Source organism: Sturnira hondurensis, unplaced genomic scaffold (genome assembly GCF_014824575.4).
Source record: "Sturnira hondurensis isolate 20B ecotype Veracruz unplaced genomic scaffold, ASM1482457v3 Scaffold0007187, whole genome shotgun sequence".
In the NCBI taxonomy this organism is placed as follows: Eukaryota; Metazoa; Chordata; class Mammalia; order Chiroptera; family Phyllostomidae; genus Sturnira; species Sturnira hondurensis.
Window position 1 is genome coordinate 23,050 of NW_028079818.1, and position 72,089 is coordinate 95,138.

Consider the following 72,089-nt stretch of genomic DNA (forward strand, 5'->3'; position numbering starts at 1 on the left):
TGTGGGGCTGCTGTCCAGTCAGCCAGCCACCTTACGTGCAGTTCTTCGCTCCACAATTGCCGCCTTGCTGGGTTTGCCCATTGCCACCCCCCACCCGGGGTCTTCCAGCCACCGCCTGCTCACCTGGGGTGCTTTGCGTACCTGGTGTCATTGCTTCTCATGCCATTACCCCTCTCTGCTCAGCTGCCCAACTCCACCCCGCCTACTGGTCTGGATGAATGTGTTTATTTCAGTTCCTTGACTGTCCAAATTCCATACAGTTCAATTTTCTGTCAGTTCTGGCTGTTATTTTGTTTCTAAATTTTTGTTGTCCTTATTTTGGTTGTGCAAGGAGGCATCACGAGTCTACCTACACCTTCATCTTCACCAGAAATCCTCTAAATGTCTCTATTTTTCACATTGCATGGCTGGATACCTTCTGGACAGACATCATACCAAATATATATAAATCATATGTAATAATGTATGCATTACACAATATAATTATTATATACATATATGTGTACATAAAAACAAATGTTTTTATTATCGATTATTATTATTTTCTTTATTTTGCCTGTAAATGCTGTGTAATTTATTTATTTATTTATGTTTAGAGATGGAAAAGGAGGCAGAAAGAGAGAGAGAGAGAAGTATCAGTGTGATTGCCTCTTGCACACCCGCTACTGGGGACATGGCCCACAACTCAGGCATGTGCCCTGACTGGGAATCGAACCAGCAACCTTCCAGTTCGCAGGCCAGCATTCAACCACTGAGCTACACCAGGGGCTAATTTTTAAAGGTGAATTTATATTCATTAAATAACGAACAAAATAAAATATCTTTTATAAATTGAAAAAGGGAAACAAAAATCAGGTATGTGTTTTACATTTTTATAATAAAGAAAATAAAGTTGTAATAATAACAAGGGAAGAATATATGTGAGAATATGGGCATTCTTCCAAAGTATTAGTGGAAGTTTAAATTGGTGTATCATGCCACTTGATGGTACAGTTAAAATTTTTAAAAATACTTCTCTTTTTCAATTACACATTTATGTATTTACCTAAGTACAATAATTCTGCAGCAAAATTATTCATCACAGATTGGGTTTAATAGAAAAAATTATAAACTATTTTAGAGTCCAAAGTAAGGAAATACATTTAAACAAATTCTGATACACCTATACAATGACAGTTAGTAGTGAGAAAATATTAAGTAACCAAAGATATTTTAGATATATTTACAATATGTTGAAAATAAAATTTTGATAAAATACATTTGGCGTGATTCTATATTTGTCTTTTTAAAATATTTTATTATTTATGCTGTTTCAGTTGTCCCAACTGTTTTGCCTGTGCCCCTCTTCACCCATCCTGCCCCTGACTCCCTTAGTCAACCCTTATACCTTTGTCCATGTCTATGAGTCCTTCTGGTACGTTTGCTATATTATTTGTTTTAAATACAGGCAAAGTCTGAAAAGACAAAAATAATCAACTTCAAAGTGGTTGTTGTGTATATTTAATATGTATATCTTCTTTTTCAAGTAATGAACTTGTGAAGTGAAGTAATAAAGGAAAAGTCCACAAGTTTAACCAATGTCTCATAACTTGAAAATATAAAGAAAATGAGCAGGGAAATACACTCTCTTACACTGTTCATGGATATAACCTTTGTGGAAGAAGCATTGAGCAACAAACTGGCATGGTATATCTGACAATTAAATGTTTCCACGTGTCAGCAAACATTCAGCTACAAATATTTTCCTAGAAGAGTTCATCTTACCTGGGGGGGGGGGTGGGGAAGAACAATTTAAACACACATAAAGGAATTGAGTTTTAGAAATAATAGCTCATCTATAACATGGAACATAAAGTAAAAACAACTTAGAGAAGAGTATTTAATAATTTGAAAAGATGATAACACCAATTATAGTGCAAGTATCCAACAATGAAACAATACATATTACAATTTGAAGGTATTATTTATGTACATATTTCATGTGTTTTAATTTTTTTGTCAAGTAGTAGAATTTGGAGTGATTTTGAATTTTTTCCTTAAAAGTTAATGAAGTTTCTGTTATGATACTGCATTATTGGTGTAAAAATAAATAAAAATGAATAGGTATAATTGCCCTTATAAAATGTTATGATAATGCAAAAACAATTGCAATAACAAGTCCAGAAAATTGTCCAGATGTACATTCAGGACCTCTCACAATATTTGTGACCTGATTAGGGTAAATTACTACTATCCTGGTGAATACACATTTAATAATGAACAAAAATATTTTACTTCATTTTTCTTGTTGTTTATGCTATTACAGTTGTCTGTAATAGACAACTTTCCCTCTGCCCATCTCCACCCAGCCCCGCCACCTCCCATCCTTCAGTCAATCCCCACATCCTTGTTCCTCTCAGTGGATCATGCATAAATGTTCTTGGTTAATCCCTCAACCATCTTTCACCCAGTCCCCTCCCATCCCCTCTGGCAGCTGTCTGATTTTTCCATGTGTCTATGCTTCTGTTCCTATTTTGTTCATTAGTTTATTATGTTCACTAGATTCAACATATAAGTAAGATTGTGTGGTATTTGTCTTTCACTGACTGGCTTGTTTCACTTAGCATAATGTTCTCCAGGTCCATTTATGCTGTCACAAGGGTAAGAGTTGGTTCATTACTACTGCTGTGTAGTACTCCATTGTGTAAATGTACCACAGCATTTTTTACCACTCATTCACTGATGGGCACTTGGGCTGCTTCCAAATCTTACCTATTGTAAATAGCACTGCTATGGACATACAGGTGCACATATTTTTTTGTACTGGTGCTTCAGGATTTTTAAGATATATTGAGTTTAGATTAGGAAAAAACCACTCAAATGTTCAACAATAATAAAGCAGTGAAAAAAACACATATCCATATCTAAATATGGAAATAGATGCATACATACATTATGCATCTATCTATTCCCCTAACCCACACACTAGAACACTAAACAACCATGGAAAGTATTTTAGAAGAATATTTAATGACATGAAAAGAAGTTTGAGAATATCTAACTATACATCTATGTATATCTACATTATATATTTATGTATGAAAAAGCAGATATTGAAACAGTATATACATTAAAATTCACATATATATCGCAAGAAAAATATTGGGCAGATGCCGCTAAATATGATTCAGGAAGACATGGGTGTCATAAGGATTGATTACTAACTAGTGACATCAGTGTCGTTCTGCTAACTAGTCTGCTTTGTGACTTTTTTTCCTTTAATGAAGCTGAGTTGTTATTATTTACTTTTTTTGACAATGGGAAAATGGTGGGAAGTAGGCACAGGGGAAGGAGGTGGGTGATACACAGTACTTAAATCCAGGAAAACAACCAAGGACGGCAAAATGCCATTTGCAGCTCATCCAGCTGGCCAACACACACACACACACACACACACACACTCACACACATCAATTACAGTTACCAGGAGACTATGCAGGGGAAATGGGCGTACTGTTTTTTACTAGCTGTGCTGGTGGGTATGAATGCAAATCGGTACAATACTCATGAAGGGGTCTTTTGGCAACAGACAGGAAAAGTGTTTAAAATGTCCATGGGTGGATCCTGCAAGTCCAAGATTTGGCTTGACAAGGAAGGAGTCACTCATCAGAGTATGCGGTGTTGGGTTTCAACATAGGGAAAGAGCTAGGCACCACCTGAATGTCCAGCAATGCGGGAATGGTTACAGAAATGTCAAGATCCATCGATACACTCTGCAGGCACTGAATATGACATTTCGGGGAGCCTGTTGAATGCCATGGAAAGAAGTTCAGTGGGTCGACTTTTGTTTGGTTTTAGTTTGTGAAAACACATGTTGAGAAACACCACATAATGAACCAGTCTGTAACAGTGTGTTAAAAGGGAAGGAGCGGTGGGGGGGGGGGGGGGGGAACGCGGAGGGGAGGGGGGAGGGAGGGAGAGAAAGCCTGGAAAAACAGTACACTGAAAAGGTACAGGTAGGTGTCTCTGGGTAGCTGAATAAGGGGCAGTAAGTACTCTCTTGGCTTCCCCTCGTCTGATTTCCTTCTGCTTTCTGATGTCTCTACCATGAAATGGTATCACCTGTGCAGTAAACAAAGCGAGAAGGTGCTTTCTAAAACCAGACCAGGAGGAGAGGAGGCAGCGTCTAATTTATCAAGTGGCACACAGTAGCAAGATTATTCACAACGCCCTTGGTGGGTGGGGGGGGGGAGAAGGAAAGGAAAGAGAAGAGAAGATAGAGGGTGAGAGGGAGGACAGGGGAGGGAGGGAGGGAGGGAGGGAGAGAGAGACGGAGGGAGAGAGTGAGAGAGAGCGAGAGCGCTGCACTCTCAATACAATACACTGCTGGTGGGTTAGGGGGACAAAGAGCGGGTTGTAAACCGGGTCGCAGCCAAGGTTTGGCTCTGCTGGCTGGCTCGCTCCTGGGATGTCTTCATCGCAGGGTGGCCTCCTCGTCGGTGTCTTCCTCGAAATCTTTGATGTCAGCACTGGTGGACTGCCTGGCCCAAGCCCCCCTTTCAGCCTCTCGTTCTTTATGGGACTTGAATCTCCCAACGAAAATTTTCCGGTAGTTCAGGAACATGCCATTCATTGCATCAATGGCCCGCTCAGCGGACTCCTGCTTCTGGAAGTGCACGAAACCGTAGCCCTTGGGCCCCTTTTCGTCGCAAGCCACTTTGCAGGAGAGGATGTTGCCGAACGCCGAGAAGATGTTGTACAGAGCCTTGTTGTCGATAGTCTTGCCCAGGTTCTTGATGAAGACGTTGCCCACCCCGCTTTTGCGCAGCGAGGGGTCCCTCTGGGACCACATGATGCGCACTGGCCTGCCCTTGATGACATCAAAGTTCAGGGTCTCCAGGGCCCGCTTGGCATCCACCGGTTGCTGGTAGTTGACATATGCGTAACCCAAGGAGCGACGGGTGATCTTGTCTCTGCAAATGCGGATAGAGAGGATAGGTCCTGCGGGGCTGAACTTCTCGTACAGCATTGCCTCTGTCACCTCGGGGTGCAGGTCTCCCACGTACAATGAGGCCATAGGAAAGTCTGGGCTCTCTTCAGAGCTCCCGCCAGTTTCTGCATCCGCGGTGGCCGCAGCTGCCGCCGCCGCCGCCGCCGCTGCCGCCGCCGCCGCCGCCGCCGCCGCCACGGCTGCCGCCACCGCCTCCGCCTCCGCCTCCGCGTCGGAATCCTCAGCAGCATCATTCTCGTCCAGCACGGACACCTCAGCTTCTGCTGCTGCAGAGGCTTCGTGGGCACTGGCCTCCGCCACTGCCAGGGCTGCTGCCGCCAGAGCGGCCTCCGCCTCCTCTCCAGCCCGGACGGCTGCCGCCTTCCCCAGGGTGGCCTCTGCCACTGCCTCCTCTACTGGGGCCTCGGCCTCCACCTCAGTCTCCACTTCTGCTTCCGTCTCTGCTACCGAGGCCTCCGCCACCGCCTCTGCCACGGTCGCTGCCGCAGCCTCCGCCGCCGCTGCAGCCGCAGCCGCCACCGCCACTGTCGCAGCTGTCGCCACGGTCGCCGGTGCTGCCGGGCCGCTGCCGCGACCTCCCTTCCCGCAGTCTGGTGGGGGGTGTGGAGAGGCGGGAGAGGGCAGCAGGGCTGGTGGGCACCAGAGCCCGGGACGGGAGCGTGCTGAGGCAGGGGACCCTGGGCCAGCAGACCTGGCGAGACCAAGTCACCTGGGATGGCAAACACTGCCAGGAGCGCGCCTTTGCGAGTCGCTGCTGCCTCCAGTTTACTGCTGCCGCTGCTCAGTCGTGGGCAAGGGTGCAGGGCGCGGGAGGGCGGCGCGTGGTGGGGGGCAGGGGGTGTTGGCGTCTGCGGTCCGGGCAGCTGGGAAGGCTTCTGTCTCTTTGGTTCCCCCTGTGGCTGCTGCGGGGCTGCGGGCGGTGGGAGGGGGCAGGACCGGGAAGCTCGGGTTGAGGGTGACGTGGGTGTGAGTCCTCAGCCTCTCAGGTCGCCTGAATATTATAAAGAAGCGGTGGAGAAAGGGCTCCACGGTGCACTGAGGGAATACAGGTTCGGTTTAGGGTGTTTTGTGTTATCCCTCCTCACCCCATAGTGATTGGAACATTTAAGTGATGGGATCAACTACGTTGTACGGGCGTACGGGCGGCGGAGGGGGTGGGGCGGCACTGTGAATACACTTGCCTGGCCTGAACAAAGCCAATCAAAACGTTTTTCTCACATTCAGGTGGGCTCTTCCCACCTCAAAGTGCACACACACTCTCCAACATCACTGCCACCAAGGAAACAACTCCTTTTTGGAGTGGGAGCTGGAGCAAGTGGGGCAAGCTCTCCTGCAGTCTGCTGACCCATTTTCTCAAAGATCCCTCCCACTTTCCCAGCTCTTTGCCTCCTCTGCAACACTTGCAAAAGAGGGAATAGAGAACACAAGAACACATATTCATATATTCATAATGCCACGCCACAAATGTCTATGGAGTAGGTTGCATGTTGGTCCTTGACGATGCAGGGCCCTGGGAGGCAGAAGGACATAATCTGGTTTTGAGCTTGTCCTTGGAGCACACAGTCTGGACTGGAAACCCTGTCCTTGCTCCACACTATGAGAGACCTGGGGACCTAGGTTCTTCAGCCCCCCAACTCCTCCCACTCCCCCATTTCAACAAATGCTGCCCTGAAGGGGAGGAAGCAGGAGCCCCCTGGCCACACTGCTATCTTCACTGATACCCTGGAGAAAGATGAACCAAGGAATGGGGACATGGCTTGGTCCACAGCAGGTGCTTCTTTGCTCTTGGCTCTGTCCTCAAGGTGCTGAGGTTCCCAACACAAACCAGGGAATGCACATCCATGTTCAAAGTGAAACTCAACCCTGAAATTGCTCTAGAATGGGGTGCCTGGACGCAGTTCACCAGCTAGTATTTATGGAAGCCTTATCAAGTACTTGGCACTGGGGACTAGGGGACAAGCCATGTGATAAGTGAGCACTGTGCGTCGCTGCGTTGGAGCTGTGGGGTGGGGTAAGAGAAGGTGAGCAGTGTGTGCTGTTGGGGCACAGACACCACACAGGGCCAAATGCTGAGGGGACAAGCAAGTGAGCAACCATTAGAGTAGCATGTAACAGAGACTAGAGTCCCACTTCCTCCAGAAAGGAGAACCCAGCCACTAACTCTTCCTGGCAGGAACCAAGCGAGGCTGCAACAGAAGGTGAAACCCCAGAGGTGAACTCTGAAAGATGAGTAGCAGCAGTCTACCATGTTGAGGCAGGAGGGAAGGCATTCCAGACAGACAGATCACTCTGTGTCCAAGACCCTGTGGCATGCTGGCACACGCATGGTCATTTATGTTCATGCCTAAAATCTGCACTGGACAGAGCTCATGGTCTCCAGGGGCCCTGTGGTATGAGATGGAGCTGGGAGGTGTGGGGCCCTGAAAAGCAAGGGACAGTGCGTGGACTCCACACCCAAGCCAACGGGCACCACCTAGCACATTCAAGGAGGGAGTCAGTATGATCACACCTTCAGAAAGGGTGGAAATTGAACATCAATGCAGAAAGTAGCTAAGATAGCAGATCTTAAAAGTTCTCATCACAAGGGGGAAAATGTGTAGCTATGTGAGGTGATGAATAAACTGATTCTGGTAGTCATTTCACAGTATATATAATCTCAAATCATTATGCTCTATACCTTACAATTAAACAGTGTTATATGTCAATTATACCTCGATAAAATGAAGGGGCATCAGTACACATAGAGATGCATGTATGCCCCCGCACACGCACACACAACTGACTGAAAGCTGATAGAACAAAAGGAAGACAGTCGGATGTGGCCAGTCCCCGTGAAGGGTCAGAACGACCCTTGCCTTTGTCCTTCCTTTCCTTCCATAAATAGGGGTTTAGGGCTCACCGTGAGCCTGGCATTGAACTGTGGGCTGGAGTGGGGATCAGATGTAAAAAAAAAAATCTTCAAACCATAGTGCCTTCCCTCAGGGCATCTCAGTCCCCTAGAGCTCAGACTGCCCATCTACATAAAACAGGAGTGCCAGCAGAGGGCTGCAGGTGCTGTGTGATTGGACTAGAGTGACTAAGGAATTCCGTCGGAACAGCACATATTTTCTCTTCCCCCTCACTCCCATCCGTGCACCACCTTCTTTGGATAAATACACAGCTGTTTTCTCTGATGGTAGTATTGGCTGGATCTGGGGAGTTGCACATGATAGACCCACCCTAAACCTGTGGAACTGACTGGGTCACTGTGGAGTGCCAGGCAGTAAGAACTTTCCCATCGCTCCCTGGAACACATCCCAAGATGGCTGAGAAGCAGACGCGCAGACAGGTACCTCGTCACTTTGCAAAGTCCAGCCCTCTGCCCCTAGACAAGGCTAATGCCAGCAAAGGGAAAGGACAGGCACTTAGGAAAAGCCTGTTGTACAGCTGGTGCCTGACCAAAGTGATCACTGTCACTGCTGTTAGGAGCCATCTCTGGGGGAAGGGGGTCTAGGTAACTTGTACGCAGGAGGCAGATCACCTGTACCTCACCATATCAGGTGGCCATCCGAAGAGGGATCAGAAGAGGCATAGGCTAAGGGGCAAGCCATGATTGCTAGGGGTTAGGGGATGTGGGGATGATGACAAGAACTTCCTGGCCCATTAGGGAGCAGAAATGACAAGGGGGGTGGCAGTTCAAGGACCAGGACTCAACAAGATTTCCTTCCCTGGCTTTGACTTACAGCCCACAGAGCCACCAGAGATCAGTGGAACAGCAGGGCGGGGAGAGGTTCTGGGAAGTCGTGCCATGGCCAGCAAATCGCCAAACCCATCAATCCTGAACACAATCCCTAAGCCCCTGAATCTCCAGCAACAGAAACAGGGCTACTGACGTGACAAGGAGAGCAGCTAAGGTGTTGCTCTTCAAGTCCTTTCTCCCAGATGTCACCATGGGATTCCCTCATTCTTTTTCTCCCCCCTTAATTGCTGGCCATCTGCAATCAAAAGTGGTTTCACTAGTAGGCACTGTGACAGAGGCAAAAATGAAGAGCCCCATGGAGCTTCAGTGGAGGGAGGGAGAGGTCCCTTTCTTGTGGGAGGAAGTGTTATTCATTCCAGTCACTCAGCGACTCCACGAGTATTTATGGAGGACCTACAGTGTACCAGGCATTCTTCTGCCCAGAGGGTCCCTGCACTCAGGAACTTCCTCTTCTGCTGGGGACAACAGGCAAATAAGCACACCAGGAAATGTAGACGTACCTAAAGGTTCCTACAAATGCCCTCAGAGAAATAAACAAGATGACTTGGTACATGTTATCTAGTACCCAAGAAAAGTGTCAGACTTCTGCGATGCCCTTTCTGAGTACAATGAAATGTGGCCAGTTCTGCTAGGAACCAGGGAAAAACCTGCCCAGCAAGGCGGCCTGCAATTCCCTTGGCTCTGTGGCAGAAGAGGGGCACCAGAGAGGCAGAAGAGATGCCAGTGTGGCTGGAGCCCAGTGAAAGAGGAGATGGAGGAAACAGAGGAAGGTGCAGAGGTGGGAAAGAGCCATGACGAAGAGTTTGGTTTTTACTCAAAGTGCTCTGGGGAGCCAGAGAGAGAGAGAGAGAGAGAGAGAGAGAGGGAGGAATCAAGGGAGAGCCACGATCTAATTATAGTCAATAGTTTCCTCCAGCCGCTCTCTGTGGATCATATTACCAGTGGGCAGGACGCAAAGGAAAGGAGAGAGACCAGTTTGGTCTTATTTGAAGGACTATGCCCTGAGCCCTTCTCCCAAGTGGCTTTTATTGGGCATGGTATGTATAGGTGTATACATCATACATGCATAGCTCATCAATTGATATCAAAAGGCTATAGTCATACAAAGACAGGTATTATCTACCGATAAAAACAGAAGGAACACAGAGATTTGTCGTAGGTCAGGGTCTGCTAGTCATGCTGATGCCAGAGGGTCTTTAAGACGTGTTTCATGGGATAAGGAGTTTACTCCTTATGCCTTGAACTTAATTAAACATCTGGTTTATATTAACAGGATTTATCACAGGGAAAAAGCAGGCCTCACAGGATAAAATGTACATTTCAAGTCTGATTCCCACAGGAACCCTGGATGTTAGAGTTGAGCCATGACTGCCACCTACATTTTTACCTGGTTTTCCAGGGAGACTTAGTAGCCCCTTTCAGGGCTTGCTCTTGCGAGGCTACCATCTCCAAAACCACACAGAGTGGTCCCCAACATCTCTCCCTTTTTTGTTTGTTATGGCAGACACACTCCGAAGTCCAATGAAGCTACTTGCTCATTGTGTATACAATCCCTGGAAATCAACTTGTATATACATTTCAAGGCACAAAAGGCCGCAGTGATTAGGTGGCACCCCATGGCTCCAATGACCCAGACATGTAAATTTAGTCCTTCAAACCAAGTCTTTGGATTGAGCCATTGTAGATTGTCATGCAGGGTCTGAAAGACCTCCTTCTCAGTGAGTTGCTTCATGTCCTGAAGTTGTTGACGTAGCTCAAGCAGGAGTTGTTCAGTTTGTCCCTTGATATTGGAGAAAAAGGCCCCTCACAAGTAATGTTGGACTTCCTCCCATGAGTGCTGACTGGAGTTCCACTTCAGGGGGGTGACACACAGCTCAGAGCAGCATGGATCACAAGTGAGTCGTTGGCGAGTGACAAGAGCATCTTTGTCATCCATGCTATTTCTTCCTGGATCGGGGGAGTCCAATGGAATGGAGGTGGGTCGCGGAGCTGGGTAGCCTTTTCTATGATATGTCTTCGCCCTCTTCACCGGCAGCTCTAAAGGGTCCCTCCGGAGAGGAGACACAAGCATATCCTCTTCCCCAAGTTAGTAAATCAACAGTTCCTTTGTGGCTGGAACAGTCACAGGGAAAAGGGAGGAAAAGTCATTCTATGATTTCAAATTTGTGGGTTAACTGTCTACTTTGAATTGCTTGAGAGATGCCTCAGTGAGGTTAGTTGGGCATCTCCTCTTCCAACAGCTTTAAGCCCTTAACCAAGAGATTAGGCAGGGCCATTCCCAACGCTTGGCTGCCAGCAGACAGGGAGCAGTGCAAAGAGGCTCCAAGGGGTGACTGAAAATCAGCCTGAGTTTCAAAAGTGTCAATTTTTTTCCTCTGCTTGGAAAGACAGTCCCCCTGCTGTTTCTGCAAGTTGTAATGAGTTTGAGCAGCAAGTTAATTGCCCTGTTGTTCTCAGGACCTGGTAGCTTCCAGGTCTAGAAAGTGCAGTGTTTCAAAAACTTAGATGCTTATTTTCCTCCTTATTTCTTTTCTACCTCTAATTCCCTTCTTTAGTCATTTACCCCAATATCCTTTCTTCCCATGCTACACATGAGCGTGGCATATATCCTTTTCCTTTATTCCTTCTTACCCTTCTTCCTTCACAATCCGTCACTCCCCTCATTCCTTCTTTCTCTTTCTTTTAATTTGCTTTCTTAATTCCTTCTTTCTTCTTTCTTCTTCCTTCTACACAATCCTCCTTCAACTTGCACAGACCATATTTGATGTATACAGACTCTCTTTACCTTACACAACCTTCTTCAACTCTTCTAGCCCATTTTAGTTTGCCCTTTTAACTCATCCAGACATAACCAACTTTAGAATAACCCACATTCAATTCTATTTTTTTCAAGATACAATGCCATAATTTATAGTTTTCATTACCAAACCCATATATTTTTCCAATTTAATTAAAATTCTCAACTTTTAGTGATAACCAAAAGTAAGTAATTAGCATGCTTTAGATTGACAAATTTATAAACACATTTCATAACTTCCAGAAACAGTTTTTTCCCTACTGGCAAATATATTTACATTTCTTTTCATTCTTGGTGATTACTGCATTCTTTGAATGTGTCAAAAGTGAGCTGTGTCATTATCTAGTGCCCTTGACAACTTTAGGGAGGCTGGAGAAGAGGGAGGGAGGAGACACCAGGCATAGCACGGCCTGTTCCCAAGACTAAAGCAGTTCCTGGGCCTCCAGAAGGAGGATTCAGAGTGTTAAAAAGGCACATTTTCTCATTGTTGTTCTTCCTGAGCTTTTTACTGTCTGAAAGGGGAGCAAGATCTTTTCCCCTCTTTCAACAATCAATTTAAATTCTTTCTGAGCAGAATCCTTATGATGTAGCAACATTAGAGATCTCATGCCATTTACCAGAGGTTTAGCAAAACATTTAGAGACTGGAACTGAGCCATTCCCTTCAAAACAGAAACAAAAATAAAACCTAAAGCAAAGACAAAATTCAAGCAAACCAGTATCTTCAAATTAAATCCTCTAAAAGGAGGGAATGAGACACTAGCCTTAGACTCTTATCTCACGCCACCTGGTAATACAACTGACCCTGACAAGATCTAAATGGCATGAAGCCCAAATAGCAGAGACATTATTTGACACAGACCAATACGCTGAATAGCCTTTAAAGGCCCAAAAGGCAAAGCCCAAACGGCAGAAGCAGAAGATTCTAGGGTTATACAAAACAACAAAGATCAAACCAAGTTTCCCAAAAGATGAGAAAGCAAGCAGCCCTAGCTCCGCCTAAGTAGTTCTGTAAGCCTTTTCTGCCCAGTATGTCTGGAAATGGAGGGAGGAGAGAAGAGGAAGCTGAAAGCAAAGCGGCCACAGGAGAGGTGGCCCGGGAAGAAATCCCCTTTCCCTTATCTCAGACACGCCAGTGGCATAACCAAAAACCTCTCGGTGCCAGTGTCCCTTACATGGGATAAAAGGCACCGAATCCCATCTGTCTGGGTGTGCCTGTCCGTCACAATGGCTCATAGCCTCTGTCCCTGTTAGGGCACCAGATGTGGGAGAACTCCATTCCATGGAGCTCTCTTGGCTGCGGCGGATGAGGGTAAATCGTCCTGGACACAATCTTGCCGTTCTGGCAGGAAAGGGGATGGCGATTCCCTCTAGTGGAGAATGCCCTGAACCCTTCTCCCAAATGGCTTTTATTGGGAATGGTACGTGTAGGTGTATACATGCATAGCTCATCAATCATTATCAAAAGGCTATAGTCATACAAAGACAGGTATTATCTACCGATAAAAACAGAAGGAACACAGAGATTTGTCATAGGTCAGGGTCTGTTAGTCATCCTGATGCCAGAGGGCCTTTAAGACCCGTTTCATGAGATAAGGAGTTTACTCTTTATGCCTAGAACTTAATTAAACATCCGGTTTATATTGACAGGGTTTATCACTAGGCAAAGCAGGCTTCACAGGATAAAAAGTACATTTCAGGCCTGATTGCCACGGGAACCCTCGGTGTTAGAGTCGCGTCATACCTGCCACCTGCATTTTTACCTGGTTTTCCAGGGAGACTTAGTAGCCCCTTTCAGGGCTTGCTCTTGCAAGGTTACAGTCTCTGAAACCACACAGAGCAGGCCCCAGCATTTTGGGTTTCTTTGGATATATTCCCAGAAGTGAAATTGCTGGATCAAAAGGATCTATTTTTTAATTTTTTGAGTTATCTCCACACTGCTTTCCACAGTGGCTGCACCAACCTACATTCCCACCAACAGTGGAAAAGGGTTCCCCTTATTCCACATTCTTGCCTTCCCCTGTTTGTTGCTTTATTGACCATAGCCATTTTGACAGATATGAAATGATATCTCATTGTGGTTTTAATTTGCATTTCTCTGGTGATTAGTGATGTTGAACATCTTTTCATTTGTCTATTGGCCATCTGTATGTCCTCTTTGGAGAAGTGTCTATTCTACTTCTTTGTCCATTTTTTAATTGGGCTGTTCATTATTTTCGGTGTTGAGTTTTGTAAGTTCTTTATAAATTTTGGATATTCACCCCTTATCAGATGTACCAGCAAATATGTTCTCCCATTCTGTGGGTTGTCTTTTTATTTTGTTGATGATTTCCTTTGCTGTGCAAACACTTTTTAGCTTGATGTAGTCCCATTTGTTTATTTTTTCTTTTCTTTTCCTTGCCTGGGGAACTATATCTGATAAAATATTGGTATGAGCAATGTGTGAGATTTTGCTGCCTGTGTTTTCTTCTACAATTTTTATGGTTTCCAGTGTAACATTTAAGTCTTTGATTCATTTGGAATTTATTCTTGTGTGTGGTGTTAGAAGATGGTCAAGTTTGATTTTTCTACATGTATCTGCCCAATTTTTGAAATACCATTTATAGAATAGATTATCTCTCTTCCATTTCATGTGCTTGCCAAAAGACTGGGTCTTTTTTATGACGCTGAGGTCCACTGAGGCCCTTACTAAGTTCCTTGGGCATCCTCTCTTAAAGATTTTATTTATTTATTTATTTATTTATTTAATTTATTTATTTATACATACATAAACCAAAAGGTTGCTGATTTGATTCTCAGTCAGGGCCAATGCCTGGGTTGTGGACCAGGAAAGGAAAACATACATTAATGTTTCTCTCCCTCTCTTTCTCTCTCCATTCCCCTTTCTCTATAAATAAATAAATAAATAAAATCTTTAAGAGAGGATGCCCAAGGAACTTAGTAAGGACCTCAGTGGACCTCCCTTTGCTGGCACTAGCCTTGTCTAGGGGCAGAGGGCTGGACTTTGCAAAGTGACGAGGTACCTGTCTGCGCGTCTGCTTCTCAGCCATCTTGGGATGTGTTCCAGGGAGCGATGGGAAAGTTCTTACTGCCTGGCACTCCACAGTGACCCAGTCAGTTCCACAGGTTTAGGGTGGGTCTATCATGTGCAACTCCCCAGATCCAGCCAATACTACCATCAGAGAAAACAGCTGTGTATTTATCCAAAGAAGGTGGTGCACGGATGGGAGTGAGGGGGAAGAGAAAATATGTGCTGTTCCGACGGAATTCCTTAGTCACTCTAGTCCAATCACACAGCACCTGCAGCCCTCTGCTGGCACTCCTGTTTTATGTAGATGGGCAGTCTGAGCTCTAGGGGACTGAGATGCCCTGAGGGAAGGCACTATGGTTTGAAGATTTTTTTTTTTACATCTGATCCCCACTCCAGCCCACAGTTCAATGCCAGGCTCACGGTGAGCCCTAAACCCCTATTTATGGAAGGAAAGGAAGGACAAAGGCAAGGGTCGTTCTGACCCTTCACGGGGACTGGCCACATCCGACTGTCTTCCTTTTGTTCTATCAGCTTTCAGTCAGTTGTGTGTGCGTGTGCGGGGGCATACATGCATCTCTATGTGTACTGATGCCCCTTCATTTTATCGAGGTATAATTGACATATAACACTGTTTAATTGTAAGGTATAGAGCATAATGATTTGAGATTATATATACTGTGAAATGACTACCAGAATCAGTTTATTCATCACCTCACATAGCTACACATTTTCCCCCTTGTGATGAGAACTTTTAAGATCTGCTATCTTAGCTACTTTCTGCATTGATGTTCAATTTCCACCCTTTCTGAAGGTGTGATCATACTGACTCCCTCCTTGAATGTGCTAGGTGGTGCCCGTTGGCTTGGGTGTGGAGTCCACGCACTGTCCCTTGCTTTTCAGGGCCCCACACCTCCCAGCTCCATCTCATACCACAGGGCCCCTGGAGACCATGAGCTCTGTCCAGTGCAGATTTTAGGCATGAACATAAATGACCATGCGTGTGCCAGCATGCCACAGGGTCTTGGACACAGAGTGATCTGTCTGTCTGGAATGCCTTCCCTCCTGCCTCAACATGGTAGACTGCTGCTACTCATCTTTCAGAGTTCACCTCTGGGGTTTCACCTTCTGTTGCAGCCTCGCTTGGTTCCTGCCAGGAAGAGTTAGTGGCTGGGTTCTCCTTTCTGGAGGAAGTGGGACTCTAGTCTCTGTTACATGCTACTCTAATGGTTGCTCACTTGCTTGTCCCCTCAGCATTTGGCCCTGTGTGGTGTCTGTGCCCCAACAGCACACACTGCTCACCTTCTCTTACCCCACCCCACAGCTCCAACGCAGCGACGCACAGTGCTCACTTATCACATGGCTTGTCCCCTAGTCCCCAGTGCCAAGTACTTGATAAGGCTTCCATAAATACTAGCTGGTGAACTGCGTCCAGGCACCCCATTCTAGAGCAATTTCAGGGTTGAGTTTCACTTTGAACATGGATGTGCATTCCCTGGTTTGTGTTGGGAACCTCAGCACCTTGAGGACAGAGCCAAGAGCAAAGAAGCACCTGCTGTGGACCAAGCCATGTCCCCATTCCTTGGTTCATCTTTCTCCAGGGTATCAGTGAAGATAGCAGTGTGGCCAGGGGGCTCCTGCTTCCTCCCCTTCAGGGCAGCATTTGTTGAAATGGGGGAGTGGGAGGAGTTGGGGGGCTGAAGAACCTAGGTCCCCAGGTCTCTCATAGTGTGGAGCAAGGACAGGGTTTCCAGTCCAGACTGTGTGCTCCAAGGACAAGCTCAAAACCAGATTATGTCCTTCTGCCTCCCAGGGCCCTGCATCGTCAAGGACCAACATGCAACCTACTCCATAGACATTTGTGGCGTGGCATTATGAATATATGAATATGTGTTCTTGTGTTCTCTATTCCCTCTTTTGCAAGTGTTGCAGAGGAGGCAAAGAGCTGGGAAAGTGGGAGGGATCTTTGAGAAAATGGGTCAGCAGACTGCAGGAGAGCTTGCCCCACTTGCTCCAGCTCCCACTCCAAAAAGGAGTTGTTTCCTTGGTGGCAGTGATGTTGGAGAGTGTGTGTGCACTTTGAGGTGGGAAGAGCCCACCTGAATGTGAGAAAAACGTTTTGATTGGCTTTGTTCAGGCCAGGCAAGTGTATTCACAGTGCCGCCCCACCCCCTCCGCCGCCCGTACGCCCGTACAACGTAGTTGATCCCATCACTTAAATGTTCCAATCACTATGGGGTGAGGAGGGATAACACAAAACACCCTAAACCGAACCTGTATTCCCTCAGTGCACCGTGGAGCCCTTTCTCCACCGCTTCTTTATAATATTCAGGCGACCTGAGAGGCTGAGGACTCACACCCACGTCACCCTCAACCCGAGCTTCCCGGTCCTGCCCCCTCCCACCGCCCGCAGCCCCGCAGCAGCCACAGGGGGAACCAAAGAGACAGAAGCCTTCCCAGCTGCCCGGACCGCAGACGCCAACACCCCCTGCCCCCCACCACGCGCCGCCCTCCCGCGCCCTGCACCCTTGCCCACGACTGAGCAGCGGCAGCAGTAAACTGGAGGCAGCAGCGACTCGCAAAGGCGCGCTCCTGGCAGTGTTTGCCATCCCAGGTGACTTGGTCTCGCCAGGTCTGCTGGCCCAGGGTCCCCTGCCTCAGCACGCTCCCGTCCCGGGCTCTGGTGCCCACCAGCCCTGCTGCCCTCTCCCGCCTCTCCACACCCCCCACCAGACTGCGGGAAGGGAGGTCGCGGCAGCGGCCCGGCAGCACCGGCGACCGTGGCGACAGCTGCGACAGTGGCGGTGGCGGCTGCGGCTGCAGCGGCGGCGGAGGCTGCGGCAGCGACCGTGGCAGAGGCGGTGGCGGAGGCCTCGGTAGCAGAGACGGAAGCAGAAGTGGAGACTGAGGTGGAGGCCGAGGCCCCAGTAGAGGAGGCAGTGGCAGAGGCCACCCTGGGGAAGGCGGCAGCCGTCCGGGCTGGAGAGGAGGCGGAGGCCGCTCTGGCGGCAGCAGCCCTGGCAGTGGCGGAGGCCAGTGCCCACGAAGCCTCTGCAGCAGCAGAAGCTGAGGTGTCCGTGCTGGACGAGAATGATGCTGCTGAGGATTCCGACGCGGAGGCGGAGGCGGAGGCGGTGGCGGCAGCCGTGGCGGCGGCGGCGGCGGCGGCGGCGGCAGCGGCGGCGGCGGCGGCGGCAGCTGCGGCCACCGCGGATGCAGAAACTGGCGGGAGCTCTGAAGAGAGCCCAGACTTTCCTATGGCCTCATTGTACGTGGGAGACCTGCACCCCGAGGTGACAGAGGCAATGCTGTACGAGAAGTTCAGCCCCGCAGGACCTATCCTCTCTATCCGCATTTGCAGAGACAAGATCACCCGTCGCTCCTTGGGTTACGCATATGTCAACTACCAGCAACCGGTGGATGCCAAGCGGGCCCTGGAGACCCTGAACTTTGATGTCATCAAGGGCAGGCCAGTGCGCATCATGTGGTCCCAGAGGGACCCCTCGCTGCGCAAAAGCGGGGTGGGCAACGTCTTCATCAAGAACCTGGGCAAGACTATCGACAACAAGGCTCTGTACAACATCTTCTCGGCGTTCGGCAACATCCTCTCCTGCAAAGTGGCTTGCGACGAAAAGGGGCCCAAGGGCTACGGTTTCGTGCACTTCCAGAAGCAGGAGTCCGCTGAGCGGGCCATTGATGCAATGAATGGCATGTTCCTGAACTACCGGAAAATTTTCGTTGGGAGATTCAAGTCCCATAAAGAACGAGAGGCTGAAAGGGGGGCTTGGGCCAGGCAGTCCACCAGTGCTGACATCAAAGATTTCGAGGAAGACACCGACGAGGAGGCCACCCTGCGATGAAGACATCCCAGGAGCGAGCCAGCCAGCAGAGCCAAACCTTGGCTGCGACCCGGTTTACAACCCGCTCTTTGTCCCCCTAACCCACCAGCAGTGTATTGTATTGAGAGTGCAGCGCTCTCGCTCTCTCTCGCTCTCTCCCTCCGTCTCTCTCTCCCTCCCTCCCTCCCTCCCTCCCCTGTCCTCCCTCTCACCCTCTATCTTCTCTTCTCTTTCCTTTCCTTCTCCCCCCCCCCACCCACCAAGGGCGTTGTGAATAATCTTGCTACTGTGTGCCACTTGATAAATTAGACGCTGCCTCCTCTCCTCCTGGTCTGGTTTTAGAAAGCACCTTCTCGCTTTGTTTACTGCACAGGTGATACCATTTCATGGTAGAGACATCAGAAAGCAGAAGGAAATCAGACGAGGGGAAGCCAAGAGAGTACTTACTGCCCCTTATTCAGCTACCCAGAGACACCTACCTGTACCTTTTCAGTGTACTGTTTTTCCAGGCTTTCTCTCCCTCCCTCCCCCCTCCCCTCCGCGTTCTCACCCCCCCCCCCCTCCACCGCTCCTTCCCTTTTAACACACTGTTACAGACTGGTTCATTATGTGGTGTTTCTCAACATGTGTTTTCACAAACTAAAACCAAACAAAAGTCGACCCACTGAACTTCTTTCCATGGCATTCAACAGGCTCCCCGAAATGTCATATTCAGTGCCTGCAGAGTGTATCGATGGATCTTGACATTTCTGTAACCATTCCCGCATTGCTGGACATTCAGGTGGTGCCTAGCTCTTTCCCTATGTTGAAACCCAACACCGCATACTCTGATGAGTGACTCCTTCCTTGTCAAGCCAAATCTTGGACTTGCAGGATCCACCCATGGACATTTTAAACACTTTTCCTGTCTGTTGCCAAAAGACCCCTTCATGAGTATTGTACCGATTTGCATTCATACCCACCAGCACAGCTAGTAAAAAACAGTACGCCCATTTCCCCTGCATAGTCTCCTGGTAACTGTAATTGATGTGTGTGAGTGTGTGTGTGTGTGTGTGTGTGTTGGCCAGCTGGATGAGCTGCAAATGGCATTTTGCCGTCCTTGGTTGTTTTCCTGGATTTAAGTACTGTGTATCACCCACCTCCTTCCCCTGTGCCTACTTCCCGCCATTTTCCCATTGTCAAAAAAAGTAAATAATAACAACTCAGCTTCATTAAAGGAAAAAAAGTCACAAAGCAGACTAGTTAGCAGAACGACACTGATGTCACTAGTTAGTAATCAATCCTTATGACACCCATGTCTTCCTGAATCATATTTAGCGGCATCTGCCCAATATTTTTCTTGCGATATATATGTGAATTTTAATGTATATACTGTTTCAATATCTGCTTTTTCATACATAAATATATAATGTAGATATACATAGATGTATAGTTAGATATTCTCAAACTTCTTTTCATGTCATTAAATATTCTTCTAAAATACTTTCCATGGTTGTTTAGTGTTCTAGTGTGTGGGTTAGGGGAATAGATAGATGCATAATGTATGTATGCATCTATTTCCATATTTAGATATGGATATGTGTTTTTTTCACTGCTTTATTATTGTTGAACATTTGAGTGGTTTTTTCCTAATCTAAACTCAATATATCTTAAAAATCCTNTTCTCCCCCCCCCCCCCCCCACCGCTCCTTCCCTTTTAACACACTGTTACAGACTGGTTCATTATGTGGTGTTTCTCAACATGTGTTTTCACAAACTAAAACCAAACAAAAGTCGACCCACTGAACTTCTTTCCATGGCATTCAACAGGCTCCCCGAAATGTCATATTCAGTGCCTGCAGAGTGTATCGATGGATCTTGACATTTCTGTAACCATTCCCGCATTGCTGGACATTCAGGTGGTGCCTAGCTCTTTCCCTATGTTGAAACCCAACACCGCATACTCTGATGAGTGACTCCTTCCTTGTCAAGCCAAATCTTGGACTTGCAGGATCCACCCATGGACATTTTAAACACTTTTCCTGTCTGTTGCCAAAAGACCCCTTCATGAGTATTGTACCGATTTGCATTCATACCCACCAGCACAGCTAGTAAAAAACAGTACGCCCATTTCCCCTGCATAGTCTCCTGGTAACTGTAATTGATGTGTGTGAGTGTGTGTGTGTGTGTGTGTGTGTGTGTTGGCCAGCTGGATGAGCTGCAAATGGCATTTTGCCGTCCTTGGTTGTTTTCCTGGATTTAAGTACTGTGTATCACCCACCTCCTTCCCCTGTGCCTACTTCCCACCATTTTCCCATTGTCAAAAAAAGTAAATAATAACAACTCAGCTTCATTAAAGGAAAAAAAGTCACAAAGCAGACTAGTTAGCAGAACGACACTGATGTCACTAGTTAGTAATCAATCCTTATGACCACCCATGTCTTCCTGAATCATTTTCATCCTTTCCTGTGTAATATTTTCGAAGAACTACCTGAAACATTTTTGGCTGTACCTCTTTAGTATTTTTCTTATTAAAATCATATATGTATATAATGTTTTATATGTGCTCTTCATGTATAAATCACTGTATGTACATATACATGCACATACACACTCTTGAACTTCATATTATATCATTAAAATATTTTAAAATACTTGATCTGTTAGTATTCCATTGAATTGATGGCTCAGTTCATGGATAAATTTATATACATATGTATATCCATGTCCATATGTTTGTGTTTGTATCTATGTGTGTGTATATATTATCAATTACTTCCTACATCTAGGTGATAACTAGATTTTTCTTTATCTAAACCAAGCTGCACAATTGTATCACAAGGCACAAATCTTGCTGAGTTTCAACATCACTTTCTGAACAAACATTGCTAAACGTAAATTTTAAGTATCAAATTATATGGTAGTTTTTCTGGGATGTGCATTATTAAATGGTCATATGTAATTAAAGGATAAATTTATTTTTGTAAGGCAGAGCACTATTAACAAAATCTGGATGCCTATATTACTTTCTTCACTTGGTATTACAATTATTTCTACGTTTTTTAAATATTTTTTCTGGGAAACATAAGTTTTTGTTTTTGTTTATTTTAAACCTTGTATACAAATTATATATGACTAATAGAAAATATTTTAAGAAATTCTTGATATAACCAAAGAAAGTCAAAATCCAGTATTAAATCTAATAACAGTATTTGACAAAATAATATTTGCAGCCCAACAAGGTGGGCAGTACATGGGCACTCATTCACACTCACACACACTCATACATGTCAATTAGATCTACTACCTTTATATTTGTAATAAACTATGCATTGTTTCATTGAGGGGTACTATCACTATCACTGTACCCTGGGGCCTCATTTCTAAATTATTATATATCTTCTTTTCATTATTTTGTTTCATAAATTTCATCACAGGTTAAAAAATTTCTACAACTAAGATTCCTTTGAATATGTTTTAAATGGTTCTGATTTTTTTTGAATGTAAGATAAATTATATAGTGAAAAACTTTGAACCTGAATGTCTTGGAATGTTTTACTGCTCTCTATTCCTTACTCTTGTAATATCAGAATGATAGAAATATGGATGTGTCAAATATTTTTCTATGTATATTGCCAAATGTTTCTCCTTTAAAGTTTATACCAACCTGTACTATAAAAGAGTGGATATATATCTGCCCAGGTATTTAAATTGGTCAACATATTTTTTAGTACTTTTTATTTCTGCAAAACTTTTTTCTAAATCATTTTTCATTTTTCAGTTATAGTGGACATACCATATTATAGTAGCTTCAGGTGTACACCCCAGTGATTAGACATTATATAACTTACTAAGTGAACATGCTGGTAAATCCTATATCCATATTACACCACACATAGTTATTAGAACATTATTATTAACTATATTTCCTATATTGTACCTTTATATCCCCATGACTATTATTTACCAATTTCTACTTCTTAATCCCTCCACCTTTTTCACCCATGACCCCTGCCCCTGTCCCATCTGGCACGTTGTAAAAATATTACCTGTATCTATGAGTCTCTTTCTGTTTTCCTTGTTGATTTATTTTCTTTTTTAGATTCAATTGTTAATAGGTATCTATTTACTGCCAATTTATTGTTCATGTTTTTATCTCCATTTTTAGCCTTCTTAAAGAATACCCTTTAACTTTTCATGTAATACTGGTTGGTGGTGATGAACTCTAGTTTTTTCTTTTTTATGATTCATTTTTTAATTTAATTTTTATTGTATTTATTTCCATTACCATTTAGCCCCATTATACCCTACTCCCCCAGCAATCACCAGACTGTTGTCTGTGTCCATGAGTCCTTTTTCTGTTAACTCAATACCTCCACTCCCTAACCACCCCTCACTAGCTGTCATCCTGCTCTCCATCTATGAGTCTGTAACCATTTCCCTTGTTAGTTATGTTTGTTCATTAGATTGTGCATATGAATGATATCTTATGGTATTTGTCTTTCTCTGACTGGCTTATTTCACTTAGCATAATTTTCTCCAGGTCCATCCATACAGTCACACAGAGTAAAACTTTCTTCTTTTTTATGACTGAGTACTATTCCATAGTATAAATATCCCGTCGTTACTTTATCCACTCATCTACTGATAGATACTTGGATGCTTCCATATCTTGGCAATTGTAAATAATGCTGCAATGAACATAGGGATGCTTAGCTTGCTTCAAATTAGTGTTTTGGTGTGGGAGGAACTGCAGAATTCCTCCTGTCTGCCATGAATCAGAAATAAGCCCTGAGAAAATGATGAGCCATCAGAAGACATTGAGAAGGACTGGGCAGTTGAACGGGCCAACCTCAAACATGACTTCTCTCCTAGGCTTGTGTGGTCCAGCCTCAATGTCCTTGCTCAGTCCTGCTTTCAGTGATCCCAGATGCACATGCATGGAAGTGGTTTAACATGAGACAACAAAGACTTTGTGTGCTGGGGTTTGGTCTTCTCTTTCTGTTCACTTCTCAGCAGAGCATAAAAAAGAGATAGGTTCAGATACTGAGACACTGAAAGAGTGTTTGGACCCAGCACTCCTCTTTCATTTCATATGGCCCACCTCCTTCTTCCTACCAGGAGGGAGAAATAAAAATGTGTGGGGATGCTATTCAGAGAGCAGGGTGAAAAGAGTACAAAAGAATGGAAGGAGGTAAGGGGTGGGGTACTTGTGGGCAGAGGGATAGATCCACTCTACCTGCAAAAATGAATCAAAACACTGAAAATGGGGGTCTGCACAAAGAAGACTCTTTCCATGAGTTTCCCATCAACATAGTTGTAGGAAGCAGGCTCAGGGGAGTAGAGCATAAAAGCATAACTGTATTTTAGAGTGGAGAAATTGTCAATTCACACTGTGCCTACAAATTCTCCTGAAAGAAAATAATCATGGATACAGTCCAACAAAAAAGCAGCCTTAGGCATTTATTTAGGAAGAATGGGAAAATGCTGGGTGTGCCTCTGTTATTTGACAAATAATAACAATCATTAGCAAATTGTCTTGATTAAATACAACACATTTAGCAAGTGGTACTTTGGGGACTGATATGTGGGGCAGATAAAGGAATGGAAATTGAGCCTATAGACATGAGAGCCCAGGACATCAGGACATACGCTCAAGCATGTTCATCACAGCGTTCCTACTGGGCCAAGTAGGACACAGAACAGCACTCATCAGTTGAGGAATAGATGAAGAAGTCTATAGGGCAGCCATTCCATGGATTATTATGCAACCATTAGCAAGTATGAATTAAGTCCATATGGGTTGATATGGGCAACCCCCAAATACGCTATTATTAAGTGAGAACAGCAGATTGCAGAGAAGGAAACAGTATAAGGTCCTACTTTTGGTAAAAGGCGAAAGATTTATACGATTTGAAGAGAAACCAGAGTATGCTACTTTTGGGAGAAGTGGAAAACGTTATGAGGTTGTGGTCTCATACATTTTGCCTGCCGGATGTCTCAGACATTTGTCCTTAAACAGCAAAATTGGAACTCCTGAACTTCTTTCACCTCCTGCCCTCTACACTCCCTAACTTTGCTCCTCCCACAGAAGTCTTCCCCTTCTCAATGAATAGCATCAACATCTATCCAGGTATTCAAGTGAAATAAAAATGGAGGTGCACACTTATTTCCTTCCTCTCACAGTCCCATATCCTCCTCCAGCCACTATCTCATCTTTTAGCAACCCTTATCCCCTCCACCTCCCAAACACCACTGGAATCTCTCCAATTCCACTGGAATCATCCACCATTATATCTCTCATGGGTTCCTGCCATAGCTTCCTAACTGGTCGCCCACTTTGACCAAACCCCCTTCCTTCTCCAGCCAGTAGTCAGACTGTTTTTCTGAGAAATGAATGGTTCCTTTCTCTTCCCTTATACAAAAGCCCAGAAGGGCTCCCCATTTCACTTCCAGTAGAGTGCAAACTCCTCAACATGGCCTAATTGTAATGAGCTGCATGATTTGTCCCTTGCCAACCTGGCCATTGTCACCTTTCTATTTCCTGGTCATTGTGGGCCTTCTCTGAATACTCTGAATACTCCAGGATCCAAGCTCAAGCCTTCCCGGGGCCTTCCTAAAAGGACCTCTTTCTCCATCCTTCTAAAATCATGAACATTTTAAAGCACACAGAAAATTACAGTGAGTCAGAGAACATTCACCCCAGTACAAAATCACTCAGAATGAACAAAAAATAGAATTTGTCTTATTTTTGTTTCAGATGTTTAGATATTTATGATGACAAAACAATGCAAAATATAGCTACCATCCCTGATGGAGCCCTCCATGAACTCATTTCCTCCTCTCTTCATCACCATAAGGCACACCCTTAGGCTACTTCTGGGTGTGACTGAGGGCAGAAGACAAGACCTTGACTTGTCTCTAATACCCTTTTCTCTCTCTGTCTCTTTCCCCTTACTCCTTCTCTGAGCTTGAGAATTTCTCTGACCCTTTGCTGTCCATCTCTCAGAAGCAGAGAGGGCCCAAAAATGAAACATAATTGGTGATATTTGTGCTTAGGATGGGCATGAGGAATGAAGACGCTATTCTCCCAGGAGTTCTTGCATATTCCTAAGTTGCTGAGCCTAAATTCCTCAAAGAATATGGACCTTGGAGTTAAATGGATATGTAGACAGAATTCCAGAGCAAAACACTTCTCTACTCTGAGGCTCAGGATGTGCTTTGAGTTTGAATTTCAGAAACCCTACTAAGGTTCTTGGGAATTTTATTTTTTAATTAAATATATTGGGGTGGCATTGGTTAATAAGGTTACATAGGTTTCAAATATACAATTCCATGAGACATTATCTGCATACTGTATTGTGTACCCACACCCCCTCACAGTCAAAACTTCTTCTGTACAAATTCCTAATAAAAGGTAAAGGGGGTCAAATATAAGAAATTTCTTTATAACAAGTACTTTGCCCCAGCCATGCTTAGGAACCAAGGACAGAGGGCTGTCTCGACTGACAGTTTTTACATGGCATTTCAGATGTTTTTCTCTCTGGGAATCAATTCTCCTCCAACTTATGCTTAAAATTTTAACTAGCACCCTTCTTTGTCACAATCTGAGGCAAATTACAGGCATGATGTCATAAAAATATGCCTATAGATATACCTCAGTCCATGACTTAGCTGTGCTTACCTTGGTTAAGTTACTTTACCTTGTTTGTTTGTGTCCTTAGTTTTGGAGTCCTCATGTATACAAAGGGACATTTGTAAACATGAAAAGAAGTGAGAGTGTATAGTAAATGTTTTCTACAGTGCCTGGCATGCATTCAGTACCCAACACAAGAGACTCCTTATTAATGTCATTTTCCTCCATCCTGAGGATACCCTTATTTGGCTGGTTTTTGAAGGCCTAGCCTCTTTCCTATCTGGTGCCCAAGGACACCTGGCATTTTCTCTCTAACCAGGAGTAAAGTGTCAGTTCACTTTTGGGAGAATCCAGGAGTCCAACCTCCTGGGTTACATCCCAGCCTGAATTCACATTACTTATACCCTCATTCAGCTTTTCTTTAGTTCTCTTGATCTTAGAACATTTTCATGATCTATTTACATATTTTCCCTGAGGTCCAAGTGTTACTGAACAGCAAGTGGGGTCCTGCTGCCCACCACCACCCTCTGGGCTAAGTTCTGGAGGCAGAAGTTTGACAAAAAAGGAAGAGAGTTTATTCAAAAGCTACACAATTTTGGAATAACAGCTCTCCACATGCATTAGTCACTCAGGACCTATGAGTTAAGGCTAAAATCTTTAACTCATGAGTTCCCCTATCATTCCCCCTGTTAGTTTTTAACCATATTATTTCTATAGGATTAGCTTAGAAACTAAAACAACATAAGATACAAACACTACACAATTTTGGAAGAATGGCAGGCTTCTGCCTAAGAGCACCCAAAGAAGAATAACCCTGCCACCCCCATGCCAGGCCAGCCCAATCTTAGGCTGTGTTGGGATTTCCTTCTACCATCTAAAATACTGTCTGCAGGCAGCTGTGGCACAATCATCCAGACATCTCCAAGGAAGAGAGCCTGAGAGCCAGTCTCTGGCCTCCTTTTATTTTAAATCTTCTGGCCTATAATTCCATGTGCTGTGGGGCATTCAGCTTCTCAGCCAGTCTGGTCTCAGACCATTTACTGTTGCTTCCACCTCCTCCTAAGGCCCCTCCCCACTCCTCCCCAGTGATCTGATCAGATCTCTCTGTAGCACATGGATTTTGCAAATCAACAGTTGAAACCATGCCATTCTCCGTACTCAAGAAAACCACCCAATGGTTTTCAAGTTGGCAGTGGAGTAGGTGGATCTTGTGTACACCTCATCCCGGGACCCAAATGGAAATTCAACAAAGTTGGGTAAGGTAATAACCTGGCCAACTGAAGACTGGCTGAAGAGGAGATATATAATCAAGGAGCTGTAAAAGAAGCCATGTCAAGGCTGGTAGGAAGGGGAGAGAAGAGGAAAAGGCTGTCCCTGCTCCCACAGGCAATGCATTCGAGGTAGATCTCAGCTGCAGGGGGTTCCCCTGGAGAGGTGCAGGTTCTAAACCCCAGGCCCAGCTCCCAAGCTCAGAGTACCACAGTCAGGAAGAGATGCTCACATTGAATAGGGGGGTGAAAAACGGGGTTGGCAGTGGCACTGGTTTCCTGCCCACCAAGGACAGGCAGAATCTACTGGAGGCACAGACACTGTTAAAAAGACAACACTCGAAACTGCATTCGCAGCCATTTACCCTGGCCTCCGCAGAGGAAGGGTGGTGTACTCTGGAGTCTCCTGAAGAAAGTCTGGGGTCTGTGGCTCTGAGGAGAAACACAGGGGGACAACTGCCTGGATTCCAGTGCTAAGTCAATCTCAGTACACACATCTTTTCTGGGCAGAGCAATGCCTTGCAAGCAGCCTGGAGAAAAGCAATTATCCCACCCTTAAAAATTCCCTTAGGAATTTCTCCTGCTTCATCCTTAGGAATTTCTGTCGCCTCACTGAAGGAGCCACAGGCATAGCCTGGGGTGGGGGTGAAACAATCCTGGCAGACTGAGGGAGGATTAGTGGCTTGTTATGGGGAGGGGTCATTCTTCCAAATTTGCCGTGAACCTGACTAGTGCTACCCACCTCATAGGAGATAGATAGAAACACTCTCCTGGCTTCCAGTAGACTCAAGCTCTGGGCTCCAGAGACCCCATCCACCTGAATACTTGGGGCTCTGTCAGGCCAAAGTCAGGGCAAGATCCAGGACAGACTCACTGGTACTGGGTCAGGGCAGAAGCCTTTATCTTCCTTGAAGCCTGAAGAGCACCACCCCCTCACCAAAGACCCATTAGCTCTATCCACTTTTTAAAAATAACTCTGATAGTAGTTCTTCTTTTTAAAATTTAATTCTTATTCAAGTACAGTTTTCTGTTTCATATTCCCTGCCCTGCCCCCCCCAGTACTCCCCACCTCACTGCCCCCCCATTTCCTCCCCCCACCTTAATTATTGTCCACGTGTCCTTTATACTTATTCATGTGAGTCCATTCCCTTTTCCCCTATGATTCTCTCCCCTCTCCCCTCTGGACCCTGTCAGCCTGTTTCGAATTTGAGTGTCATTGGTCATATTGTGCTTGCTTGTTTCTTTTGTTTAGATTCCTGTTAACGGTGATATCATATGGTATTTGTCTTTCACCGCCTGGCTTATTTCGCCCAGCACAATGCTTTCCAGTTCCATCCATGATGTTGCAAAGGGTAGTAGTTCCTTCTTCCTTTCTGCAGCATAGAATTCCATTGTGTAAATGTACCATAGCTTTTTGATCCAGTCATTTACTGATGGGCATCTAGGTTGCTTCCAACTCTTGGCTATCGTGAATTGTGCTGCTATGAACATCGGGGTGCATAGGTTCTTTTGGATTGGTGTTTCAGGGTTCTTAGGATATACTCCTAATAGTGGAATTGCTGGGTCAAAAGGCACGTTCATTTTTAGTTTTCTTAGAAAGTTCCATACTGTTTTCCATAGTGGTTGTACCAGTCTGCAATCCCACCAACAGTGAACTAGGGTCCCCTTTTCCCCACAACCTCTCCAGCACTTGTTGTTTGTTTCTTTGTTTATGATAACCATTATGACTGGTGTAAAATGGTATCTCATTGTGGTTTTAATTTGCATCTCTCTGATAGCTAGCAATATCGAGCATCTTTTCATGTGTCTCTGGATCCTCTGTATGTCCTCCTTGGAGAAGTGTCTGTTCAAGTCCTTTGCCCATTTTTTAATTGGGTTGCTCATCTTCTTTGAGTGGAGTTGAGTGAGTTCTTTGTATATTTTGGAGATTAAACCTTTGTCTGAGGTATCATTGGCAAATATGTTTTCCCAAACAGTTGCTTCTCTTTTTATCTTGATACTGTTTTCCTTAGCCATGCAGAAGCTTTTAATTTTGATGAGATCCCATTTGTTTATTCTTTCCTTTATGTCCCTTGCTCTAGGGGACGTATCAGTAAAAATCTTGCTGCGTGGAATATCTGAGATTTTCCTGCCAATGTTCTCCTCTAGGGCTTTAATGGTTTCCCGGCTTATATTTAAGTCTTTTATCTACCTTGAATTTATTTTGGTGTATGGTGTAAGTTGGTGCTCGAGTTTCATTTTTTTGCATGTAGCTGTCCAGTTTTCCCAACACCATTTGTTGAAGAGGCTATCTTTACTCCATTTTATGTTATTGCCCCCTTTGTCAAATATTAATTGACTGTAGAGAGTTGGGTTTATTTCTGGGCTCTCTGTTCTATTCCATTGGTCTATGTGCCTATTTTTATGCCAGCATCAGGCTGTTTTGATTACAGTGGCCTTGTAATACAGTTTGATATCAGGTATTGTGATCCCTCCTACTTTGTTCTTCTTTCTCAATATTGCGGCTGCTATTCGGGGTCTTTTATGGTTCCATGTAAATTTTTGAAGTGTTTGTTCTATGTCTGTGAAATATGCCATTGGAACTTTAATAGGTATTGCATTGAATCTATAAATTGCTTTGGGTAGTATGGACATTTTGATGATGTTAATTCTTCCAATCCATGAGCATGGTATAAGCTCTATCCTCTTGATTCTTCCAGAGGCTCTCTCAGTGACTAAGCCTAGCAGGCACCTAGCTGGTGGACCCTCAGAGGCAAACAGGGGCAGAATCTGGGTGGCCTTGGGATGTTTGCTGGCCCAACCCTGGGACCAGTGGTGATAAAGACAAGCCTTGGAGAGTAGTCTGGTCCTTCCCAGGTGCAGCCAGGTCCAGCAGAGGCAGCCACAAACTGTGGATCACTTGTAGCTTCAAGCAGTTTGCCAAGGGCAAGGCACAGATAACACACCTACCATTGGCCTGACCCAGACTCACTCCCTAGGGGCACAAAACCAACATGCCAAGTGGCAAACACTAGACAAGGACTGAGTGGGACCCATCAAACTTCAAAAACGGAATATCAAAGGGAGATCACAGAAAGCACTAAATTCTACAGAAAATAATTCCATTTTCCTTTTATCAATTTTTAATTTTTTTGCTTCTTTCTTTTTCATTTTGTATTCTTTTCATTTTCATTTTTACTTTTTATTTCCCTTTCCTTGTTTGGTTTTTGCTTTTTCTTTCTGATATTCCCATTTTTTTCCATTTTTTATTTTTATTTCCTTTTTATTTTTACATGTTTTTATACACTATACTATTTTTATTGGCTCTCGTTCTTTATTTCTTCTTTTCTTTTCTTTCTTAGATCAGCACCCACACCGCAGCTTACATGCATTAATCTCACAGTCAGCCAGCCTGAGGGGTGATCCCATGCACAAATGGGAAAACAGCAATAAAGACTTAATTATAAAATAGGAGGGCCCACAAAGCTCAAACAAGGGATTTTCCTAGTGTACCCAGGAGATCACACCACTGGGGCTTACAAGATACCTACTATGTAAAGCCTATCCATGAACACTGGGAATCATAGAACATCTATCTAATATATAGAAAGAAACACAAATAGACAGCCAATATGGTGAGACAAAGAAACAGGCCACAAATAAAAGCAAAGGAGAAATCTCCAGAAACAGAGCTAAATGAAATGGAAGCAAACAATTTATCAGATATAGAGTTCAAAGTAATGGTATAGGGTGCTCAAAGAACTGACTGAGAACTACAACAACATAAAAAGCCATAGAGACCATGAAAAAAGAACAAGTTGCAAATGAAGAATAGCACATCTGAAATCAAGAAAACACTGGAAGAAATAAAAAGTAGGCAAATGAAGCAGAAGATCTTATCAGTGATTTTGAAGACATGGTAGAGAAAAACACCCAATGAAGGTAGCAAAAGAATGAATTTAAAAAATGAAGATACTTTAAGGGAACTTTGGAACACCATGAAATCTAAAAACATTTGCAACATAGGGGTACCAGAAGAAGAAGAAAGTAAGCAAGGGAGAGAGAACTTATTTTAAGATATAATGGCAGAAGACTTCCCTAATCAGGTAAAGGAAAAAGCCACAGGTGTTCAGAAAGCACAGAGAATCCCAATCAAGGTGAACCCAAAGAGACCCACACCAAGACAAATCATAATTAAAATGTCAAAGTTTAAAGGCAAAGAGAGAATCTTAAAGGCAACAAAGGAGAGACAGTTACTTGCCTAAAAGGGAATTCCCATAATGCTGTCAGATGATCCCTAATCAGAAACACTTCAGGCCATAAGGGACTGGCATGATGTATTTAAAGCAATGAAAACCAAAGATGTGCAACAAAGACTACTCTATGCAACAAGGCTATCATGTATAATTTAAGGTGAAATGAAGGGTTTCCCAAACAAACAAGCAAAGGATAAAGGAGTTCATTAGCACCAAACCACTATTGCAAGAAATGTTAGAATCTCCTTTAAGAAAAAGAGAGAACAGAGGGAGAGAATCATAAGCATAAAGAAAAAAATGGCAATAAATAAGGGCCTATCAATGATAACCTTAAATGTTAATAGATTAAATGTTCCAATCAAAAGACATAAGGTAGCTGAATGGAGTTTTAAAATGACACATGCATTGTGTCTTGTCTTGTGGACAAGAGATTCACCTCAGAACAACAGATCGATGCAGGCTGAAAGTGAAGGGATGAAGAAAAAACAATTTCATGCAAATGGATATAATAAAAAATCTGGGGTAGCAGTATGTAAATGTGACAAAATAAGATTCAAATCAAAGGCCATAACAGGAGACAAAAAAGGTCACTGCATAATACTAAAGGGATCAATTCAAGAAGGAAATACATCCCTGTAAACATATATGAACCCAACATAGGAGCACCTGAATATATAAAGAAAATCTGGGTGGACTTTAGGGAAGAGATTGACATCAATACATGATAGTAGGAGGTTTTAACACCCCACTGTCATCAATGGATAGATTTTTCTAGGAAAAAAATCAACAAGGAAATAGTTATATTAAATGACACACTAGGTCAAATGAATTTAACTGATATTTACAGAACATTTTATCACAAAGCAGCAGAATATACATTCTTCTCCAGTGCACATGGATCATTCTTAACGATACACCACATGTGAGGACACAAAATAAATCTTAACAAATTAAGAAAACTGAAAAATATCAAACATTTTCACAGATCACAATGGATTGAAACTAGAAATCAATCTGAATAAAAAGACAGAAAAGAATTCCAATGCATGGAGACTAAATAGCACATTATTAAATAATGAATGAGTTATCATGAGATCAAGAAAAAATCAAAATTTACCTGGCAACAAGTAAAAATGAACACTCAACTACTCAAAATCTATGGGACACAGTGAAAGCAGTCCAGAGAAAGAAGTTCATAGCACTCCAAGTCTACTTTAAGAAACAAGAAAAAACTCAAATAAATAAGCTAACATCACACACAAAAGAACTAGAAAAGCTACAAGAAACAAAGCCCAGAGTAAGTAGATAGAAATAAATAACAAACATTATACAAAAATAAATCACCTTCACACTAAAGAAGCAAAACAAAAGATCAGTAAAACCAGAGTTGGTTCTTTGAAAAAATAAACAACATAGACAAACGTTTAGCTAGACTCATCAAGAATTAAAGAAAGGGGACTTCCGCCAAGATGGAGGCATAGGTGGAAACACTGTGCCTTCTCCCACAACCAAGTTTGAATACAACAAAGGTTTGGAGAAACAAAGACACAGCCAAAGGACAGAAAATTGAATTATACGGAAGTCCAACTACATCTAACTGTTCAACGGGACGGTAAGAGGGGCGGAGCCAGCAGCGAGCAGGGTCGGGCAGGACAGGTCCCCCGACCTGGGTGCGCAGGCAGCCCGGAACCAGTGGGGGTGCGGGGCAGACTGACCGCGGTTGCACATTCGCGCACAGTGAGACGAACCACGCAGGCCCCAGGGGGCGAGGGCTAACGGCGGTGGCACACTCGCGTGCAGTGGGATGAAACGTGTGGGCCTGGTGATGGCAGCAGCTGCGGCACCAGTGGGGGCCGCGGCAGCAGGCGGCAGATGGGACACAATATTCCTCTTTGACCCCGCCCCCACATACAACGTCACAACCCAGTGACTTAGTTGCCCTGCACTAGTGAACACCTTAGGGCTCCGATCCTGCTATGGAACAGGCATGAACAGCCCAAAAGATGGTGCAAGAAGAACTCAAAGTCCCAGAGCCGATAACTCTCAGCGACCGAGAAATTGCCAGCCTCTCAGAAGCACAATTCAAGACACTATTTATCAGGATGCTCACAGAACTGGTTGATTATAGTCACAAATTAGAGGAACATATGAAGGCTAAACTAATTGAAATGAAGGGAGATGTCCAGGAAACCAATAGCGATGGAAAGGAAACTGGGACTCAAATCAATGGAATGGACCAGAAGGAAGAACAAAACATCCAACCAGAAAGGAATGAAGAAATGAGAATTCAAAAAAATGAGGAGAGGCTTAGGAACCTCCAGGACATCTTTAAACGTTCCAACATCCGAATTATAGGGGTACCAGAAGGGGGAAAGAAACAGCCATGAGTGGAAAACTTATTTGAACAAATAATAAAGGAGAACTTCCCCAGTCTGGCAAAGGAAATAGACTTCCAGGAAATCCAGGAAGCTCAGAGAGTGCCAAAGAAGTTGGACCCAAGAAGGAACACACCAAGGCACATCATAATTACATTAGCCAAGACTAAAATGAAGGAGAGAATCCTAGAAGCAGCAAGGGATAAGGGGACAGTCACCTACAAAGGAGTACCCATCAGACTGTCAGCGGATTTCTCAAAAGAGACCTTACAGGCAAGAAGGGGCTGGAAAGAAGTATTCCAAGTCATGAAATCCAAAGACCTACAGCCAAGATTGCTTTATCCAGCAAAATTTTCATTTAGAATGGAAGGACAGATAAAGTGCTTCTCAGATAAGGTCAAGTTCAAGGAGTTCATCATCACCAAGCCCTTATTATATGAAATGCTAAAGGGACTTATATGAGAAAGAGATGATGAAAAATATGAACAGTGAAAGGACAGCAAACTCACAGTTATTAACAACCACACCTAAAACAAAAGCAAACCAAGAGGACAGCTAGATCAGGAGTGGAACCATAGAAATGAAGAACACATGGGGGGTTAGCAACAGGGGAGTGGGAGGAGGAGAAGGGGGGAGAAGGTACAGAAAATAGCATAGATGATAGGTAGAAAATAGATAGGGGAGGGCAAGAATAGTGGGGGAAATATAGAATCTAAAGAACTTGAGACACGTGGTTATAAACTAAGAGGGGAGAATGGTGGTGGAGGGAGTGTGCGGGTGGAGGGGAATGAAGGGGGGGAATAGAACAACTGTAATGGTATAATCAATAAAATATATTTTTAAAAAAGAATAAAAGAAAGACTTCTGGCCAAGATGGAGGCATAGGTACACACACTGTGCTTCCTCACACAACCAAAATATGGACAACAGAAGTTTAGAGACAAAAAACAACCAGTACGGACTGAAAATTGAACTGTATGGAAATCCAACAACCAAGGAGTTAAAGTAGACACATTCATCCAGACCAGTGTGGGGCGGGGGGTTGGACTGCTGGATGGAGAGGGGTTGCTACAAAGAATCAGTGGCTGGTGGACCCCAGGTGCAAGGCAGCAACTGGAGGTCCCCAGGTGCACAGGCGGTGGCAGGAGGACAGAGCAGTCCCACATTCATGCACTGATAAACCAGGTGAAACTGGGGAGTGAGAGACTGTGCAATCCAGGGTCCCAGGGGAGAAAAAATAAAGCCTCAAAACACCAATTGAAAATACCTGTGAGTGTTGAGGTGCTGGGACAGACTCCCAGCTTCACAGAAGAGTTTATTGGAGAAACCCACAGGGTCCTAGAATATACGCAAGCCCACCCACAGGGGAATCAGCACCAGAAAGGCCCAGTTTTCTTGGGGGAAGCAACTAAAGTAACTGAAATCCAGCAGAGAGCAGAGCAAGTGCCATTCTTCCCTCTCCGACCCCTGCCCCATATACAGCATCACAACCCAGTAATTTGGGTTGCCCTGCCCTGGCGAACACCTAAGGCTCCACCCCTCACTACATAACAGGTGCATCAAGATGAAAAGAAATGGCCCAAATGAAAGAACAGATCAAAGCTCCAGAAAAAATACAACTAAGTAATGAAGAGATAGCCAACCTATCAGATGCACAGTTCAAGGCACTGTGACCAGGATGCTCACAGAATTGGTTGAATTTGGTTGCAAATTAGATGAATAAATGAAGGCTACGTTAAGTGAAATGAAGGAAAATGTACAGAGAACCAATATGATGGGAAGGAAACTGGAACTCAAATCAAGGGAGTGGACCAGAAGGAAGAAAGTAATAACTGAACAGAAAAGAATGAAGAAACAAGAATTCAAAAAAAACAAGGAGGCTTAGGAACCTCTGGGACATCTTTAAAAGTTCCAACATCTGAATTATAGGGGTACCAGAAGGGGAAGAGGAAGAACAACAAGTGGAAAAGTTATTTGAACAAATAATGAAGAACTCCCCCAGTCTGGCAAAGGAAATAGACTTCTAGGAAGTCCAGGAAGCTCACAGAGTCCCAAAGAAGTTGGACCCTGGGAGGAACACACCAAGGAACATCATAATCACATTAGCCAAGATGAAAATGAAGGAGAGAATCCTAGAAGCAGCAAGAGATAAGGAGATAGTTACCTACAAAGGAGTTCCCATCAGACTGCCAGCTGATTTCTCAAAAGAGACCTTACAGGCAAGAAGGGGCTGGAAAGAAGTATTCCAAGTCTTGAAAGGCAAGGACCTACATCCAAGATTGCTCAATCCAGCAAAGCTTTCATTTAGAATGGAAGGACAGATAAAGTGCTTCTCAGATAAGATCAAGTTAAGGAGTTCATCATCATCAAACCCTTATTATATGAACTATGAAATGGACTTATCTAAGAAAAAGAAGATAAAAAAACATCTACAGTAAAATGAGAGCAAACTCACAATTGTTAACAACCACACCTAAAACAAGAACAGAACCACAGAAATGGAGAACACATGGAAGGTTAGCAACAGGGGAGTGGGAGGAGGATGGAGGGGTAAAAGGTACAGAAAATAAGTAGCATAGATGGTGGGTAGAAAATAGATGGGGGGAGAATAGTATGGGAGATATAGAAGCTAAAGAACTTAAGACACATGGACATGAACTAAAGGGGGGAATGTGGGTGGGAGAGGGTGTGCAGGGTGGAGGGGAGTGAAGGGGAGAAAATGGGACAACTGTAATAGCATAATCAATAAAATATATTTTTAAAAATAAAACCAAAAAAGGATAAAAGAGAGAGGATCAAATAAATAAAATGTGAAATAAAAAGTGAAAAGTAACAACACCACAGAAATATGATTGTAAGTAAACACTATGAACAAACATAGGCCAAAAAATTGGGCAATCTGGGTGAAAGAGATGAAATTCTAGAGACATACAATCTTATAAAAGTGGGTCAGGAAAAATCAGAAAATCTAAATAGACCCATTACAACTGATGAATTCAGAGCAGTATTAGAAAAAATAGCAACAAAGAGAAGTCCTGGACTGAATGACTTCACGGGAGAATTTTACCAATCATTTAAGGAACTAAAACCTATTCTTCTCAACTATTCCAAAAAATTCAAGAGGAGGAAAGACTTCCAAACTCTTTTTACAAGACCAGCATAATCCTAATCCAATACCAGATAAAAACATTACAAAGAAAGAAAATTATATGCCAATATAACCGATGAACATAAATGCTGCAATCCTTAACAAAATGTTATCAAATCAGATCTAGAAAAACAATGAAAAGACCATACACCATTATCTAGTGTGATTTATTCTGGGGAGGCATATTAATAAATGCAGAAAAAGCATTTAATAAAATTCAGCTCCCATTTATGATTAAAAAAAACTTTCAGCAAAGTGGGAATAGAGGAATTATATCTCAGCATAACAAAAGTCATATATGAAAAACGCATGGTCAGCACCATACTCAATGGAGAAAAACTAAAAGCATTTACCTTAACAACAGAAATAACACAGGTATGTCTGCTTTCACCAGTCTTATTCAACATAGTACTGGAAGTTTTATCCATATCAATCAGGCAATAAGAAGAAATAAAAGGCATCCAGATTGGAAAGGTGTGAGTAAAACTGTCATTATTTGCAGAAGACATGATATTCCATATAGAAAACCCTAAAAATTCCAACAGAAAAATACTAGAACTGAAATAATTTCAGTCACATAGCAGGACGCAAAATCAGTACTCAGAAATCAATGGCATTTTTAGGGACTCCCGCCAAGATGGAGGCATAGGTGGAAACACTGTGCCTCGTCTCACTACCAAGTTTAAAGTCAACAAAGTTTCAGTAACAAAAACACAGCTAAAACACAGAAAATTGAACTATACGGAAGTCCGACAACAATGACCCATTCAACCGGACTGGTAAGAGGGGTGGAGACGGCAGTGGAGCAGGGTAGGGCAGGAAAAATCTCCTGACCCAGGTGCACAGGCAGCCTTACGCGGATCCCAGGTGTGGGGTAGCAACAGGCAGACCCAGTGAGGGCGTAAGGCAGCAGGCTGACCGAGGTCACACATTCGCGGGCAGATAAACCAGCAAAGGAGTGAGCAGTGAGATGGACCACACAGGCCCCAGCAGCGGGAAGCAGCAGAGGGGACCGCCATTGCCCCTCTTTGACTCCACCCCCACATACAGCATCACAACCCAGCAACTGACTTGCCCCACCCTGGTGAACACCTAAGGCTCCACTCCTCATACATAACAGGTGCAAACAGACCAAAATATGGCTCAAGAAGAACTCAAAGCCCCAGAGCCTATAACTCTAAGTGACCAAGAAATAACCAACCTATCAGATGCACAGTTCAAAACACTGGTGATCAGGATGCTCACAGAACTGGTTGATTTCAGTCACAAATTAGGAACAAGTGAAGGCTAAACTAATTAAATGAAGGGAAATGCACAGGAAACCAATAGTGATGGGAAGAAAACTGGGACTCAAATCAAGGAAGTGGACCAGAGAGAAGAAAAAAATGACCAAACAGAAAAATATGAAGAAACAAGAATTCAAAAAAATGAGGAGGCTTAGGAACCTCCAGGACATCTTTAAGTGCTCCAATATCCGAATTATAGGGGTACCAGAAGGGGAAGAGGAAGAGAAAGTGGGAAACTTATTTGAATAAATAATAAAGGAGAACTTCCCCAATCTGGAAAAGGAAATAGACTTCCAGGAAGTCCAGGAAGCTCAGAGACTCTCAAAAAAGTTGGACCCAGGGAGGAACACACCAAGAAACATCATAATCACATTAGCCAAGATGAAAATGAAGGAGAGAATCCTAGAAGCAGCAAGAGATAAGGGGACAGTCAACTACAAAGGAGTTCCCATCAGACTGCCAGCTGATTTCTCAAAAGAGACCTTACAGGCAAGAAGGGGCTGGAAAGAAGTATTCCAAGTCATGAAAGACAAGGACTTACATCCAAGATTACTCTATCCAGCAAAGCTTTCATTTAGAATGGAAGGACAGATAAAGTGCTTCTCACATAAGGTCAAATTCAAGGAGTTCATCATCACCAAGCCCTTATTATATGAAATGTGAAAGGGACTTATCTAAGAAAGAGGAGATAAAAATATGAACAGTGAAAGGACAGCAAACTCAGTTATTAACAACCACACCTAAAACAAAAGCAAACTAAGAGGACAGCTAGATCAGGAGTGGGACCATAGAAATGGAGATCACATGGGGGGTTAGCAACAGGAGAGTGGGAGGAGGAGAGAGGGGGGAAAGGTACAGAGAATAAGTAGCATAGAGGGTAGGTAGAAAATAGACAGGGGGGCAAGAATAGTATGGGAGATATAGAAGCTAAAGAACTTAAGACACATGGACATAAACTAAAGGGGAAGGAATGGTGGGGGAGGGGGTGTGCAGGGTGGAGGAGAATGAAGGGGGAATTCGAACAACTGTAATGGCATAATCAATAAAATATATTTTAAAAAAGAAATCAATGGCATTTTATACACCAATAATGAATTCTCCCAAAGAGAAATTAAGACAACAATCTTGTTCAGTATTGCAACAACAACAAAAATAAGGTACCTAGTATAAATTTATCCAAGTAGATAATAAAAGTCTTTTAGAAAAAGAAAAAGATACTAAGGAAAGAAATTGAGGATGATACAATGAAATGGGAGCACATATTTTGTTCATGGATAAGAAAAGTTAACATTGTTAAAATGTCCACACTACCCACAGAAATCTACAGATTCAACACAATTTTTATTTAAAAACCAATGGCAGATTTTACACATTTAGAACAAATATTTCAAAAATTTAAGTGCCACCACAAAAGGCCCTGAATAGTTTCAGCAATCTTGAGAAATAAGAACAAAGTTGGAGGGATCATAATACCAGATATCAAACTATAGTAAAAAGCCATTGTAATCAATACAGCTTGATACTGGCATAAGAACAGGCATACAGATCAACAGAACAGAACAGACAGCCCGAAAATAATACCATGCTTTCATGGTCAAGTAATATTTGACAAAGAAGGCAAGAACATATGAGTAGAAACAGTTTCTCTAACAAATGATTTTGGGAAAATTGGACTGATACATGCAAAAATTAGACCATCAACTTATACCACACATGACAATAAATTCAAAATGTATAAAATACTTAAATATAAGTCCCCAAATCATAAAAACCCTAGAAGAAAACATAGGGACTAAAATCTCAGACATCTTACATTAGCTATATTTTTGCCGATATATCTCCTAAGGCAAGGGAAACAAGGAAAAAAAATAAACGAATGGGATTACATCAAACTAAAAATTTCTATGCAACTGAAGAAACTATCAACAAAATGAAAATGAACCCATTGTATGGGAGAACATATTCTTCAATGATACATCTGAGAAGGGATTAATTTCCAAAACACATAAAAAATTACACAAAACAACGCCAGAAATACAAACTACCCAATTAAAAAATGGGCCAAAGGGCCTGAATAGACACTTCTCAGAGGACATACAGATGGCCAATAGACATATGAAAAGATGCTCAACATCAATAGCTCTCAGAAAGATGCAAATTAAAACTATAATGAGATATTACTTCACACCCACCAAAATGCCTATCATTAATGAGTCAAGAAACAAGTGCTGGCAAGGATGTGAAGAACAGAGAAGCCTAGGGCACCATTGGTGGAAATGCAGACTAGTGCAGTCACTGTGGAAAACAGTATGGAGTTTCCTCCAAAAACTAAAAATGGAACTGCCATTTGACCCAGTTATCCCACTTATAGGAATATATTTTAAAAATCTTGAAACACCAATCAGAATAGATGCACCCCTATGTTCATAGTAGCGCTATTTACAATAGCCAAGATCTGGGAACAGCCCAAGTGCTCATCAGTCAATGAGTGGATAAAAAAGCTGTGGTACATTTACACAGTGGAATACTATGCAACTGTAAAAAAGAAGGAACTCTTACCCTTTGAGACAGCGTGGATGAACCTAGAGAATATTATGCTAAGCAAAATTAGCCAGTCAAAGAAACAGAAATACCATATGATCTCACTCATATATGGAATCTAATGAATGAAATATAGTAATGAACAATATAAAATCAAAGGTATGAATACATGAGACTGACAGATCTCAGAGGGGAGGGGAGGACTGGAAGAGATTAGCCAAAGAACATATGTGCATATATGTATAGTCCATGGACACAGACAACAATATGAAGGACAGGGTGGTGCCAGGGGTGGATGGAGGAGGGCAAAGTGGAGGGAATGAGGGACATCTGTAATAGTGTCAGTAATAAAAAATTAAAATATAAGTAAGTTCCCTGTTGGATTAAGAAGTATTTATTTGTAGTTACAAAATACTCACGGGGATGTAAAAGTACAATGTAGGGAATATAGCCAATAATATCATAAGTGTCCAGACCATTGTGTCTCTGTTGGTTGGGCATTGTCTCACAAAGACACAATAAAACAATGATGTTTTTCTCTCTCTTTCTCCCTTCCTCTCTCTTTCTCAAATAAATACATACATATGTACATAAATAAATAAACTTAGTAATAATAACAATAATATTATAATAACAATGTATGGTGCCAGGTAGGTAGTGAAAATATTGGAGGGACCACTTTGTATGTAATTTTCTAATCTCTATACTGTACACCAGAAACTGATATAACATTGAATGTGAACTGTAATTGACAAATTTTTAAAAGAAAAATAAATAAATAATCACAAGTATACAAATGCACCTATGGACAAAGGTGTTTCCTGTTGTCCCAGGGGGATAGATGCAACTTTCAGAGTCTACCAAAGGGGAAACCCAAATCTATGGGTTTTCACACCTGAGGAAGGCAAAGAAGCTCTGAAATAGTTAGCTCTCTGATCAACCACATCCCATTGTCCTCAGTCAGTGTACACTCCCCCTGCCATAAAGCAATATAAGACCCTATGCATCCAGATAACATGGTGGAAGGGTAGGTAAACCTGATATACAGACTAACACGTACTTTTTGTTTATACAGAGTGTTTAAATTACTAAATAGTAATGAACTTACTGGATTGGTTAAATTTTTTGTTTTCCTAAAATCCTGGGTGGTAGAGGTGGACTCAGGATTAAGATTACATCAGTTATAAACAATAAAAACTTACTTATTTGTACACCTAAGTATAGTGTTAGTAAATTTGCTTGCATATATACTCATAGAAAATAACATACACATAGTAAATACACATAGTAAAAAATAAATGACAACATTAACAGTGCTTATCTTTGAGGAGAGGAAGTATGCATTTTAGTTTTAATTAGTGTATTTTTTGTATTTTCAAAATATAGTCCAATGAATACAATACTTTTATAATCAGAATAAAAGACCAGTTTTAAAACATAAAACAATGAAATTTTTATTCATTTTATTTTCCAGTGAAAGAACATGAAAAATCTTTCCAAAATGCTAAACACTTTCAAGGAATGATTAAATGTACTATAAGAAAAGAAAAATTACACACCACAATTATAGTTTACACACTTAGAACAATATGTGGCAATCTTTTGAAAAATACTGTGATTAACACTTCACTGAAAAACAATAACTTCAATATGACTAAGTTTCATTATTTATTATGATCACATAATATAAGAGCCTATGAACAAGCTGTATTACCAATAAAGTTAGTTTTGCCTGAAATTCTTAACCATATTCGGGCCTCTTCTTAAGCACTTAAGTTTTAAATTCTATTGTATTTTTATTTTAAAATGAAACAGGCACAACAAAATTAAATCTATTAGCTAAAGGACTGAAAAACAATAATACATAAACAACAACAATAGCAAAAAAAAAAAACCTTGGGGGGTTCTCCAAGATTTTCTTTCCAAATAAATATTGATCTCATTTAGCAGTCTGGGTATTATTCATAGCCACAGATTAATAGTTACATGACAAAAGGACTTCAAAAGGATTAAAGTACACCACACTATATTAATGTCTTAAATCATTTCACCACAGTGTACATTTCTTGAAAGCATTCTACTACTAAAATGCAAGGTCAAATGAATCAGCATTTGAACATCTTTTATATATCTGAGACATATGCTTTTAACTAACATTATAAGAAAAATTCAGAACACAAGACAAATTCTTTTATTTTCAGTAACTATATCTAAGGCTGTTAATTTCAGGACCATGTAGACTCTGCCTTAGCGATCAATGTCTTCTATCATTGCCTCAAGATTTTTGCAACAGGTTTTAACCTCCTCAATTGCAGCCATCCAATTATCATAAATAATTTTGTCATAAATTTCATCATTAACTTCCCTAACTACCCCCTCCTGCTGAGATTCAAGTGCATCACCTGAGAAAAATAATACTGATCTTGGGATTATGTAAGTACGTAAATTGTGACCAAGTAAAAAATCATCATTTCCATCCTTTCCGTTTGAACTGATTCTATAAGGAGTAAAGAAATTGAAGAATGAATCCTTGGGGAAATGTTCAGTGACAGTTCGGATTGTTCCCCAGATCCGATGTTTCTGCTTCTTTTTGATGATTTTCAAAGTCACATTCTTTCCTTCATTCCAATCTATCTCACAGCCTGTGCAATACTCAATCGCAGTTCCCCTATAGGGATGGGGATCATAATATGCTAGCCTTGACTTCAGCACATAGGTCTTTGTCAACAGTGCATTTTTGAAATATTCATTAGGTTTGAAGTGAAACTCTAGCGTGAAACTGAGAGGCTTGCCAGGATCTGAAAGCTTCACTTTAATATCTGTCAGGAGCTTCAGAATAGGCTCATCATATTTCTTAATCAGAGGAGTGACTGTGTCAACATTTTTTAAGACTGTCAGCCAAAAATCAGGAATTCCTTTAGGATCTTCTTCTTTATTATCTTCCCCAGTAGCCTCGATGTCATCCTCATCATCATCGTCATCATCATCGTCATCATCCTCCTCCTCAACAGCATAATCATAATAATCTTCCTCATAACCATTATCCTCATCCATGTACTCATGTACCATGCCCTCTTCATTACCACACATTTCTTCCTCATCATACATCTCCTCATCATCATAGTCCTCATAGTCTGATTTATATTCACATTCCTCTTCTGTAGGCTCATAGATTGCATTGATGATCTGACGTCTTTTTTCCAACAAGGGCTGATACATTTCAGCAAACTTTCTCTCAATTCCATGAAATTCCCTCAGGAATTTGGCTTCTAGATTCGCCACTCTAGTTTGAAGCTTTTTGAGGGCTAACACACGGTATTTAACTTTGACAGGTAGACTTTCAACAAAGTCTGTATCTAAAAGATAACCAATAAGTCCTTTTGGGTGGTCTGGATCTGAGTCCTCATCAATATCTTCACTTTTTACCCCTCCTTCCCCCGACCCAGCAACATCTTCATATTTTCTCCCTTCTTCACCAGGCCAAGAGGCTGCTTCTTCACCTCGCTCCCCATCATCTCCAGGCCAAGCTGCTGCATTTTCACTGCTCTCCAGCAGTTTCCCCGGCCCCTCCACCATCACCTTATTACCAGCCTCTTCTTGCCTGGACTCTAAAAATTCCTTGTGGTCGACTGACTTGGACATTTTTCAAAGAACAGTACACGCCTAATGTGGGTATCTCCAAGATCGGGAGATCTGATCTCTGCAGGGAAAGACTCACCGAATATCAGAAGCGGTGGTGCCTTTGGCAAAGGTGGAACTATCGGTAGCTGGTCTGCGAAAGCAAAAGCAAGGGTTGAGACTGCTGCCGGGACGAAGGCGGTGCTGAGGTTGTGAGACCAAGACAGATTCGGCGATGGCCTGGGCTGGGGTGCAGAGGGTCGCGATGGGTCCTGCAGCAGTGGGCCAAAGACTGCAGAGAGCTGCAGTGGGTGGACCTCTGCAAGTAGCAGCTGGTTCCAATTTTTTAAAGAAATGGTGCTGCAGTATGATAACGCAGCTGTCTCTTGGCTAGATTTTCTTGGTGCCAATGGCTTGCTGCGTCACTCCCTCCCCCCCACAATTTTGCTCTAACCTCATTTGCTGGACTGTAGTAATTGACACACCCTGAACCAATAAAGTATTAGATCTATCAAGTCTCAAACTCCACTCACCTTCCCAGAATATGGCTGATTCATTCACCTCCCCCTTATCCTCCACCAGCCAACACCCCACCCCCAACCCCTACTCCGATTTTCCTGGAAACCCATATATTATTACATTATCCTTTCAATTTTCAACTGGTATTATACCTTTATAATTTTAAAAGAGCTAAAAGAAAATTGTAACTAAAAATTTGAACAAGGGGTAATGACAAGGCATCCACCCCTCCTAACTCTGTCCCTTTGATTTTAGCCCTAGGCTCTGGGAAGGGGAGTGGTAGGTGGTGGAGGAGCTTATAAGGAGAGGCTAGAAGGAAAAAAGTAAACAATTAGTAATGCTGCTTGCTCTCAGGGTGCCGTAACCGCCAGTGATTTAAATATCCTATAGTCTGTTTTTCTGTATTTTTCAAAAGCTCTATGATAAGTGAGCAGTAATTTGGAATGGGAAATTCTTGAAACATTTCTCTGGGTTGGTAGCTGGTACCAGGGTAGGTGGGGGTTAGGGTGAAAGAGGTTCTGTGTTTAAGAGTCAAAGTGCAGTATCCAACTGTATGACAAGTGAACACAATAAAGAAGTGAACAAAAATAAATACACATTAAAAATGTAAAAAGTGAAGACTATAAACCAGTTGCCTGGCTTATCAATAATAACCCAGTACCATTACTGATTTGACAGTCACTCTTTCTTATTGCTTAGGCTTTAAAGCTCTAGGGAATTTTTAAAAGAAATGCTCAAATATGAAGTAGTATTTTTTAAAAGTCATAACATTTCCTCGACATTTGAGTTATTTTTTAAAGATTTTATTTATTTATCTTTAGAGGGGAAGGGAAGGAGAGAAAATATTAATGTATGGTTGCCTCTGGTGTGTCCCCTGCTGCGAATTGGCCTGCAACCCAGTCATGTGCCCTGACTGGGAATTGAACCACAGTCGTGCGGTTCACAGGCCTGTGCTCAATCCACTGAGCTACACCAGCCAGGGCTTGAGTTATTGAAAATAATCTAAATGAGCTTTGAAGTCATGGTTAAATAATGATACAGTATTACTAAGATGGAATACTACGCAGTCATTACAGAATTTCCTCTGGGTAGGAATCATTGGTGATATTTATTTTGTCCACATTTGCAATACCAGTTATTGATTAATTGAACAATTTCTAATATTTCAACTATTTTTCATATCTAAACAACAACTTGTATTGTGTTATGATAGCATGGCTCAATCCTGTGTAGATATTATTGTATATCTTTATAAATTCTTTCATTATGTAGGTAAATTTTCATTTTTAAACTATTTTAACTCTGTATTATAGAGAAAATTGAATTACAAAATTTAATTTTCAAGGTAATATATCATTCTGGTAGTTCCATAATTGAGTTCCCTGCATTCCAAGTTTTATTTTTCTGGTTTTATAGTTACAACATTCCTTGTAATTTTCTGAGAATATATACAATATATGCTCACTTTTTTAATTTGGAAAATGAGAAAATCTTTAGAGTATAACAGAAATCAATCTCACAGCCCTGAGAGAACCAAAGTACATTTTGGTCCTTTTAGTCTAACTTGTTTATATATTTGTTGTATTTAGGCTGGAATTTTTAAAAATAAAACTGGATAGACTCTTTTATAAACTTTTTTCTCTCATAAACATATTCCAATGCCCTTAAATATTTTTCAAGAATGTAATTTTAAAAGAAAATCTATTTGTTAAGATTTTATTTATTTATTTTTAGAGAGAGGAGAAGGGGAAGAGAAAGAGAGGGAAAGAAACATCAATTGTTGCTTCTGGCATGCACCCTGACCCAGGACCAAAACCTCATCCTAGTCATGTGCCCTGACAGAGAATCGAACCAGCAACCTTTCTCTTTGTGGAATAACTCCCAACCAACTGAGCCACACCAGTCAAGGTAGAAATATCTATTGTTTTTTAAATATTATATATTTAAACTAAACTATTAGAGGGCAAAGGAAACTATGTTCACCAAACTTTAAGACTAAAGTATCTTTCATTGTCATAAATGCAGTTACAGAAGCCACAAAGAAAATTATGTGTTTCATTACATAAAACAAAAGTATATGACACTAAATGCATAGGTAGAAATAAAAAAATAAATAGAATTTCTTTACATTGGAAAGATTTTTTGCATTGTAGGATTCCATCAACAAAGTTGAAAGTCAAGCTGTGGAATGGATAAAAATACTTGTGAATCATATATCCTATAGAGGATTAATATCCAGAATATATTAAGGACACTTACAACTCAACAACAGTAAGAAAAAAACAAATAATTTTAAAATGCCCAAAGGACTTGAGCAGACATTTCTACAAAGAAGAGATGCAAATGGCATGTGAAAAAGGCTGGCCATCACTAATTAGGGAAATTCAAATCTAAACCACAGTGACAGGCCACTTCACACCCATTACAATAGCTACCACCAAAAAAAAATTAGCAAATGTCTGCCAGGATGTGGAGAAATTTGAAACATTATACATTCTTAAGGAATGTAAAATGATGCAGCCACTATAGAAAACAGTTTAATGGGTACACAAAAAAATGAACATAGAATTATAGTATGATCCAGCAACGCCACTTCTGGATGTATACATAAAATAATTGAAGGCAGGGTCTCAAACAGATATTTTTCTACCCATGTTCATAGCAGCATTTTTCTAATAGCCAAAAGGTAGAAACAATCCAAATGTCCATTGACAAAAAATGAATAAATGAGATGTTATATATATTATATAAAATATATAAAATGAAACATTTTCAGCCTTAGAAATTATTTTTGCATTTTTTTAATTTTTAATTACAGTTTATATTCAATATTATTTTGTATTAACTTCAGGTGTACAACATAGTGGTTAGACAACCATGTACTTTACAAAGCGTTCTCCCTGAAATTTCCAATTCTGACTTATATTATATATAAGTCAGATATGTAATATATACATATTATGTATACATATACATAAAATACATATAAATTCTGACATACATTACAACATAAATGAACTTTGAAGACATTATTCTAAGTCAAATAATCCAGACACACAAAAAAGCAAATATTATATGATTCCACTTATATGATGTACCTGGAGCAGTCAAATTCATGGAGACATAATGTAGAATGGTGGTTGCCAGAATCTGGAAGCAGGTGAAAACAATAGATTTTGGGTACAAAATGGGTACAGAGTTTGGGGTTTTTTCCCCCTTTTTATAAGATTTTATTTATTTTAGAGAGATGGGGAAGGGAGGGAGAAAGAGAGGGAGTGAAACATCAATGTATGGTTGCCTCTAGCACACCCCATACTGGGGATATGGTCTGCAACCCAGGCATGCACCCTGACTGGGAATCAAACTGGCAATGCTTTGGTTCGCAGGCTTGCCCTCAATCCACTGAGCTACACAAGCCAAGGCCTGAGTTTGGGTTTTTCAAGAAAAAGTCTGGATGCTCACGATGATCACACAATAATTTGTACTTAATGCAACTGAACTGTACATCTAAAACAGGTTAATAAAATGGTCAATTTTATGTTCTGTACATTTTACCACAATAACAATGTTGAAAAAAACAAACCAACAAACAAAAATATAAACAATATTATAAGATGAGCATTAAGCAAAAATAGGTGAAATATGTATAACATACAGCCCTGGCTGGTGTGGCTCAGTGGGTTGAGCACCAGAGTACAAAACAAAGGGTCACCTGTTCGATTCCTGATCAGGGGCACATGCCTGGATTGTGGGTCAGGTCCCAACTTAGGATATAAGAGAGGCAGCTGATCAATGTTCCTCTCTACTCTTTCCCTCCCATTCCCTCTCTCTAAAAAAAATAAGTAAAACCTTTTAAAAATAAAAATAGGTATTGTATATGTATGTATACACACACACACACACACACACACACACACACACAACAGATGGATGATCACTGTGTAAAGATAATTGACAGTGACTAAAATAAAAAAGGCTAAGAACTCCAAACTTTGGCAAGGATGTAAAGAAATGGAACTCTCAGATATTGCTACCAGAAGTGTAAATTGGCATAAATACTTTGGAAAACTATTTAGTGCTATCACACACCTTTCTAGGACCCAACAATTTCACATTTGGGCATATACATAAAAAGGCATGTAAAATAATCTTCATGTCAAAATTATTTACTTTTAAAGTAACTATATTTGGTCATACTTTGTGTATCATGTAATGCACTCTCTTCAAGTGCACAACTTAATGATTTAATTAAATTTATCAAGTCATACAACCATTACCATTGATCAGTTTTAGAATATATTCACCATTCCAATATGATATTTCATAAACATTTAATGTTAATTCCCATTATACTTCCTACTCCTATCATAGGCAACTGTCAATCTATTTTCTGTCTTTGTAGTTTTACATTTTCTGGATATTTAATATAAATGGAATTACACAATATATACACTTGTGTGTCTGGCTTATTTCACTGAGAATAAAGATTTTAGGCCCTGGCTGGTGTAGCTCAGTGGATTGAGTGCAGGCCTGTGAACCAGATGATCACGGTTAGATTCCCAGTCAGGGCACATGCCTGGGTTGCAGGCCAATTCCCGGCAGGGGCCAGTTCCCAGCAGGGGATGCACGAGAAGCAACCATACATTGATGTTTCTCTTCCTCCCTCCTTCTCTTCCCCTCTAAAGACAAATAAATAAAATTTTAAAAAATCTCAGCACTTTAAGTTAAGGAATGTAAAATTTTAAAAAAAGATTTGGAGAATCTTTATTCCATAAAATTTATTCATAGTTGGTTTATCACTGAATAGTATTTAAGTGTATGTGTTTATGACACTTTATTTTTTTATTTTTTTAAAGACTATATTTATTTATCCTTAGAGGGGAAGGGAAGGAGAGAAACAACGCGTGGCTGCCTCTCATGCGTCCCCTGCTGGCCTGCAACCCAGGCATGTGCCCTGGCTGGGAACCGAACTGCAATCCTCTGGTTCGCAGGCCCACACTCAATCCACTGAGCCACACCAGCCAGGGCTATGACACTTTATTTTTTAACCAGTTGATAGACATACACACTGTTTTTAATTTTGGCCATTATAAATTATGAACATTTATGTGCAATTCTTTTTATTTCTGCTGTTCTGTTGGGCATGAAATGATATCCTATTGTGGCTTAATTTGCATTTTTCTAATGACCATTTTCTCATGTGCTTATTAGCTATTCACATGTGTTTTTGTATAATGTCTTCAAATCTTTTGTCCATTTTTATTGATTTGAATAGCTTTTTATTACTGAGGTATACACAAGTTCTATGTATATTCTGAATGTCCTCCATTACACATGTGTCTTGCAATATTCTTCACTAGTATGTTGTGTATTTTTTACACCTACTAACATAGTGTCTTTGAAGTATAAAAGGTTTGCCTTTTGATGAAATTCAATTTATCATTTTAATGAACTATGGTTGGAGTCATAACTAAGAAATTTCTGCTTAACTCAAGGCCTCAAAGATTTTCTCCTTTTCTTCTAAAGATTTTTATAGTTTTAGCTGTTATACTTAGGTCTGTGATTCATTTTTAGTTAATTTTTGCATACGTATGAGTTAGGCTTTCTGCATATGGATATTTATTTGTTTTAGTACCATTTGTTTAAAAATCTATTCTTTCCACTGTGGATGAAAAAGACGTTGTATGAAAAGTAATCTCACAGAGTTATCTGATTGTAAATTCCTAACTGGGCAGGTCATGGTGGGTAGTCATGCCCCAGGTATAACTTCTTTAGTAAAATGTTTTTATTTATTTATTTTACAGAGAGAGGAAGGGAAGGAGAAAGAGAGGGAGAGAAACATCAATGTGTGGTTGCTTCTCACACGCTCCCAATGGGGGACCAGGCTTGCAACCCAGGCATGTGCCCTAACAGGGAACAGAATTATTAGCCTGACTGCTTTGAGGTTTGCAGGACTACACTCAACCCACTGAGTCACACTAGTCAGGGCTTTAGTAAAATGTTCATCTTTGCCTTTAGTAAGCTCTGTCCTTTGTTTCTGTGCATCTGGGTTAACACATCTTTGAAATGCCTCCTTTCCAATCCCTCAGAAGCAAAACCACACTAAAGAAAGCAGTAATCTTTTTAAGTATCATGTAAATCATCCATAGTCTTGCTTTCTCCCACTTTGTTGTGATTTTCCTTATGCTCCCTCCTTAATTTCAAGTGTGTAAAATAAGCTGCAAATTGCCATTGTGAGAAGCATTTTTTTCAGTCTGTTGATATCTTTCTTTCAGGTGTATCCTCTATTTGGCTCAAGTAAAATTTTTTTAATTCTGTACAAAAAATTTTGTACAGTTTTACACATTCTTACATTGATATCTACTTGACATAGTATGGCAGGATTCTGAAGAAACCCACCCAGGACCACCCCATGGATCTAGATGCAGAGTGCCTCTGCTTATGTATCCAGTCCAACAGCTCCCTGCTTTGTGTCAGGTGAACTTGGGTTAGTCTTTTCTCAGAATCACAAACCTACCTGCTTTAGTGGTACCAGACTTTACTTGGCCTGGTTTCATGTAGCTGCTTTTAATTTTTTAATTGGTTCAAAAAACACATTAAAATTAACACGAGAAATCATGCCAACAAGTTCCACAACAGTCAAACTCTCTTTAGTACTCTGGCAATTTTTATATAAAATTTGTATGGAGCCTCACCTTGTAAGTATCTGTGGGGGCAACTTTGCCCGCAAAGTCTCCCCATCCACCACGGATGAAAGTGAAACTACCAAGACATGATCTACTTGGGGAGAAGAGGTGGTCAATCTCTCAGAGGAGAAAGACCAAGAGCCCCTTCCTCAATGGCTTTTATTGGATTGTAATACACAGGAATACAGGTAAAGCTCATCAATCAATGTCAGGTGGCAAGGGTCAAACAGTAGATAACATTTCAAAGACATCTGAGGGCTTAGTCTGAGTCAGTGTCTGTCAGGTTAAGAGGGTTGCAAAAACTTTGGGAGACATACTCATTTCCTGCTCGGACCCTTATCATATGAATGAAAGCACTCTTAGCAAAGCAGGCTTCACAGGACTTTAGGAACTCTTTCTTATGCCCAATCACCCCAGATCCTGCTCTAGCCAGCAAGGGGCTGCACTGCCTCCCCCATCATAGGTTTTCAGGGTTAAGTGGATTAGAACCAGGAAGCACTTCTCCCAGATGGAAATGGGGACTCAGGCTATGTCAGAATAGCTGGGGGACAAGGGTCCATCACTCCCTCTTTGTTGCAGTCCCCCATCCTTCCATGATGGCCTCCCAAGTGATCATGTCTGGCTTAGGTTGCTCCCCATCTGAGGGGTCTTACCCATCTCTGACTAACGGACCAAGCGTTGGGGGCAGGGGATGAAGCAGAAGCAGCACTGCTGCCAGAGACAAGCTTTGTCTCCTTAGTGGCTCACAGACCAGAGGTCACTCACTCAGCCTTAGCCATGGGGGGCAGTTACACCTCCTGAAATCAGGCAAAGTGGTTCCCAACAAGTATCTACAGAAATGGGAAGATCTTAATTTCAATTTCTATGGTTATATTTTGTGGTAAATGCAGACAACTGTACTTGAACAACAATACAATAATTAAAAACAGAAATGGGGGGAATGCAGACAACTGTAATTGAAAAACAATAAAATAATTTTAAAAGAAGTGGGAAGATCTAACTACCATATTTTGCCATGTGTAATGTGTACTTTCTTGCTCAATTTTTGAGGGAAAAAATGATGTGTATTATACATGGGTGTAGCGATTACATACCATGGGTATAATAATCCTGTGTATAATGTGTATAAAATGCAAGTGTGCATTATACATGGCAAAATATGGGATAAAACTGATATCAGCTTAAGATGGCTGAAAAGGGACTCTTTTGATACCTCTAAATAAATTTTTTGTGCTTTCAATTGGAAGAAGTAGGCTGTAAAATCAAACTGAATAAATGGAATGCTTACCTTGATTAGAAAACAGAAGCTTCTAAAAGGAGCACAAATAAAATTTCTTCTATTAAGGAAGTTAATAAGAACATTTTAAACACTGTGAACTCTCAGATAAAATTTCCTCTCTTCAGGAAGTTAATAAACTTTTAGAGGCTGTCTCTGAATTAAAGAAGGCTTCTAAAACTACTCAATGCCAACAGCTACTTTCCCCTTATTCTAATCACTCCACTACTTTCTGAGCTCCTTTTTCCAGGCTCTCCCTTTTTTTCCCTTTTACTCCTCCATCCTCTCTACCTACTCTATTATCACTATCTACTGAATTAGAGGAAAATAAAAATAGAAAGCCAGACCAGGATAGGATAGGAAAAAAAAAACAGAAATTGTAGCAGCTCCCTTTGGAGAAAAGCCAGTCTCAGAAGGAGAGCAACTGGTAATTTATTCACCTTGGAATCAAGCAAAATTAAGGAATCTAACTAAAGATTTCTCTGATTCTCTCCAAGTCCCTGCTGTATTTACAAAGGAATGTTATTAAATTGTTAGAATATATGATCCTGGCTACTCCGATCCATTCCAATAAATACACCTATTGGTTTCTGAGAGAAGAGCACCAGAATGGCTAGATAAGGTCTGCTGAAAAACTCCTATACAGATTTTTTTAAACAAAGAAAAACAGACCTGCAAAAGACAAGGAATGAGCCCACTCACACAAAAAAATCTGATGAACCTGTATTTAATTTCTTTGAATGTTTTGAAAAAACTTTCAAACAATATTCATAAATGTCTTCAGACAGTTTTAAGGATCATCAAGTGATCCAGTGCTAAATTTGACATTTCTGAAAGGATGACATGAAGGGATTGTAGCTCTCATTAAACAACTTGAACTAAGTTGGCTGACCACAAATACTGATAAATTAGCAACTCTGGCTGATCAATTACTTAAACTGTTCAAAAGAAACAAAAGGATAAAGCTACAAAACTATGAATTTACAGCTCTAGGAACTAAACAATCAGGTCAGATCTTCCCACTGGCCTGTTTGACAAGGTGAAAGGAAGATCTGCTTTTACTATACAAAACTAGGTTACCTTAAGAAGGATTGTAGAAAACTGAAATGGGATTTAGATAAAGAAAGGAGGAGCAAACATAAATTTGCTCCAAAGGTTGCAAGGGGGCATTTCTCCTCCTTACCAATACTTCAGGAGACATTGAAATTACCATAAGAGGGGCAACTGCTAAGGCCCTTATAGACACTGGGGCTACTTTATCTGTTCTACACCCTACCCAATAGGTTGTCCTCTCCCTTGGACTAAAACTGTGGTAAAAATGGTAGGTATAAATAATTAACCAATGTCCATTTTTAAATGAGAACCTATTTTGTTTTAGCTAGAGACTCTTACGGAGCAACATACATTTTTGTTAATCAAATCTTCCCCAATTCAGCTGATATGATGCTCGTACATCTTTTTCTCAGAATGGCGAAATGTATTTAGAACTAAATGGGTCAGATACTGAACCAATTGAGAAAATCATGGTTTTTAAAACAAATTATAAAAAAGAAAACTAATATTGAAACTGAACATTTGCTGCAGCATGTTTCTATAGAGCTCTGGGCTATTCCCAGTAAAGATATTGAAAGATCAAGTCAGCCACTCTTATCAAAATAACTATTGGTAACACTTTGCCTCTACCTAATATTCACCAATATCCTTTAAGACCTACTGCGCTGGTTAAAATTAAGCCCATTTTACAAGATTACTTAAAGGGGGGGTATAATTTCCATGTATTGAAAGATGAGCCCCTGCAATTCTATCCTTCTAGTAAAAAAAAAAAAAACTAATTGAGTAGGATGAAGATTTGTACAGAATCTCAAATTTAGAAATATAATAGTTATTCCCAGACTTTCTATCATTCCAAATCCACATACCCTATTATGAGTCATTCCTGTGGACTGCCAATATTATTCAGTAATAGATTTATGTAGTGTCTTTTTCAACATTCCTATAGAAAAAGACAATCAATACCTGTTTGCCTTCACCTGGGAATAGGGCCAATTTACTTGTGACTGTAATGCTCTAGGGATATGCAGAATCCCAACTATTTCTATCATATGCAAAAGGCTGATTTAAATTATGTTGATTTTCCTAGACATCCACTCTGATCAAATATATGGGTAATTTGCTTTTATGCTCTAGAACATAACTAGACTCTCAAAATTACATAATTTACCTATTACCAGAGATAGCTCTAAAAGGATATAGGGTCTCAATGGACAAGATTTAAGTCTGTTTGCCCCAAGTAAAATACCCTGATCATCTTATATCTAAAAAATGTGCTACTAATTAACTATGAAAGATTCAGAGGAATCCTATCCTTTCTCCTTTCAAGAACTAAGAAGCATCTTAGAGTACTTGTAGGGCTAACTGCATACTGTTGCAACTAGGTTCCAAACTTTTTATTAATGGCTCAACCTCTATATGCCTTATTCAAACCACAAATACCAATCTCATAAAACCCTGAAGGGGAAACAAGATGTAGAAGCTCTAAATAAGCTAAAGCTCACACTTTGGAGCACCCTAATTATAAACTTCCCTTCTTTCTTTTCACACATAAATATAAAGTAAATGCTCTAGGGGTTCTAACTCAGAAACATAGAGGTCATTATAGCCCTATAGGATATTGTAGCCTGCAATTAGACTCAGTATAGCAAAAGGACTCCCTCCCTATATGAGGGCCATCTCTATAACCATGTTGTGCAGACAGAAAATATAGCTTTGGGTTCTTCTTTAATCACTTATGTTCCTCATTCTGTTGAATCTCTGTTAAATTCTCACTGTCCTCAGCATTGCTACTGTTGTCTGTGCCTAATTTTACTTTAGCTAAGTGTGACACTCTTTTTTTAAAAGATTTTTTTTATTTTTGGAGACTGGGGAAGGGAGGGAGAAAGAAAAGAAGAGAAACATCCATGTGCGAGAGATACATCGATCAGCTACCTCTCACCTGCAACTGGCGACCGAGCCTGTAACCCAGGCATGTTCTCTGACTGGGAATTGAATGTGTAACCATTCACAGGCTGGCACTCAATCCACTGAGCCACACCAGGCAGCATGACACTCTTAAACCAGCAAGTTTACTACCTTCTTTATAGGATGTAGATATCCATGATAGCGTTTTACTTACTGACAAACTTCTTGCTCCTTATCTCAAAGACAAGGACATTGCTGAGCTGCATATGCAGTAACTACCATGGTGGATGTAATTGAAAGTTTTTACCAGAAATAAGATCTGCACAGCAGGACAAATTAATTTCTCTAACTCAAGCTTGTCAATTGGCCAAAGATCAAATAGCCAATATTTACGCTAATAGTTGCTATGTCTTTGGTGTAACTCATGACTTTGGAATGTTATGAAAGTACCAAGGCTTCTTAACTTTCTTGATGCAGTTTATAAAGAATGCAGAACCGGGTGGAGAATTATTAGATGCCATACAGCAACTGAGACAATCGAAAATTATCAAAATTCCAGGACATTCTATAGCTACCATATGGAAGCAAAAAAGAAATCAAATAGCACTAAGGAATCAAGTTATCCAGACCTGAGAATATTCTTTTCTCCCTGCTAGATCAATAAAAGATTCTCTAGAACTTTGAAGATGGTGGCAAGGTAGGTGGGAGCTGAACCCACTTGCTCTTGCACCCAACTGGGACACCTGGCCAATCTTCTCAAGAACAGAGTGAACAGCCAACAGAATCCCAGATTATATAAAGTTTGGAAGCCAAAGATTGTAGAGGATGTTTAAAAATATACAGTAAAGATATTTTGTCGGCCAAAGGGATGGTCCCTGGGCCCTGCACCAGCACCCAGAAACTGGGGCTGCCGCAGGAGGTTTGGAGGAGAATCAGGTCAGCAATTGTAACTTTGGAGCTCCCTCCCTTCCCAGAGCAAGGAAGCCAGTCCTGAGGCTGGAGAGACCTGGATGCTTTAAGTTGCTGGAAGAATAAGAACACAGAGGGTACTGTGCACACCAGCTGGGACAGTACCAGAGAAATTGGGGAGCTAGGTGACACCTGGAGATGAGAGAAGAGTTGGGCTGTGACTGACTGTGACCCACATAGTGTCGGGACTGGTCAGAGTTGGGCTGTGTGAAAAGCCAGGCTCTTGTTAGGAATGGCCACCTGCAACCAAGGGGAATTCACTTAAAAAAGGCTCTCAGCTGCTGTGCAAGGACCTCTCAGGAGCAGCAGAGGGTCAGTGAAGAGGGAGAAGGAGGGGCACGATTTTCTCTAAATCAGGGCAACTCAGGGACTGATCAAAGTGGGGCAGCAGGGACTCAGAGGGGTAGCAGTACCCAGAGAGAGTTAATTCAATAGGGGAACTAATCTTCCTTGAAGGGACTTAGGCCAGTAAAGAGGGAAGAGGAGTGAAAGTTGGTCCCACTCCGTGCGCCTCATAGACGAATCAAAGTGTGGCACAACAGGTGGATTAAAGGTGCTGGCCTGGTGCATATGGGCAGTGAGGGCCACACAGCACTCTGAGGACTTGGGCTGGAGGCTTCGCACCTGTGAATATTGTAGCCCAGACTGAGCCCCCATCCTCCCAGAACCTCAGGAAAGAAAAAAAAAACTGGAGCCCAGCCCCACTGTGCCTGCAGCATCCAAGAAGACCAGTAGAGCCCACTTGGTGGGTTTAAAGTAAGCAGGAGGCTTTTTCGCCCAAGTGTGAGACAATAAGACCTGGAGCTGTGAAAAGACCAAAGACAGATCCAGAGAGAAATCAGAAGGCTAACACCAACAACTGAGGTAAAATTCACTTTGCTATCCTACAGAATTTGCATTTAATTTTTTTAGCTTTATTTCTTTTATTTCCACTTAGTTTTCTTTGTATTGTTTGATTCCATTGTTTGACTGATTGTCTTTGTTCTCCTTTTCATATTGCATTTTAATTTTTCTTCTTTCATTTCACTGATATACCTAAAACACACTACTCTTGGTCTTTTACATTTTACTCCTTCTACTCAGATGATATATTTTTTGTCATATTATTGTTGTTCCAAATTCCACACAACACCCTTCCCTGGTCATGGTCCATTTAACTATCTTCCTGAGATTTATTACTCTTGTGGTTAACTTTATTCTCTCGCACACTATACCAAGTTTCTAGCCTTTATTCTCACTATATCTCACCATCCAACCTTGTGTAGCATGCTCCTTTCTGGAGTCAGTTCACATTCTTTCTCCCCCTAATAAGAGTCTTATCCCTTTTTCATTTTTTATAAAAAGTGGCTAGTTGGATGAAATATCAGTTACTGCTGTACTTCTCCAAAGGACCTGCTGTCTGTTCCCTATTTGTTGGTACTTTAAATCCCATAGAATACTCTCCTGCTGTCTTACTCTATTTCACCTTCACCTTGCCCCAGATCACATACAAGATAAGGTGGGAGTTGTGAAAACAAGTAAACCTGCTGGAGGAAAGAACCCACAACAAAGGAGCAACCAACAGGTAAAACCAAAGTACAACATATGGAAGAAAGAGCAACTCTAGAGTATCCAGACAGGGATATCAAAGAGACCACGCCACTGAGTCCTACAGAACTCCCACCATAGACGTTCACCCTATGAGACAGCTAGCAAAGCAGAGCAGCAGGTATCACAGAAACAAACAAAAACAGTCACCTCAAATGAGGAGAAAAAGAAATAACCTGCAATTAAAAGGAACGAAAGACTCTCCACTAAAAGAACTAAATGAACCAAAATAAATTCAAGGTGGATAAAAGACTTAAATATAAGCTGTGAAACCATTAAAGCCCTAGAGGAGAGCATTGGCAAGAAAATCTCAGATATTCCATGCAGCAATATTTTTACTGATACGTCCCCGAGAGCAAGGGACATAAAGGAAAGAATAAACAAATGGGATCTCATCAAAATTAAAAGCTTCTGCATGGCTAAGGAAAACAGTATCAAGATAAAAAGAGAAGCAACAGCTTGGGAAAACATATTTGCCAATGATACCTCAGATAAGGGTTTAATCTCCAAAATATACAAAGAACTCACTCGACTCCACTCAAAGAAGACAAGCAACCCGATTAAAAAATGGGCAGAGGACTTGAACAGACATTTCTCCAAGGAGGACATACAGAGGATCCAGAGACACATGAAAAGATGCTCGATATCGCCAGCTATCAGAGAGATGCAAATTAAAACCACAATGAGATACCACTTTATACCACTCAGAATGGCTATCATAAACAAAGAAACAAACAACAAGTGCTGGAGAGGTTGTAGGGATAAGGGGACCCTAGTTCACTGTTGGTGGGATTGCAGACTGGTACAACCACTATGGAAAACAGTATGGAATTTTCTAAGAAAACTAAAAATGAACGTGCCTTTTGACCCAGCAATTCCACTCTTGGAAGTATATCCTAAGAACCCTGAAACACCAATCCAAAAGAACCTAGGCACCCCGATGTTCACAGCAGCACAATTCACGATAGCCAAGAGTTCGAAGCAACCTAGATGCCCATCGGTAAATGACTGGATCAAAAAACTATGGTACATTTACACAATGGAATTCTATGCTGCAGAAAGGAAGAAGGAACTACTACCCTTTGCAACATCATGGATGGAACTGGAAAGCATTATGCTGAGCGAAATAAGCCAGGCGGTGAAAGACAAATACCATATGATATCACCATTTACAGGAATCTAAACAACAAAACAAACAAGCAAGCAAAATATGACCAATGACACTCAAATATGGAACAGGGTGACAGGGACCAGAAGGGAGAGGGGAGAGAATCATAGGGGAAAAGGGAATGGACTCACATGAACAAGTATAAAGGACACGTGGAAAATAACTAAGGGTGGGAGGCAGAAAGGGAAGGGAGGTGGGGAGCATGGGGTGGGGGGTGGGCAGGGTTGGGAATATAAGACAGAAAGCTGTACTTGAACAAGAATTAAATAAAAAATTATATTAAAAAAAGAAGAACTAAATGAAATTGAGGCAAGCACACTATAAGATATAGAATTTAAAAGAATGATTATAAGGATGCTCAAGAAACCCACAGACAATTATAAGGAACTGAGTAAGAACTACAAGAGTATGAAAAGGAAAATAGAAACTAAAACCAAGAACCAGGAAGAAATGAAGAATACAATTTCTGAAATAAAAAAAAACACTAGAAGGAATTACAAGCAGCCTGAATGGAGCAGAAGGCTGAATTAGTGAACTGAAGACAGCATACAAAGAAATACCCTACTAGAGCAACTGCATGAAAAAAGACTAAAAAAATATGAAGATGGGTGAAGGGAACTGCAAGACAACATGAAATGCAGCAGCATTAGAATCATAGCAATACCAGAAGGAGAATAAAGGGAACAAGGGATAGAAACCCTATTTGAAAAAATAATGACAGAAAATTTTCTGAGTGTGTAGAAGGAAAAAGCCACACAAGTTCAGGGAGCACAGAGGGTCCAGATCAAGATGAATCTAAAGAGGCCTACTCCAAGACACATCATAATGAAAATGCCAAGTTTTAAAGACAAAGACAGAATTGTAAAAGCACCAAGAGAAAACAAGGAGTAACATAGAAGGGAGCTCCAATAAGGCTAGCAGCTGACTTCTCAAAGAAGCACTACAAGCCAGAAGGGAATGGCAAGAAATATTCCAAGTACTTAATGGCAAAGGCCTTCAACCAAGACTACTCTACCCAGCAAGGCTCTCAATTAAAATGGAAGGCAAACAATGAGATACCACTTCACACCAATGAGAATGGACATCATAAACAAAGCAACAAACAACAAGTGTTGGAGAGGTTGTGAAGAAAAGGGAACCCTACTGCACTGTTGGTGGGATTGCAGACTGGTGCAACCACTATGGAAAACAGTATGGAATTTTCTCAGAAAACTAAAAATGCTACTGCCTTTTGACCTGGGAATTCCACTGCTAGGATTATATCCTAAAAACCCTAAAACACTAATCCAAAAGAACCTAGGCACCCCAATGTTCATAGCAGCACAATTTACAATAGCCAAGTGCTAGAAGCAACCTGAGTGCTCATCAATAAATGAATGGATCAAAAAACTATGGTACATTTACATGATGGAATTCTATGCAGCAGAAAGAAAGAAGGAGCTTCTAACATTTGTGACAGCATGGATGGAACTGGAGAGCATTATGCTAAGCAAAATAAGCCAGGTGGTGAAAGAGAAATACCATATGATCTCACCTATAAGTGGAACTTAATCAACAAAACAAACAAGCAATCAAAATATAATCAAAGACACTGAAATTGAGAACAGTCTGACAGTGACCAGAGGGGAGAGTGGAAGGAATAATGGTGGAAAAGGGTGAAGGGTTTGCACAAACAACTATAAAGGACACATGGACAATAACAAGGCAGGGTGCAAACAGGGGAGGGAGATGAAGAGGGCTGGGGTGCTGGGTGCAGGGGAGAAAAGGCAGACAACTGTACTTGAACAAAAATAAAAATGTTCAATACAATAAAATGGAAGGTGAAATAAGGAGTTTCTCAGACAAAAGAATGCTGAAAGAATACACCTCCACCAAACCAGCACTGCCAGATATGCTAAAAAGACTGCTATAAAAAGAAGAAGAAAAAAGAGTGAGAGAAACAGGAACACAGGTACAATGGGTGGGGGGGAATCTATGAGTACCTATCAACAATAACTTCAAATATTAATGGACGAAATGCTCCAATCAAAAGGCATAGGGTAGCTGAACGGATAAGGAAACATACCTACACACATGCTGCCTACAAGAGACCCTCCTCAGAAACAAAGACCAACACAGAATGAAAGTGAAGGATTGGGAAAAAATATCACAAGAAAGTGGACAGTAAAAAAAGCTAGGTTAGCACTACTTATACCAGACAAAATAGACTTCAAAACAAAGGCCATAAAAAGAGAGACACTGAAGGGCACTTCATAATGCTCAAGGGAAGAATCCATTAGGACATAAATATTGTAAACATATATGCATCCAACACAGGAGGACTTTAAGAAATATATGGAGAACGACACACTTATACTAAGAAGTTTTAACACTCCACTGTTAAAAATGGATAGATCTTCCCAAGGAAAGAACAACTAGGATATTGTGGCATTAAACAATACCTTAGATCAAATGGACTTTATATATATATATATATATATATATATATATATATATATATATATATATAACTTTTCACTGAAAGAAGCAAAATACACATTCTTTTCAAATGCACATGGCACATATTCAAACATACATCACATCCATAGGACACAAACCAAGCCTCAACAAATTCAAGAAAACTGAAATCATATCAAGCATTTTCTCTGGTCAAAAGGTCCTAAAACTAGAAACCAACCTCAGGGGGAAAAAAACCCCAAAACATTGGAATTCATAGAGATTGAACAGCATGCTATTAAACAATGAATGGGTTAATAATGAGACCAAGGAAAAATAAAAAGTTTCTGGAAACAAATGAAAATGAACTCATACTTCCAGCCAAGATGGAGGCATAGATAGACACACTGTGCCTCCTCACACAACAAAAATAAGAACAACAATTTAGAAACACCCCCCCCCCAGTACTGACAGAAAATTGAACTGTATGGAAGTCCAACAACCAAGGAGTTAAAGTGGACACATTCATCCAGACCAGTAGGAGGGGTGGAGTTGGGGAGCCCAGACAAAAAGGGCTCTAGACAGGGTGGCTGGTGGACCCCAGGTGTGCAAGGCAGTAGCTGGTGGACCCCAGGTGCATAAATCGGCACTTGGCGGACTGAGCGTCTGGCGGACCCAGCGAGGTGGCAGATTGTAGAGGGGTGCTGCATGTCTGGCCCCACATTTGCAAACACGTAACCGGGCCAAACTGGGCAGTGACACAGACTGCGCAACCCAGGGTCCCAGTGAAGGGAAATAAAGCCTCAAAACACCAATTAAAAACACCTCTGGGGGTTGAGGTGCCCAGAGAAACTCCCAGCCTCAAAGGAGAGATTGTTGGAGAGACCCACAGGGTCCCAGGACATACACAAACCCACCCATGTGGGAATCATCACCAGAAGGGACCAATTTGCTTTCAGGAAGCAGGGGAAGTGACTGAAATCCAGCAGAGTGGAGCAAGCGCCATTGTCCCCTCTCAGACCCCCCCCCCGCCCACATAGTATGTCAAAACCCAGCAACATGGGTTTCCCTGCCAAAGTGAACACCTAAGGCTCCACCCCTCATATGTATGAGGGGCAACAAGGTGCGACAAGATAAAAAAAAATGGCCCAAACAAAAGAACAGATCAATGCTCCAGAAAAAATACAACTAAATGACGAAGAGATAGCCAACCTACCACACGCACAGTTCAAAACACTGGTAATCAGGATGCTCACAGAATTGGTCGAATTTGGTCAAAAATTAGATGAAAAAATGAAGGCTACACTATGTGAAATAAATGAAAATGGAAACATATACTGTGTTCATGGATTGGAAGAATTAACATCATCAAAATGTCCTTACTACCCAAAGCAATTTATAGATTCAATGCAATACCTATTAAAGTACTAATTACGTATTTCACAGACACAGAAAAAACACTTCAAAAATTTATATGGAATCATAAATGACCCCGAATAGCAGCTGCAATGTTGAGAAAGAAGAACAAAGTAGGAGGGATTACAATACCTGATATCAAACTGTATTCCAAGGCCACTGTAATCAAAACAGCCTGATACCGGCATAAAAAAATAGACACATAGACCAATGGAACAGAACAGAGAATCCAGAATAAAATCCAACTCTCTACAGTCAATTAATATTCAACAAAGGGGGCAATGACATAAAATGGAGTAAAAATAGCCTCTTCAACAAATGGTGTTGGGAGAACTGGACAGCTACATGCAAAAAAAAAAAAAAAAGAAACTTGAGCACCAACTTACACCATACACCAAAATAAATTCAAGGTGAATAAAAGACTTAAATTTAATCCATGAAACCATTAATTTCCTAGAGGAGAACATTAGCAGGAAAATCTCAGATATTTCACGCAGCAACATTTTTACTGAAATGTCCCCTAGATCAAGGAATATAAAGGAAAGAATAAGCAAATGGGATCTCATCAAAATTAAAAGCTTCTGCATGGCTAAGGAAAACAGTATCAAGATACAAAGAGAAGCAACTGTTTGGGAAAACATATTTGCCAATGATACCTCAGATAAGGGTTTAATCTCCAAAATATACAAAGAATTTACTGGACTCCACTCAAAGAAGACAAGCAACCCGATTAAAAAATGGGCAAAGGACTTGAACAGACACTTCTCCAAGGAGGACATACAGAGGATCCAGAGACACATGAAAACATGCTCAATATCACTAGCTATCAGAGAGATGCAAATTAAAGCCACAATGAGAAACCACTTTACACAGGTCAGAATGGCCATCATAAACAAAGCAACAAAACAACAAGTGTTGGAGAGGTTGTGGGGAAAGGGGACCCTAGTTCACTGTTGGTGGGATTGAAGACTGGTACAACTACTATGGAAAACAGTATGGAATTTTCTAAGAAAACTAAAAGTGAATGTGCCTTTTGACCCAGCAATTCCACTGTTAGGAGTATATCCTAAGAACCCTGAAGCACCAATCCAAAAGAACCTATGCACACCACTGTTCATAGCAGCACAATTTACAATAGCCGAGAGTGGAAGCAACCTCGGTGCCCTTCAGTAAATGAATGGATCAAAAAACCAGAGTACATATACACAATGGAATTCTATGCAGCAGAAAGAAAGAAGGAGCTTCTATTCTTTGCAACATCATGGATGGAACTAGAAAGCATTATGCTGAGCGAAATAAGCCAGGCAGTGAAAGACAAATACCATATGATTTCACCTTTAACACGAACTTAAACAACAAAGCAAACAAGCAAGCAAAATATGACCAAAGCCACTGAAATTCAGAATAGGCTGACAGGGACCAGAGGGGAGAGGGGAGAGAATTTCAGGGTAAAAGGGGAAGGATTCACAGAAACTAGTATAAAGGACACATGGAGAACAACTAAGGGGGGTGGAAATGGGAGGAAGTTGGGGAGCACAGGGGGATGGGCTGGGATGGGAGTGGGGGATGGAAAACTGTACTTGAACAAAAATTAAATAAATAAAAAAACAAGAAAAGGACTCCTCTCCTTATATAAGAGCCAGCTCTACTCTAGCCATATTATACAAACAAACAGAAGAAATAATTATGGGCTTTCCTTTCACCATTTATGGTCCTCATTCTGTTCAATCCTACTGAATGCTCATCATGCTCAGCACATCTCTGCCAACCAACTGACTTTTTATGAAGTACTCTTGCTTTCTGCACCTAATATTACTAGCTCAATGAAACAGTCTTAACCTCACAGTTTTGCTACAATATTTACAAAATGAGGAAACCAAAAACTTCATTTTACTTTCTGATTACCTTCTTGCTCCTAGGAATGATTTACAGGAAGGTCCTATTGACAATGCTGACTTAATTTGATTTACAGATGGATTTTATCTCAAAAATGAACTGGGACATTAGAAAGCTGGATCTACCCTGGCAGCTGAATTAAAAGTTCTTATTTTCCAGAAATAAGATCTGCCCACTAAGCTGAATTAATTACTCTAACTTAAGCTTGCCAATTGGCTAAAGATCAAATGGGCAAATTTTATTTTTATAGTCTGTCTACCTCTGGTATAGCTTATGACTTGGAATGTTATGGAAACAGTGAGGCTTCGTAACTACCTCAAGGCAGTCTATAAAGAATGGAAAACAGGTCACAGAGTTATTAGATTCTATGCAGCAAGCAGGACAATTGGTAATTATAAAAATCCCAAGACATTCTGGGGCTACACCATGGGAGGTTCCTCTGGAGGAAAAAAGTAGTCTTTCCAATGTGGTAGCAAACTCCTGTAGCACATGCCAGCACCTGGAGTAACTGCCCCCCAAAGGAAAAATGCTTTCTTGTTATTGGCTTTTCTCTAAAGGGAGCTGCCAGAATTTCTGGACATTCTAGTTTGTCCTGGTATATTTCTCTATTTTTAGTTTCTTTTTCAGTCAGCAGAGGCAGCAAAGAAGGAAGAGAAGAATGAAGGGAAGGAGAGTCTGGACAATGGGGTTCAGAGGTTAAAGGACACAGTGGTACAGCTGGCATGGTCTGTTGTTGGTAGTGAGTAACTTTAGAAACCTTTTTAAATTCAGAGACCATGTGTAAATTTTTTCAACTTCCTGGAGGGAAGAGATTTTAATTTCAAAATGAAGTAAGCCTCCCATTCATTTTTGTCTCATTTCAGAACCATCTTTTCCGATTGAGCACACAGAAAAATCTACTTAGGTATATCAGCTGCTCATTACTGTAAATATGATCATGTGAATACTCCATATGAATTGTACATGAATCCCATAGAAGTACTAATATGTGGCTGTCCACCTTGGAAGCACAATTTCTTATTGTGAATTTAGTTTCTTTTCAAAAGCTGTATAGCCTAAATAAATCTCTACAGATGTTATGCTGTGGGTCGCAGTGTCAATCTCTCATAAAGATTTTTTTGTTGTTCAGACCCTCAGAAAGCAATACCAATTGAAATACTGAAACGTGAAAACACAGCGTCTCTTTCCTCTTTTTCCCTTATCTTTTACCGCCCCCTTGAGGATTTTCTAAGAACAGCTCAAAGTCAAGACCTGCAACCAAACAGCCAGCAAATCCAACACTGCAAAAGAGAAACCACATAAGTTCACCAATGTGAAATAGAGATCCAGTGGGGCACAATGGGTCCCTGCTGGTACTTAACACTGGATCTAGGTCTGTAGGGTAGCCCTGGGTCATTTTCTCTGGAGTCCCTTCACAGTTGCTGAAGTAAATGTTGATGAAAGAAATTCCAAGCCTAAAGAAAAGTTTAGGTATTTATTTGAACCAAAGGGCTGAGGGTCATACCTGGAAGCAAAATCTTGAAAGGATTGAGAAAATTCTCTAATGAATAGAAGTTTTGCAGGTGATTTTTGTCTATTAGAATCAACATAAAAGATGTAAAGAAAAATACATGAGAACCCTCGGTGATAGGAGGCAGAGGAAAAGTAAAGTGGGGGGAAATCTTTACATTAAATAAAAATAGACTTCCGGCCAAGATAGAGGCATAAGTAGACACATTGTGCCTCCTCGCACAACCAAAAGAAGGACAACAACAATTTAGAAACAAAAAACAACCAGTACTGACAGAAAACTGAAGTGTATGGAAGTCTGACAACCAAGGAGTTAAAGTAGACACATTCACCCAGACCTGTAGAAGGGCCAGAGTCGTGTGGTAGGTTGGAAAGAGGTCATGTAAAAGTGGCAGCTGGTGGACCCAGGGCATGCAAGGCAGCAGCTGGAGGACCCTAGGCGTGCAAGGTGGCAGCGGGCAGACCCAGTGAGGTGGTGCATTGTGTAGGGGTGTGGCACACAAGGCATCTGGTGGACCCACATTTGCATACAGATAAACCAGGCAACACTGGGAAGCAAGACAGATCACGGAACCCAGGGTCACAGACTTTGGGAAATAAAGCCTCAAAACACTAATTAAAACACCTGTGGGGGTTGAGGTGCCGGGAGAAAATCTCAGCCTCAAAGGAGAATTTTGGAGATCCCCAAAGGGTCCTAGAACGTACAAAGCCCACCCACATGGGAATTAGCACTAGAAGGGCCCAGTTTGCTTGGGGGAAGTGGCAGAAGGGACTGAAATCCAAGAGAGAGAGAGCTGAGCAAGTGCCATTGTTCCCTCTCTGACCCTGACCCACTTCAGCTCCACAGCCCAGTAACTTGGGTTGCCCCGCCCTGGTGAACACCTAAGGCTCCCTTCTCACTACATAACAGGTGTGTCAAGACAGAAAAAATGGCCCAAATGAAAGAACACATCAACGCTCCAGAAAAAATACAACTAAGTGATGAAGAGATAGCCAACCTATCAGATGCACAGTTCAAAACACTAGTAATCAGGATGCTCACAAAATTGGTTGAATCTGCTCACAAATTAGATAAATAAATGAAGGCTATGCTAAGTGAAATGAAGGAAAATGCACAGGGAATCAATAGTGATGGGAAGGAAACTGGGACTCAAATCAATGGAGTAGACCAGAAGGAAGAAAGAAACATCCAATCAGAAAAGAATGAAGAAACAAGAATTTGAAAAAAGAGGAGAGGCTTAGGAACCTCCAGGACATCTTTAAATGTTCCAATGTCCAAATTATAGGGGTACCAGAAGGGGAAGAGGAAGAGCAACAAGTGGAAAACTTAACTGAACGAATAATGAAGGAGAACTTCCCCAATCTGGCAAAGGAAATAGACTTCCAGGAAGTCCAAGAAGCTCAGAGAGTCCCAAAGAAGTTGGACCCAAGTAGGAACACAGCAAGGCACATCATAATTACATTACCCAAGATTAAAATGATGGAGAGCTTCCTAGAAGCAGCAAGAGAAAAGGAGACAGTTACCTACAAAGGAGTTCCCATCAGACTGTCAGCTGATTTCTCAGAAGAGACCTTGCAGGCAAGAAGGAGCTGGAAAGAAATATTCCAAGTCATGAAAGGCAAGGACCTACATCCAAGATTGCTCTATCCAGCAAAGCTTTCATTTAGAATGGAAGGACAGATAAAGTGCTTCTCAGATAAGATCAAGTTCAAGGAGTTCATCATCACCAAGCCCTTACATGAAATGTGAAAGGGACTTATCTAAGGAAAAGAAGATAAAAAATATGAACAGTGAAAGGACAGCAAACTCATAGTTGTTAACAGCTACATCTAAAACAAAAGCAAACTAAGCAAACAACTAGAACAGGAACAGAACCACACAAATGGAGCTCACATGGAGGGATAGCAGCAGGGGAGTGGGAGGAGGAGAGAGGGGGAAAAGGTACAGAGAATAAGTAGCATAGATGGTAGGTAGAAAATAGACAGGGTGAAGGCAAGAATAGTATGGGAAATGTAGAAGCTAAAGAACTTAAGACACATGGACATGAACTAAAGGGGGGAATGTGGGTGGGAGAGGGTGTGCAGGGTGGAGGGGAGTGAAGGGGGGAAACGGGACAACTGTAATAGCATAATCAGTAAAATATAGCTAAATAAAAATAATACAACAAAAAGTGAATAGATACATATTTCTTCTAAATTGGTAGACACAAGGTAGTTCAAATTTAAAATACTTTATAGAGATATGCATGTAAAATATATAATAATGAGAAATGTTGGGATCATTTGCCTTCGTATCATAAGGATTTATTTCTTGAGGTCTGGAGAAGAGATCATTCAAAATTTTAAGTGTGTTTTCCTAAATGAAAAAAAATGAAAAGGGTATTGCTCAAGGTAAAGATTAATGTATCATATATGTCTTAGGATACAATTTTTCATTATAATCTGATCAGTTAGAAATTTTTTATCAAAACAACTCATGTGGTTACTTTCAGTTATTGCGCTTGTCAGGCTTGTCCTTTTTGTTCACAATATAATACCAAGGGCAATGAGTAAAACAGCTGTACAAAGAGAGACACTCCAAAACACTATAAATTAACCAAAATGGAGCTCTACAACTATGTTTAAATAAACCTAACAGAAAAGAGAGAAACAAAAAGCAGACAGAACACACAGAACACACAAAAAAAATAAAATAGCTAATTTAAGTGCTAACATATCAAAAATTTTAAGAAATCCAAATTATCAAAATACATGAATTAAAAGACTGAGATTGTCAGAGTGAAATAAAATACATTATCCAAATTTATTCTGTTTAAAAAAACTGAAAGAAAGGTGAAAATATTAATATATCTCTACTTATATATAATATTTATCTATATTAGTATCACATAATGTACATTTCTTCAAATAGTTTGTTTATTTATTTATCTTTGGAGGGGAAGGGAAGGAGAGAGGGAGAAAAATACAATGTACGGTTGCCTCTTGTGCATCCACCACTGGGAACTGGCCTGCAACCCAGGAATGTGCCCTGACTGGGAATCAAACTGCGATCGTTTGGTTCACAGGCCCGCACTCACTCCACTGAGCTACACCAGCCAGAGCAGATAATGTACATTTTAAAACAAAGATTATTAAATAGGGGGACATTTTATAATAGACAGCCTAATCCACCAAAAAGGTATAATAATACTATATGCACGGTACCAAACAGCAAAACTGCAAAACATGTGAAGGAAAAAGCAGGTGTTGAAAGGATAAACAAGTGAATCCACAATTATAGTCAGTGTTGAAGGACATAATTGAAAGGATACGACTTTCTTTTTTTGAGTTATTATTATTATTTATTTTTTAATTTATTTAATTATTTTTCAAGTACAGTTTTCTGTCTATTACTCCCATCCCATCCCACCTCCCCTGCTCTTCCCTCCCTCCCATTTCCACCTTTCTCAGTTGTTGTCCATGTATACTTTATATAGGTTCCTCTAAATCCCTCCCCTATTTCCCCTGAAATTTCCTCCCCTCTTCCCTCTGGTCACTATCAGCCTGTTCTGAATTTCATTGTCTTTGGTTATATTTTGCTTGCTTGTGTTTTGCTGTTTAGCTTCCTGTTAAAGGTGAGATCATATGGTATTTGTCTTTCAAAACCTGGCTTATTTCACTCAGCATAATGCTTTCCAGTTCCATCCATGATGTTGCAAAAGGTAGGAGCTCCTTCTTTCTTTCTGCAGCATAAAATTCCATTGTGTATATGTACCATAGTTTTTGATTCATTCATTTACTGATGGGCACCTAGTTTGCTTCCAGCTCTTGGCTATTGTAAATTGTGCTGCTATGAACATTGGGGTGCATAGGTTCTTTGAGATTGGTGTTTTAGGGTTCCTAGGATACAATCCTAGCAGTGGAATTTCTAGGTCAAAAGGCAGGTACAATTTTACTTTTCTGAAAAAATTCCATTCTGTTTTCCATAATGGTTGTACCAGTCTACAATCCAACCAACAGTGGAGAGTCCCCTTTTCCCTACACCCTCTCCAACATTTGTTGTTTATTGCTTTGTTTATGATGGCCATTCTGACCTGTGTAAAGTGGTATCTCATTGTGGTTTTAATTTGCATCTCTCTGCTAGCAAGCAATATTGAGCATCTCTTCATGTGTCTCTGGATCCTCTGTATGTCCTCCTTGGAGAAGTGTCTGTTCAAGTCCTTTTCCCATTTTTTAATTTGGTTAGTCATCTTCTTAGAGTGAAGTCATGTGAGTTCTTTGTATATTTTGGAGATTAAACCTTTGTCAGAGGTATCATTGGCAAATATGTTTTCCCATACAGTTGGTTGTCTTTTTATTTTAAGGCTGTTTTCTTTAGCCACGCAGAAGGTTTTTTATTTTGATGAGATCCCACTTGTTTATTCTTTCCTTTATATTTCTTGCTCTAGGGGACATATCAGTAAAAATGTTGCTGTGTGAAATATCTGATATTTTCCTGCCAATGTTCTCCTCTAGGACTTTAATGGTGTCACTGCTTATATTTAAGTCTTTTATCCACCTTGAATTTATTTTGGTGTATGCTGTAAGTTGGTGCTCAAGGTTCATTTTTTTGCATGTAGCTGACCAGTTATCCCAACACCATTTCCTGAAGGGGCTATCTTTACCCCCATTTTATGTTATTGCCCCTTTGTCAAATATTAATTGACTGTAGAAAGTTGGGTTTACAAAGACACTGAAATAGAGAACAGGCTGACAGTGACCAGAGGGGAGAGGGGAGGGAATTTCAGGGGAAATAAGGGAGGGATTTAGAGGAGCCTATATAAAGGATACATGGACAACAACTGAGAAGGGTGGAAATGGGAGGGAAGGGGGAGGATGGGGGGTGGGATGGCATGGGAGTAATAGACAGAAAATTGTGCTTGAAAAATGATTAAATAAAAAAATTGGAAAAAAAAGAAAGTTGGGTTTATTTCTGGGTTCTCTGTTCTGTTCCATTGGTCTATGTGCCTCTTTTTATGCCAGTACCAGGCAATTTTTATTACAGTGGCCTTGGAATACAGTTTGATATGAGGTATTGTGATCCCTCCTACTTTGTTCTTCTTTCTCAACATTGCAGCTGCTATTCGGGGTCATTTATGGTTCCATATATATTTTTGAAGTGTTTGTTCTATGTCTATGAAATATGCCATTGGTACTTTAATTGGTATTGCAT

At 41.3% G+C, this 72,089-nt stretch overlaps 3 protein-coding genes across 3 annotated transcripts; 1 reads left to right on the forward strand and 2 right to left on the reverse strand.

Annotated features, from left to right (window-relative positions):
* Nucleotides 1–4,307: 4,307 nt before the first annotated feature.
* On the reverse strand, nucleotides 4,308–5,122 carry LOC118990515 (polyadenylate-binding protein 1-like 2). Its single transcript, XM_037051112.1, has one exon. It carries the CDS (start codon nucleotides 5,054–5,056, stop codon nucleotides 4,454–4,456), a length of 603 nt encoding a protein of 200 aa, XP_036907007.1. The 5' UTR covers nucleotides 5,057–5,122; the 3' UTR covers nucleotides 4,308–4,453.
* Nucleotides 5,123–17,744: 12,622 nt separating this feature from the next.
* On the forward strand, nucleotides 17,745–18,556 carry LOC118990516 (polyadenylate-binding protein 1-like 2). Its single transcript, XM_037051113.1, has one exon. The coding sequence runs from the start codon at nucleotides 17,811–17,813 to the stop codon at nucleotides 18,411–18,413; it is 603 nt and encodes a 200-aa protein (XP_036907008.1). The 5' UTR covers nucleotides 17,745–17,810; the 3' UTR covers nucleotides 18,414–18,556.
* A 23,853-nt stretch (nucleotides 18,557–42,409) lies between these two features.
* Nucleotides 42,410–44,858, reverse strand: NAP1L2 (nucleosome assembly protein 1 like 2). Its single transcript, XM_037051107.1, has one exon. It carries the CDS (start codon nucleotides 44,500–44,502, stop codon nucleotides 43,108–43,110), a length of 1,395 nt encoding a protein of 464 aa, XP_036907002.1. The 5' UTR covers nucleotides 44,503–44,858; the 3' UTR covers nucleotides 42,410–43,107.
* Between the last annotated feature and the right edge of the window lie 27,231 nt (nucleotides 44,859–72,089).

What these genes read in the sequence shown, in the direction of transcription:
- LOC118990515 (XM_037051112.1), bottom strand. Translation starts at nt 5,056, where the DNA reads ATGGCCTCATTGTACGTGGGAGACCTGCACCCCGAGGTGACAGAGGCA.
- NAP1L2 (XM_037051107.1), bottom strand. Translation starts at nt 44,502, where the DNA reads ATGTCCAAGTCAGTCGACCACAAGGAATTTTTAGAGTCCAGGCAAGAA.
- LOC118990516 (XM_037051113.1), top strand. Translation starts at nt 17,811, where the DNA reads ATGGCCTCATTGTACGTGGGAGACCTGCACCCCGAGGTGACAGAGGCA.